The following is a 72,089-nucleotide window of genomic DNA, read 5'->3' as shown; positions in this document are numbered from 1 at the left end:
CATTACATCTCAGTTACACCCCTCCTGGGACATTACCTATGTGAGAGCCCCCATTACATCTCAGTTACACCCCTCCTGGGATATTACCTATGTGAGAGCGTCACATTACCTCTCAGTTACACCCCTCATGGGACATTACCTATGTGAGAGCGCCCATTACAGCTCAGTTACACCCCTCATGGGACATTACCTATGTGAGAGCGTTTTATTACAGCTGAGTTACACCCCTCATGGGACTTTACCTATGTGAGAGTGCCCCATTACATCTCAGTCACACCTCTCATGAGACATTACCTATGTGAGAGCGTCACATTACAGCTCAGTTACACCCCTCATGCGACATTACCAATGTGAGAGCCCCCATTACATCTCAGTTACACCCCTCCTGGGACATTACCTATGTGAGAGCCCCCATTACATCTCAGTTACACCCCTCCTGGGATATTACCTATGTGAGAGCGTCACATTACAGCTCAGTTACACCCTGTCAGAATCGGAGATGCAGCTGAATTGTACACGGCTCTACACTGGGCCCCATTACATTACATTTGCACAGGGAAATGACACAATATACAGCCGGAACACGGATTTGCTGTACTGTGCAGCAGCCCCATAATCTATGACAGGTTGGTGGCGTACAGGGGAGAGGAGGAATGGCAGCTGTGTGTGGTGCTGGAGAGGAGCTTGGGTAAGTTATGTCAGTGTGGATGGGATGCACCTCTACTCTTAATTCTGTTCTGGAGACATTTACATCCATCTAGTTTTCCTTGATGGGACTGTTATACCATCTGAAATACAATACATAGAGCCTTAACTAGACAATTTGGTGCCCTGAGTCGCACTACCCTAGTTACGGCCCTGACAATACGGTTGTAATAATTGTTAACACCTACCTGGAGCATAATCTTCTGCTCCCCAATTATTGCCATCAGTCTTAGTTTTTCTTCCTCTAGTCTCCTAAGGTCATCAATCATCCTGGCAATTTCATCACTGGTGTACTGTCTCCAGTCAGCATCATCCCTCTGTGGCTGGAACATGCTGGACTTATCACTGCTGCAATTTGTTGCAGCAACAAGTAAATGTGGGCCTTGGTGTGCTGATGTATTGCAGTTAGGCATCTTCAGAATATGCAGGCCAGATTAGCGAGATGTCCTAAAATGGTTGAGGAAAGACTGCAAAAGAAAAAAACAAAGTATTACTGATAGAACAAAGGTAAAATCCATACACTGTGCTGTGTGTGAGACCGCTAGGGAACATGTATGTAAGCAGGCTTTTATCTTACCAAGGTGCATGGCTATAACAGGGCAAACAGCAGTATTCATAAGTCAGACACAATCAGGTACATTTACAAATAGGCAGAGAATGTGCAACCCTAATTCTGCTTTACTGACAATCACATCTCAGTACCCAGAGATATCAATCTTCACCCAAAAATGGGTATCATGGAGAGTCAAAAATAACTTCAAAGTTCAACCTATTATACGACTTGCAGTATATGTACTGTCCACGTGGGGTCAGTATTATCCCAATTATTACGCATGAATGTGTGCTCAGAACTTTCCCTGTATGAGGATGGTCAGTTATTTGCATTGATTAAATTCATTATTTACACTCATTATTTCTCTAAAATATCTCTGATTAGCTTCTTTGACATCCTAAATTAAGGATGAGATTAGAGTACAGTACATAGGGAGCATTTGTATGATATATATTTATTTGTGCGTGTCAATATTTTCATTACAATGCCTGAAGTCCCAGGGCCCTTCTGTATCCTGGCATGGCACTGGCTATACTATACATACTGACAGTCACAGAGGGCATGCACTTATCTGGAACATTCTGGTTAATCAGTATCAATTTTGCAGCTGTAGTCTCTGATGAGTATGTCTCTGATATTTAGCTGCATTCAGAATGGCCTGACACCAGTCACACAGGGCCGTAGCTAGGGTAGTGCGGCCGGTGCCATCGCACAGGGCCCCACAGGTCAGGGGGCGCTGTTTGGGCCTGTCAAATTTCTGTTTATTATCATTCTGGCATCTCCTATCTCTTCCCTGGCCCTTCCCCATGAAGCCATGGCCCTTTTTTGGGTGCATTATGTCCCATTGAAAAACGAGGGGGGCGCCAATGCTCTTTCTGGTACAGGGCACCAAAAAGTCTAGTTAGGGCTCTGCAGTCACACATCACTAGTGTATGAGGTGGTTGCCTAGGGCACCGTATGTTGAAGAGACCCAGACAGACATTTCCTATTATACAGTGGTGCAAACGTGACCTGGACAAGAGTTACATATGACCCATATTAGGGAGATGCTGCAATTCCCATTGCTGGTTACTGTAAAATATATGAATAGGAAGCTGGCGGTGTATATTATCACCCATAGGGCAGCATGAAGTAATATTTTAAACAGCTCTAAAGAATATTTGCCACCCGCCAGTGGTGTGTGCAGCATAGAAAGGGTGATAGGAGGGGGAACAAGAGAGGGATTAGGTGCAGCCTAGAGCAGGCCTGGCCAACCTGTGGCTCTCCAGCTGTTGTGAAACTTCAAATCCCAGCATGCCTTGCCAGAGTTTTAGCATTCCCTAATAGCAAAACTGTGGCAAGGCATGCTGGGACTTGTAGTTTCACAACAGCTGGAGAGCCACAGGTTGGCCAGGCCTGGCCTAGAGCTTCACATCACTAGACAAGATCCCAGGATGCAGACACGCCCCTTCTGTGATGCAGACACACCCCTCCTTGGTATGACCACACCCCTTCCATGATGTGGGCACGCCCCTCCTTGATGTGGCCACATCCCTGATCCTGGTTAGCTTACCCTGTAATGTTGGGAGCAGGGCCGGACTGGTTATCTGGCAGAGCAGTGAAACGTGTTAAGCCACACCCCTTTTGTGACGTCATCGGAGCAGTTCCGTAACAGTCCCGCCCACCTCACAGTGTGTGGATGTGGAATGGAGTTCTGCATGAGCTTCTCCCTCCCCCACGCAGCCCTCATAGCAGACACCTCTGCCAGCAACTTCTGATCCAGAGCACAGCATGTCAGGTGACCTCCATTGGAGCACAAAGAGATAACAAGGCTGGAGGTAATAATACACACTCTTGCAGAGTGGTGTTATGTTAACCCCTGCAGTGCCTTTCAACGGTGTACTGTAGCTGTCTGTCTTCACTGTACCCTTTTCCCCTTTATTATTAATCAGGCTTTGAGCTTTTAAAGGAACTTACAAATATCATTAATTTGCAGATTCCTATACTTCTCCGTTTGTATTCCGTGTAATAAGGGGCAATACTACTGTGTGGCATAACGAGAATGGGGAACACTACTACTGTGTGGCATACTATGAATGGGGGCCCTACTCTTTGTCTTACTATAAATTGGGGGCCCTAATGTGTGGCATACTATGCAGGGCCGGCTCTAGGGGTGTTCGACCTGTGCGGTCCTCCCCTCCCCAACATCCCGATTTACAGTACTGTCCCGCTGTTCCACCCGTGGTCTGAAGTGGCCCGTGGGTGGTCAAATCGGGAGGTTGGGGACCCCCACCACCGCGGCGGTGACGGACCCTGGAGACTCTGAATGGATGCTGCGCGCGACATCCATTCAGTGACGGGAGAGGGGCTGGGGGAAGTCGAGCTAGTGAATCTCCCCCCAGCCTGACATTATTTGGAGGCGGGCATGCCTCCTAATAACGCCACGCAGGGGGCGTAGCCTATGGTAATTAGGCCACGCCCGCAGTTAGGGCGCAGTGAAGAGGGCCGGCACAGGGTGCTCCGACCCCTGGAGCCGGCCCTGATACTATGAATGGGGGGCAGGGGCATATCTTTAATGGGTGCAGGGTGAACAGGAGGGCCCCGCACCGCACACCCTGCACCCATAATATTACTTACCTCTCCGGAGTCCCACGTTGACGCGGGGGTCCGGCGCTGTAAACCGATTGGAAAATGGCCGCGGTGGACATTTTTGCTTCGCATGCGCAGTACAGGGAAAATGGCCACCGTGGCCATTTTCCCGGTGACCTGTGCATTAATTATAGACTCTGGGCACACTCTAGTGCCCAGAGTCTATAACTCTGGCGCTGGCCGCGCACAGCTCAGTGCACTGCCGGCTGCCGGACAGAGGAGGGGACCCGTGTCGGAAACTGCATATGGGCCCCCTCCTCTCTAGAAACGCACCTGATGGGGTGCCTATTTGTTACTTTGAATTGGGAGCCCTGCTGTGTGTCATGCTTTGAATCGAGGGCCCTGCTGTGTAGTATAGTCTTGTTTGGGGGGGAGGTGGTTAGTGATGTCGCTTCAGCATCAGGCAAGCTGTCACTATGAGAAACCAGGCTCAGTGTCGATTGTGCTTCTCGGAACTATGGAGAGACGTCATGACATCTCTCCCATAGTGCCCGTGGGGGGGAGCCGGACGCTGGAGTTCAGGAGAGAACTCCAGCCTCCAGCTACCGCTGCGCTGCAGGGAAGGTACCGGGTGCCCACTGGTAATAAAACCCCAGTGGGTGTCCGGCAAATGGAGCCTCCCTGCGGCGCCGGGCTGGCAGAGTGTGCAGCAGCGCCGTCGAATGCAAGGGCTATGGGCCCCTAATCCGGCACCCGGTGCACGCACACCTCCAGCCCCAGAAACCCCCCCCCCCCTAATTGCGGCCCTGGTGTCATGCTCGCTGCCTGGGTGAGATGGAGAGTGCAGCTCCTTCCCACATGTCGCTGAGCAGATAATACATCAGTGTAGTAGTAAATGTGAGATTAATTCTGTATAATAACATTTTCCATTACAATGTCTGTTTCCTGTTTTCTCCTTGTGTATCTTTAGTGTGTGAGGGCACACTGGGCCCACATAATGCTGTGGTTTGGGTGTTTATTGCTCATCTTTATATTCATTAAACCATCATCTATCTCCTTTTCTGTGCATGAGTGATGGAAAGGGCCATGAGACCACGCCCCTCATAGTGTGGCATGCCCCTTTTCTGGTGTGCCATCCTGGCAGGTCCCAAGGGGCTGGTGGCCAGGCCACACAAAATCCGGCCCATTCATCACAAGGGCTGGCTTCTAGTTGTAAAGGTAAATGTTTTACAGAGGCTCACTAACGGGGCTCAGAACAGTATTTATATTGCTGATACTGGCTCTGGGCACCTTTAATGTGACTCTGCAAAACATGTTGCCAGAGGAGCACTGTACGACCATCATGATGTCACGCGGATCCACCCAACACTCCCGCACTCCCAGAGACCCACTGTCTGCACTGCATTGGTGAGGGCCGCCGCCCAATCACAGCCCACCCCAGCCCTGTAGCTGCATGCTGGCAGTAAGTGAAGTGGGAGGAGCAAAGGAATGGAGAGATGCTCACATACAGGTGATCAGAGGAGGACAGGTGAGGTGACAAGGAAGGCAGCAGAAGTACTGCCATAAGGTAAGCTATATTTCTACCTCAGGGTCCTTAGGGATCCACAGGGATACCTTGGGGTATAGGTCTTGGCTCCACAGCCATGGGCACCACAGAGTTAAAGATGTCCTCCCAGGATGCACTGGGCCCCCTCCTATACCCCGCCCCCAGGCCAAGGCACCCCAGTTTTCAGTAGGTGCCCGGCCGGGAAGCTGGGTCATCGCAGAGGGGGGCTGTGTAACAGCCCCTGAAGATCTTCAAGAGCGGTAGCATAGGACTGTCCAGCGGACGTCCATGCTACCGCTCCGACACCCCCGCCGGCGCCGACCACCGGTAGTGATCCGGGGAGCTCGGCGGGCTCTTGGGGGTTCCTGCTAGCGGAACCTCCGGGGGCCTGGGACTGTGGCCGGACCTACGGGGGGCAGCAGGTAAGCAGCGGGCGTCTGCGGTAGGCGCCCGCTGAATCACAGTCCGGCGTCCCCAGGGCTGGGGGCTCCCTGGGGACGGCAGTATAGTGGAGCCAGGCGGATGCCTGCGCTCTCCACTAGACCACCAGGGATACGGGGCTGGAGCGTTGCGGAACATGCTCCAGCATCCCGGGGGGTTAATGGCCTGCCAGGGGAGGATGCCTTCCCTGTAGCGCACAGGAGGCTCCTCCCCATCACTGCTGTCGGCGCCTTAAATTAAGGTTTTGGCGGGCTGAGGCAGTGATCCTCCTCAGGCCCGCCTCCCTTCATCCTCCGGCGGCCATTTTATGTGACAGACGCTGTGGTGACAGGGTGCGGAGCCTGGGGTGCCCCTTACATACCTCTCCTCCAGTAAAGGTCAGCGTATGTAGCGCTATCACTGCCAGGCTGTAAGTCTGTGTAAGTGATAGTGCACTTAGTGCAGCGTTTCTGCATTGTATGTGACTTTATGCTAGCGCTGTGTGCCTGATCTTTCTCCTGTCAGCCATTTTAGCTATCCCTATCTCTTCCTCCTGACCAGCCCTCTCAGTGCCAGTACTGTCAGGGTAGGAATTTACCTCACAGTTTATGATTTATTTCTGTGAGAGGAGAGTCACATACCACTATGTCCAGTGAGGACTCTGTTAGAGGAGCACCTCTCCTATTTTCCTGCTGCAGATGTAAAGCAGGTGTGGGGGAGGGGGCGGTACTCCAGGATGGGTTATTGCTGCATGTTTGGGCATCCCTGGTACCTCTGCTGTACCCAGCACCTCTCAGGAACCACCTTGGGCTTGTTTTGCACAAGCCCTGACTGTTCTTGTAAATAGGCTTGCAGCCCCTCCTACGTTTCCACAATTGTGGTTTGCACAGCAGGCGGTAGTCCCGCCTCCTGTTCTGGGAGTTCCGGGACCGATAGTAATGCAGTGCCCCCCGCAACAGGTCCTTAATCAGGCTGACCCAGGTTTGTCTGATTCTGGGGTGCGGAGCACACAGCAGGATCAATCCAGACCTGCTAAAAGACCGTTATTGTCATATCCATCCGCTCAGGATGATGAGGATGACGGGTCGTCTGATGAGGGCGAAATTCTAGATTTGTCGGACACTGACACTCCTCAAGCAGAGGCTAAATCTAGTATTTACATTCCAGGCCTCATACGGGCAGTCCGTGCGGCCATGGTAATTACTGACGACAACTTACCTGCAGCGCCTACTCATGCTTATTTTAAAGAGGTTAAAGGAGCTGCAGCAGTTTTCCCCCTATCTGGTCAGCTAGTTGATCACATGGAGGAGGCCTGGAAATCTCCAGGAAAAAGATTTCAACCTCACAAGCGTCTGGCACGTACTTATCCCTTTGCGGAAGATTATTTCACTAAATGGGAGTCTCCTCCTCAGGTGGATTCTCACGTTACGCGCTTAGTAAAGAGCGCAACTTTGCCTATGCCGTCTATGTCTTCTCTGACGGATACTACAGACCGTAAGGTGGAGGTGTGTCTTAAGTCCATCTATTCCCTGGCTGGAGGAGCATCTAGACCAGCTATGGCTGTCTGCTGGGTGCCCAGGCTATGGAAAGGTGGGCGGACGCTTTGGAGACATCATTCGCTTCTGAGGGTACCAGCGAACAGGTTATGTTAGTGGGTAACCTTCGGGATTCCGCTACGTACATTAACGAAGCAGCTTTGTATTTGAGCCTGCTTACTTCTAGGATTTCTGCGGCGGCTGTGGACGCTCAATGCTCCTTGTGGTTACGTTCGTGTAGGGCGGACGCTGAATCCAAGAAAGGCTTGGAATGCTTACCCTACAATGGACAGGTCCTGTTTGGACCAGCCTTGGACAAAATAGTAGACACGTTGGCGGCTGCCAAATCTGCGTGTCTACCCTCAGCCCCGACTCCGTCTGGGTCTAAAAATCCGTCCTTTCGGCCCTATCGCCCTCCGGGAAAACCTAGGGTTCAGTCCTTTCCGAGACCTTCAGGTCCCAAAAAGACCACTAAGACCAAGAAGCAAGCTTGGAGTACCAGACGTCCAGCTGCCAAGCCGGACGACAAACCCTCAGCCTGACGGGTTGGGCCTCCCCTCGGGGGATCCCAGGGTGGGAGGCCGACTTCTGCAATATGCCCAGTGTTGGTTCAAAACCACCACAGACACTTGGGTACGGGAGGTGGTATCTCAAGGATATGCCCTCTCCTTCCGCAGAAGGCCTCCTCATCAGTTCTTTGTAACAGCAGGTCCTTCAGATCCAACGAAGGCTCTAGCGATCCAAGAGTCGGTGCGTTCTATGCTTCAAATGGGAGTAATAGAACCTGTTCCGTTATCCCTGAGAGGGACCGGATATTACTCCAACCTTTTTCTGATTCAAAAACCAAATGGATCATACCGACCTATACTCAACCTCAAGTCCCTGAACAAGTTTTTAAGGGTCCCTCTGTTCCGGATGGAGACTCTGCGTTCTATTGTTTTAGCTATGCAGCCTGGGGATTTTATGGTGTCCCTGGATATTCAGGATGCTTACCTGCATATCCCCATTGCCAGGGTTCATCAGCGCTACCTCAGATTTACAGTGTTGGACCTCCATTACCAGTTTCAGGCCCTACCGTTTGGCCTTTCCACGGCTCCTCGGGTGTTCACAAAAGTAATGGCGGCCATGGCGGCACACCTGCGGTTGCATTGAGTTCGCCTGTTACCTTACTTGGACGACCTTCTGTTGTTGGCAGGGTCGCCACAAGTCCTTTGCAGCCATCTACAACTGACAATATCGGTATTGCAGGCTCACGGCTGGATAGTGAACTGGAAGAAGTCCTCTCTAATTCCTTCTCAGAGAATGGTCCATCTCGGGGCATTGTTGGACTCTCAGCAACAGAGGATCTTTTTGACGGAGGAAAAGATAGCCCTGTTGCAGTCCAAGATACGCAGTGTCTTTTCTCTCAGCGATGAAGTTACTGGGATCCATGGTGTCAACGTTCGACATGGTGGAGTATGCCCAGTTCCACTCCAGGACTCTACAAATGTTGATCCTGTCCAGATGGGACAGATATCCCCGTCGAATAAAGACGCAGATGATCAGGCTCACTCCGGAAGTGCACCTGTCTTTGACGTGGTGGTTACAAAAGTCTCATCTCAGCAGGGGACGTCCGTTTTGGATTTCGGATTGGGTCCTTCTAACAACGGATGCTTGCCTTTGGGGCTGGGGCGCTGTGACAGGCCCACATGTCTTCCAGGGCCGGTGGACGTCGGAGGAATCGAACCTGCCAATCAATATATTGGAAATTCGAGCACTGTTCAGGGTGCTGCAACATGCAAGACCGTTCCTGCTAAGGAAACCTGTGCAGGTTCAGTCAGACAATGCCACCACGGTGGCTTACCTAAATCGTCAGGGAGGAACTCGAAGCCAAGCGGCTCTAAAGGAGGTGTCCTGCATTCTGACTTGGGCAGAAGGCAATCTGCCGGCCATTTCGGCCGTCTTCATTCCAGGTGTGCTGAACTGGGAGGCGGACTTCCTCAGCCGCCACGATGTACACCCGGGGGAATGGTCTCTTCACCAGGAGGTGTTCCAACTCCTGGTGGACAAGTGGGGTCTTCCCGAAATAGACCTCATGGCCTCCAGACACAATCGCAAGCTGTGGGCGTACGGATCCCGAACAAGAGACACGGGAGCTCTCCTGGTGGACGCTCTGTCGGCACGGTGGAACTTCCAATTCGCATACCTGTTTCCTACATTCTCCCTGCTGCCTCGAGTAATTCGAAAGTTCAGGCAGGAAGGAGGCAAGATCCTGCTGGTGGCCCCGGCGTGGCCCAGAAGGAGTTTGTACTCGGATCTCCAGTGTCTATCCATCGACACTCCTTGGCTGTTACCTCAGAGGCCGGACCTATTGTCTCAGGGTCCTTGTCTCTACCCGGACCTGAGTCGGCTATCTTTGATGGCGTGGCTCTTGAGGCTTCCCTCTTGAGGTCCAAGGGTTTCTCTAGAGCGGTGGTCAATACCATGTTACATGCTCGTAAGCCGGCTTCAGCTAGAATTTACCACAGGGTGTGGCATACCTATTTTGAGTGGTGTCGCCCTAAAGCGTACGATCCTCGCGAGTTTAGAATATCGAGAGTGTTGGCTTTCCTTCAGGCAGGCTTGGATTTAGGTCTACGCCTTGCTTCACTGAAGGTGCATGTTTCTGCCCTGTCGGTTTTGTTTCAACGAAGGATTGCCACGCGGCCTGATATCCGTACCTTTATGCAGGGTGTCCTTAGCATCCAGCCTCCCTATGTCCATCCGGTAGCTCCATGGGATCTGGCTGTGGTCCTGAAGGCGCTACAGGATCTTCCATTTGAACCTCTGGGTTCTGTGGATCTGAAATGGCTTACGGCAAAAACAGTGTTCCTTCTGGCTATTGCTTCAGCCAGAAGGGTGTCGGATTTGGGGGCTCTTTCGTGTCGTCCCCCATTTCTAATTTTTCATTCGGACAGGGCGGTACTTCGTACCCGTCCCAAATTCCTTCCTAAAGTAGTGTCTAGTTTCCACATTAACGAGGAAATTGTGGTCCCAGCCTTTAATTCATCTGATCTCTCAGCTGGTGAGGCTTCTTTGGATGTGGTACGGGCTCTGCGGATTTACGTGGACCGTACCAGTTCTTTGAGAAGATCGGACTCTTTGTTCGTCCTATATGGATTTCATAGGAGGGGTTGGCCTGCCAATAAACAGACTTTGGCACGCTGGATCTGCATGGCGATCTCTGAGGCATACACTCACGAGGGACTCCCAGTGCCACCCTCTGTGAAAGCTCATTCTACAAGATCTGTGGGACCTTCGTGGGCAGCTCGACGTGGCGCCTCAGCTCTTCAGCTTTGTAAGGCGGCCACGTGGTCCTCTGTCCATACTTTCGTCAAGCATTACGCCTTTGACACATTTGCTTCTCAGGATGCTTCCTTCGGGCGGCGGATTCTCCTCTCGGCACAGGAGCGTCCCCTCCCTTGAAGGATACTGCTTTGGGACATCCCCAAGGTATCCCTGTGGATCCCTAAGGACCCTGAGGTAGAAAACAGGAGATATGGTAAGAACTTACCTTTGTTATCTCCGTTTCTACGAAGTCCTTAGGGTCCACAGGGCGCCCGCCCTGACGCCCTGTGCTCCCGTAGGGGGGTGTTCTGGTCACCAGTTTCTGTCTCCCTTTTCTATGAGAATGTGAATCTTGTGTGTTCTAGACTTTCTTCTTCCTTTTTCCTCTCTCCCGGCCTATGGCTTGATACTAAAACTGAGGTGCCTTGGCCTGGGGGCGGGGTATAGGAGGGGGCCCAGTGCATCCTGGGAGGACATCTTTAACTCTGTGGTGCCCATGGCTGTGGAGCCAAGACCTATACCCCAAGGTATCCCTGTGGACCCTAAGGACTTCGTAGAAACGGAGATAACAAAGGTAAGTTCTTACCATATCTCCTGTTATATTTATTACTATATAATGATGATTCATTTACCATGCATTTTTTATGTTATTGTGCTCTTCCCCAGATACTTGTAATATAAGGCAGTCCTGTCCACTCCCCACCTACCATAAAAAAAATCCTATAGTGCACCTTAGAAAAAGGGGGGGGGGGGGGGCTGTCTGCTGCTGTAAACACTCCTTCTAAGTAATCATAACTTAGGTAACTTAGACATAACATCTAACTAAGGGTTAGTTTATTGGGGTTAAGCCGCGTATCCACTTGCCGATTAAACAGAGCGCTTGAACGATTACATCGTAATCATTCGATAGCTCATTACTCGTCCATAAATCAGGCAATTTAATGTCGGAAACAACCAGCGATGCGCGCTCACGCTGGTCGTTTCCAACATCAATCATCGCCTGAATATGATGGTCAATAACGACAGGTTGACCATGTTCAGGGATGAGGGAGGGTTCCTGCACTGTACGACATATCGTTCAGTGTAGGCACTACAGGGGATGAGGAATGACTGTACGATTACAATGTCGTAATCGTACTGTCTTTCCTAGTCGGCAAGTGGATACGCACTTTTAGTTTAAGAGTTTGGGCAAGGGTATTACGGATAGGCTACTAGGTGGTATGTAGTGTTCACGCTAGCTCCAGCGGCAGGTAGGGCGCCGGAGCTAGAGAGGGCACTTCCATGTACGTGCCGAAGGCGCGCACGTGCCCGAAAAGGGGGCGTGGTCATTGTAAAGGGGCGTGTCTATAAGACACGCACTCTTGGGGGCGTGTCCGGCACTTACGGACATGCCGGGCAGCCCCCAAGCGCTGCCGACAAGGAGAATAAATGCCGGGAGCATGCACCCGGCGCCTATTCTCCGGCGGTGACCGGGTCACCGCACATTTCCCCACCTGCAGGACACTGCGACCCATGGGTGAAGACGGCACCCGCAGGCTGTGAGGGCAGGATTCTTTTTGCTCTCCTTCTGGAGGGCAGGGTGCCGCGTCCCGCTAAAATAGCCTAGCGGGAACACTAGGTATGGGTTAAGAGTTAGGGTTACTTTATGGGTTTCAGTTAGGTTATTACGGTTGGTGTAACTCAGTGGTCCCCAATCTGTGCGCCGTGGCTCCCTGGGGATTGCAGCGCTGCCACAGGGGTGCCACGGGTGGTGGCTGCCCAAAAGCTGACTTTTGTTGTTTGTAATGCACGGCCGGAGAGGGTCAGGATTTGTGAGTGAAGTGGAAAGGGGGTGGGGAGCTAGCTACGATCACGCTGGAGCTGTTAGCGCCTGGTATGCAACAGGCAGTGGGCTGGGCAGCCTGTTGATGCAACCGACTGTGGCACTGGAAGACCTGATCTGAGGGAACGGCCGCAATCTCTAGTAAAGGTAAGTAAGGGGCGCTGCACTGGAAACTATAGGAAGTGGGCGGATAGCTATGAGTGATATAAGTATACTATAGGGAGAGGGCCCACATAGAGAACTACAGGGGGGGAGGCAGCTGCAATGACAAACATTGAGGAGTAGGCTGCATTGTGGAGACACATGGAGGGGGCTGCAAAGGAGACACAAAGGGAGATTGGGAGACCTGTAGGGGGCTGCATAGGGAAACATAAAGGAGGCTTGTAAAGGGAGACACATGGGTCTCGATTAAATTCAAAAACTGCTCAGCGCGATGTTTGGTCTGACTAAAGTGTCAGCCGTGTAGCCGGTTGCCAGCTCAGCAAACAGCCTGGCAGCTGGCACTTTAGTTAGAGAATGCTGGTTCTCTCGACTAAACACCCAGGTTAAGTTGCAAGAACTGGCATTCTCCAACATAATGGCACGCTGGATTAAATATCTCCGGGAGCAATCCCGGCTATGGAAGGGGTTTGCATAGGGAGAAAGAGCAGGGCCCTCTACCCTCTTGTGCTTCTCCTTACTTTACTTTCACCTACTTCTTACTCCCCACTAGGGCACCTAACACTTGGTTGCTTATGCTCTGTTGCTTATTTGGGTATTATGGTCACTAATGTATCAATGTATATTATCCATGTCCTGCATTGTATTGTATAGTTCTGTAAGTCACATTTTTGGTTATGTACTTTGTAAGGCGCTGCGGAACACTTGTGGCGCCATATAAACGAAAATAATAATAATAATAATAATAAAGGGAGACATGCAGAGGGCTGCAAAGGGAAACGTGGTGGGGGCTTGTAAAGGGAGACGCGTGGAGGGGGCTGCAGAGGGAGACGCATGGAGGGGGCTGCGGAGGGAGACGCGCGGAGGGGGCTGCGGAGGGAGACGCGCGGAGGGGGCTGCGGAGGGAGACGCGCGGAGGGGGCTGCGGAGGGAGACGCGCGGAGGGGGCTGCGGAGGGAGACGCCTGGAGGGGGCTGCGGAGGGAGACGCCTGGAGGGGGCTGCGGAGGGAGACGCCTGGAGGGGGCTGCGGAGGGAGACGCGCGGAGGGTGGCTGCGGAGGGGGCTGCGGAGGGAGACGCATGGAGGGGGCTTACAAAGGGAGAGAGGGAGACACAAAAATATTCTTTTTCCTTGTATTTGATTGTTTCCTTGGATTTATGTGTAATATTTTTACAAACAAGTTAATAAGTGTTTCTGTCCTGACCTAAATATTTATTATGTAATTTTGAACCAACTACTAAAAAGGGACGGCTTGGTGATTAATTTGGCTTAGGGGTGCCTTGAAAAAAATCAATGAGACCCTAAGTTTGGGAAGCACTGGTGTAGCAGTTTGGGTAAAGATACTAGGGTTACTTTATGGGTTTGGGTTGGGGTATTAGGGCTAGGATATTAGGGTTGATATAGTGGTATTACATAATTGTCCAAGTACTGTATATACATGCGTTACTCTGACTACATTGCTACTTGCATTTATTAGACTGTGCTATTTGTTTAACTATTATTTGTGACAGGTTTTCCTCTTATACTGTCCCTGTGCTGCATTTATGTTTGATGAAGAAACTCTGCCATTTGTCTACACTGTCATGATTTTTTTTTCAAACTTGTGGCTCATTGTTCGCCACGACGCATTGCATTCGGGACGCGATGTATCTCGCCACCCTTTGCATTCATTGCGGCGTTAGTAACACTGGTATGCATGCAGAAGACCGCGAAGGACGGCTCTCTCGGTAAGAGTGGCCCTCTTTGGGATGGAGGGTCTTCCGGGTCTATGACCCAGAAGGCCCTCTGGCGTCCTTCTGTGCATTTGGGGGTGCTGGGAGGGATCCCTCTCACAGCAGTTTCCTGATAGAAACCCCCAGGCTTCTATAGGGTAATGCAAATTAGGAGATGGTCTTACCCTCCGCATCCAAGCCCCGGAGAGCATCACCTTCTGGGGCTTGGTGCATATGAGAAATGCGGTCAAACCAGCATTTCCGGGACTTGACCGCTATTCTCGCTTTGCTGCATCCCGCCCTATATCTCTTATCTGTTAAATAACAGTAATTACGGTTCGCTGAGTCCAGTTGTACCGCTGTTGCTTGTTTTTCTTCCTCACCGTGTTTAGATCTTTGTTGGAACTGGCTTACCTGTAATAAACAATATGCTCAGCGTTATGCGATACTGAAAAACTGTCTCTGCTCATTTTAACAGATAGGGTGTTAGGTCCAGGGGCGTTTTTAGAGAGGAGGGGGCTCGTGTGCAGCCTCCGACACGGGCCCCCTCCTCTCCACCCGGCAGCGCACTAAGCTCAGAGACTATAGTGTCTGCACAGGTCACCGAGAAAATGGTCGTGGCAGCCATTTTCCCAGTACTGCGCATGCGCAAACGACAGGAAAATGGCCGCCACGGCCACTTTCCAATCGTTTTACAGCGCAGGACACCCACGCCGACGTGGGACTCCGGAGAGGTATGTAATATTATGGGTGCAGGGTGTGCGGTGTGGGGCCCCCCTGGACTCAGGGGCCTGTGTTCCCCGCCCACCCTGCACCCATTATAGATACGCCCCTGATTAAGTCGATTTGGGTGTTAGGGTTGGTTTATGAATTTGGGTTAGGGTATTACAGATAGGGTATTAGGGTTAGTGTAGCAGTTTGGGTAAGGATATTAAGAATAGGTTATTAGCGTTCATTTATTTATTAGCGCCATTTTATAACACTGCCTATGTAAAAAATAAAGGATAATTAAGTGAATAAACTGTTAACACTATTATTATATATATATAGGAAAGTATAGTAAATAATTATTTTGAGTGTATCTATATTTTGTATACTTAATAAATAAGTTATTATTGGAAGACACAATGTGAATGTATTATGTTTATTTGCTATTAAATGACATCAAAATGGTAAAATAAATTAGAAAATAATGTAGTCATTTATTCTATTAAAAAAATAAGATTAAATAAACTAATTAATCTGAGATAGATAACATCTTTGTGTGTCACACAGGGGCGTTTCTAGAGAGGAGGGGGCCCGTGTGCAGTCTCCGTGACGGGCAACCTCCTCTCTGTCCGGCGGCCTGCTGCGCACTGAGTGGTGCGCGGCCAGCGCCGCATTTATAGACTCTGGGCACTAGTGGCAGCCATTTTCCCTGTACTGCGCATGTACAAATGACGGAAAAATGGACGCGGCGGCCATTCTCCAGCCGTTTTTTTTTACAGGCGCAGACACCGGAGCCGACGTTGGACTCCGGAGAAGAAAGTTTTATGGGTGCAGAGTCTGCACCCATTATAAAATACGCTCCTGGTGTCACATCAGCTCATGTTACATGATGTCTGCACAGAAAAGCAATAGAAGCAGATGATATACGCTTTCATAGTGAGCTGACAACATGAATATAACAAATAAAATGTCCGACACACGTTAGAGACCTGTCATTAATTTATATATGTAAATGTTGTAGAGCATTCTATGCCATCTGCTCATAGTACAACTTCTGGGAAAGCTGGATGACTTATTGGGATTGGTCACAGGTGGCCTTATAACGCTATCTACACCAGTCTCATTGCCTGTTCTTGTTTAACAGTTCCTGATAACAGTGGTTATCTTGCGCTCTCCCTATCTGATCGGACTGAGCTTCATACACGGCCAGCTTTTTGCAGAAGGTTGCTTCTGCCTTTCACATCCACTAGCCGATCGCCGGCCCAGTTTTGTCAGACGACTGCAGGCCTTCCCACTGGTTGGATGTGGTTCAGGCTCACCGAATCTATGTTGCCGTTGCAGCGAATCGGATGCCCTTTTTGAGATCTATGATGCAGTTCGGCAGGTTGGCCTGCTTCCAAGCAGACATTGGCCAGATGGATCCGTCTGGCTATCTATCAGGCTTACATGGCCAGTGCTCAGTCACACCTCTAGATATTTAAAGTGCCAGGCTCTACTCTACCACCATCCATACCCCACTGTCAGAAGCTCCAGTGTCACCTGTGGAATCAGAGAACTGGATTTATCGGTAAGTACCAAAATCTAGTTTTTTCAGAGGTGTGGTTCTGGGAATTCAATCCTGGATTAATACACCCATGTGTTTCAGCCATTCAAACATACACAATGGTGGACTAATAGGTTTACTTTTAGTGAGCTGTAAGGGCAACAACAGTCTGATATATATGTATTGGTACAAAAAGCATTCATGTTTGAGTGCTGTATAGATCACAGGGCCAGAAACAGTATCATGTCAGTGGCAGCTGTCATCCCAATACAAGTAGCGGTGTATAGGTTTGTACGTCTGTAACTGACAGAGGACTGGGAACAGGTCGCATTCAATGATACACAATATTGCGACAATGCTGTCTACACATTTTAATAAACTTTTACATCCAACAGTAGATATTTGGTCATGCTAAAACTGCTGGAAGGTATGCTGGCTATCCATTCTCTCCTACTTGGCTTTACCTGGGACACTGTAGTGTTGCTGATCCTGCGGCCTCGGGACGCTCTGACCCACCTTGATTGTTCCTGTAGAATTTGTGTACTTGTGTTGTATTTTCCAATGTCCTGCTATATATATATATATATATATATATATATATATATATATATATATATACATACATACATACATACACACACACACCTTTACATTTAGGTTTATTGTAGATTATAGTTTTGCTCCTATTTTTTTTTTTTTTATACATCAGTGTTTCTAGGATTTACTAAGTAGCGCTACTCTCTGTGTCCCTGAATTTGTGTATATTTTGTTTCTACAATTGAGTAATTGTCCTGGATACTATATTTGGGGGTCTCTATACTGCCTTTTTTTTTTTCTTAGCTGGGATTACCATTCCTTTATGCTTCAGGAGTACATTTGCCCTCTTTTTTTTGTAGTTTAGTTTGGAGGGGGAGCTAAGGTAATCCAGGTATGCCATAAATTGGGGCGGGGGGGAAACCGGGTGAGGGGTGGCTGTTATTTGCAGCCCATTCTTTTGAGGATTTTGTGGATACGTGCTACAGTTCCTTCTTTATGATGGTCTGTTATTAAAGCCATTTCTAAAAAGGAATTTGGTCCGATTTTTTAAGGCTGGAGCTTTCATTTCTCTGGATGGTGCCTACCGTGTCCTCTAATGTCAATTTTGTATTGCAGGGAGGATCTGAATGGCGCCTTTGGACAACCGTTCGGTTGCTACTTTGTCACGTGGGGTTTGGGTACCAGGGTTCTCTAAATATACTATTACTTGCTGTTCTGCGTGTGTATGGGATACGGCTTACTTGCTGTTCTGCGTGTGTATGGGATACGGCTTACTTGCTGTTCTGCGTGTGTATGGGATACGGCTTACTTGCTGTTCTGCGTGTGTATGGGATACGGCTTACTTGCTGTTCTGCGTGTGTATGGGATACGGCTTACTTGCTGTTCTGCGTGTGTATGGGATACGGCTTACTTGCTGTTCTGCGTGTGTATGGGATACGGCTTACTTGCTGTTCTGCGTGTGTATGGGATACGGCTTACTTGCTGTTCTGCGTGTGTATGGGATACGGCTTACTTGCTGTTCTGCGTGTGTATGGGATACGGCTTACTTGCTGTTCTGCGTGTGTATGGGATACGGCTTACTTGCTGTTCTGCGTGTGTATGGGATACGGCTTACTTGCTGTTCTGCGTGTGTATGGGATACGGCTTACTTGCTGTTCTGCGTGTGTATGGGATACGGCTTACTTGCTGTTCTGCGTGTGTATGGGATACGGCTTACTTGCTGTTCTGCGTGTGTATGGGATACGGCTTACTTGCTGTTCTGCGTGTGTATGGGATACGGCTTACTTGCTGTTCTGCGTGTGTATGGGATACGGCTTACTTGCTGTTCTGCGTGTGTATGGGATATGACTGCTCTCGTCTCTTCTGTGTGGTTGCTTTATTTCACACAGTACAAATTCAATCAACTTCTCCGTGTTTATGTTGACTGTTTTAGTCTATCCCAGTCGTCGTCATTTATGCCAATCTTATACACCCATACTGTTTTTTTATCTGTATGCACGCATTTATTTTGTCTCGTGTTTATTCTGCTGCTTTGGGCGTAAATTTGATAATTTCAAAAATAAAACACGATTTTAAAAATTGCATTAATGAGCAGGTATACAACTTTACCTAATAGAAAGTGTTGAGTGTACAGTATGACCTTAATGATCATGTGAAGTCATAAACAGGCAGATGAAAACAAGAGATATGGTAAGAACTTACCTTTGTTATCTCTGTTTCTACGAAGTCCATAGGGTCCACAGGGTTGACCTTGGGGTATAGGTTGGGAACCAAATCCGGGCACCACGCAGTTAAAGCTTTTAGCTCCCAGGATGCACTGGGTCCACTCTCCCTATAACCCCACCCCCAAGCCAGAGGCACCTCAGTTTGTAAGTAGCCAAAGGCCGGAGGAGGAGAGAAAAAGAGAGAAAACTGGAACACTCAATAACCATACTCACCGAAATGGGAGACGGAAAACCGGTGACCAGCCACACAGCCCATATGAAGCCAGGTGCGTCAGGGCGGGCGCCCTGTGGACCCTATGGACTTCGTAGAAACAGAGATAACAAAGGTAAGTTCTTACCATATCTCTTGTTTTCTACTTCAGGGTCCATAGGGGGTCCACAGGGTTGACCTTGGGGATGTCCCAAAGCAGTTCAACCAAGGGTGGGGACGCTCCTGTGCTGAGAGGAGAATCCGTCGCCAAAAAGGAAGCATCCTGAGAGGCAAAGGAAACCAATGCCTAGAACCTTAAAAAGGTGTGGACAGAAGACCACGTGGCCACCTAGTAAGGCAAAACAGCCGAGGCGCCACAGCGAGCCGCACACGAGGGTCACATGGCCCGAGAAAAAACAAGCATCAACAACAGGAAGGCCTACCCATGGGTAGGCCCCTGAGGAAGACCTACGAGGCCATCCAAGTCAACATTTGGTTATAGGCCGGCCATCCTTTCCTGTGAAAACCAGAAATCTCAGACCACCAATAAGGAGTCCGATTTCCGTAAGGAACCTGAACGGATCACATAAATCCAAAGAGGCCAGACCACAGTCAATGAGGCCACACCAGCCGAGAGGACTGGGGACAGAATGGCCGTACCATAAGTTCCAGAATAATATGGAACCTGAAAACCACTAAGAAGAAACACAGGGCGAGAGCAACTCCCACCCTGACATGATGCCCTCCAGAAGAGGGAGCCACATGAGAACGCTCCCAATTCAGACACTCTCCTGGTTGATATAAACACCCTGAGAGAAAGAGAGAGCCTAAGCAATAGACCATGTAATGGCTATCACAACCAGCGGTTCCATTGACTGTCCCCGGAGGTAACGAAGAACCACTACTTACTCCCAAGGAGTCCCTAGGGAGGACAAATGGAGGCATAATCAAGAAAACACTCCAAAGGATGAACTGGATACCAGAGTGAAGCAATTCCATATCTTAACCATACTGACAGTGTAGAGATCCGCACTGTCAGGAAGACCAGGCCAAGTGTGAAACCCAAGCCAGCCGGAAGGAATGCCAGAATATCTGGAAATCCTGGACACCGGAGGATTGTATCGACAGGTACAATACCATAAGATTTATGGCTGCCACAGTTTGTGGTAGGTCCCAGCAAAAGCTGATCCATGTGCTCTAATCATTCCAACGATGACAAAGCCAGGGAAGCCGTAAGACCACTGTAAGGACACAGTCAAAGACAAACGACCCAGGTCCAAGGCAAAACCAAGGACCCTGAGACAACAGGTCCGGGCAGTGAAGCATCAGGGATGGAGTATCGATGTAGAGACTCCGAAGATCCAAGTACCCCTGACATCTGGGGCAATCAGGAGCCACCAGCAGGAAAGCATCTCCGTCTCGATTGAAAACACTTCCAAAGACCTCGAGGAAGAAGGGAGACCGGAGAACACAGGTACACAAAGTGGAAGGACCACTTCACCGACAAAGAGTCGCTGAAGTTTGCTTCAGAATCCCCAGAGCTGAACTGTAACACCATAGTGTGATAAAGTCAGAAGGCCATGAGGGTCACCTCAGGGGGGCCCCCCCTGCTCACCAGGAGATGAAACCTCTCTTGGGGAAGAGACTAGTCCCCGGGATGCACGTCGTGACGGCTGAGGACTCCCGCTTCCCAATGGAGAGCTCCTGAAATGAACGCTGCCGAGATGGTCGGGAGGAGACCCTCGGACTATGTCCGAATATGTGACATACCTGTCATTGCCACCCAACGAACAGTGTTGCTAAAAAGGAAGCCACTGTCCTGACCCTGTCGGACTGAACCTTTTCAGGTTCACCGGGAAACAAGAGTTATGCCAGAGTAAGTTAATTGACAGGGTGGAATCGACAGACGTCCAACTGCACTGAAAAGGATTCGGTCCAGACACTGTCCCTAGCAAAGAAAACCCTGGACGAGATGGCCATAGCCACCCGGACAGGGACCGACTTGCCTCCGGAGAGAGCATCATCGTTTGAACAGTTATCCGACAGAAAAAACTCATTCCATCTGGAGATGAGCCAATTATGGAAAGGCCTGGAATGGAACTGAGCCCATTCCACCATGCATCCCAGAGTGTAAAGACATCTGTCGACTGCGCAGACAACCATGTACTCCTAATGGAAGAGAGGAGATTCCGTCTTACGCCAGAAGAATTCTCAGATTCTGAGAATCCAGCAGGGATCCTAGATGAAGAATACCCAGAGAGGGATGCAGGGAGGACTTTTTCCCCGTTGATTAAACGTCTGCACCCTGAAGAAGCCACAGTCATCCTGACCTGGCCGTAAAGTACCCCGGTGATCCCGCTAAGAGCAGGAGGCCGTCCAGGTACAGGAGCATTGGGATATACTGAACAGAAGAACTGACAGAAAATCCAAAACGCTGGTAAACCCCTGTGGGGCTGAGGACAGTCCCAACAGGCAGAGCCCGAAAAATTGTAAGTGTTGCTGTGATACAGCAAACCTCAGCCCATGCTGAGGAAAGGTCTCTGTAAGTACCCGTAGGCACGCGTCCTGTATATCCATTGATACCCTAAAGTCCCCAGGTTCCAAACATCGTATGATGGAGCATAGGGATTTCCTCCTGAGCCCAGGTAGCTTTAGGAACTGGTTCAGGGAATTGAGACAGAGAACAGGCCAAAGAGGACCATTCAGCCACCGCACCAGAAAGAAAACAGAACAACCAGTCCCTCACTGAGATAGTGGGGATGGCCCAATTAGCTCCGCTTACCGCAACAACTGCATAGCTTTCTGGATCTGTAAGGCCCTTGTAAAGAGGGCGTACCCTCCTACCCACGTAGCCGCGGCAACTTGACACTAATACCGGGCGAACTGAGAAAATCGGTATCTCCCAGTTGTAGGCCTGTCCCGTCAGACTGAAGAGATATCCGTAGGTTCAGAAGCAGGATCGGCTGGCAGTCCAGGCCTGCTCGGTACTGGATATGTCGGCCCTTGTAGATGCCGACAGTCTACGAAGAAACAGACCTTTAGGCTGACCCAGAGGACAAAAAAGACTTAACAGACTTAGTCTGAGGCCTTGTAGTGTGCATAGCTGAAAACGGTAAACTTGTCGTTAGTAATACTGCCAATGTTACTACAATCTTGTCAAGGTCAGGACCAAACAATATCAACCCTAAAGATGGTATCTGCACCTCTGCATTCTCAGAGCGCAGCCATAGGGTATTACGGAGGATACAGTCGCAGCCGGAACTCTGAAAGTTAGGAGACTGGTATCCAATATAGGCATGTCCACCTATGACAACTGCATATATTACCTGAGCGACCAAATACATTTGAACCCCCGACGTGTTGGAGGGGAAAAAACGTTACAAATGCATCAACCCAATATGCAATAGTATTAACCAACCATGCTATAGCCATGGTAGGATGGGTAACAACTCCTGAAAGCAAGTATACTGATTTCAGGCAGAGTTACCACCTACGGATCCGAAGAATCCGACCACGCAGGAATGGGAGGCGTAGTAACGTCTGTAATCAGACGAGTAACACGCCCATCCCCCCCAGGAGGGGCTCGTGATGACCCTCAGGGAATTTGGGACAGGAGGCCAAACACTGTTGTAACACCTCCTATCTGGCAACAGCCAGAGTCCCGCTATGCGATCCACCCGCTAGTCAGCAACAGGTAACCCGAAGGCACGCAATACTGAGGGTGTATGATACAGGTGCAGGTCAACATTCACTCTAACCAGAATGGACCTGCTACCAGCCCTAAAGCAGGGATAATAATACCTGAAATAGGCTTCCCCCCGTGTAAGAGGGAAAGAGCCCCGAACAGTACCCAGTTCACGGCAGAGCCAACTGGGAAGTAACCACAGGGCGTCAACCACGCCAATTAGCGTTTCGTAGAAAACGACATCCACCCAGGGTGGCTGTTGTGGTAATCCCTGCAAGGGGAATGACAGACTATTGTGGCACCAGGGGGAATTCATATACTGCGAAAAACCCCTGCAGGGAGCGGTAGTCTGTGTCACAGGGGAAGAGTGCAAGAAGCTGCGAGATACCCTGAGATGAAAAGGGCAGTATGGTGAAGTAACCCCAAGTGAGGTACAACAATGGGGCCCGCCCGGCGATCCGCAATTGAGAGGATCCCGAGAAAACAAACCGCCCAAGGGGGTCGTGAAAGAGGCCGGCACCAGATGACGCCACATACAGAACCCTTTATGAGTCAAATCCTCCGCACTAACACCTGCAGCACATGGCTTGCAGGATAGTAAAAATGGGTGCAGTATAACGCTCTATCTCCTGGTCAGACATATCTGACCAATCTTGGCGGAAATATTAAGCAGCACTATACTGGTCCTGACTGATGCCAAAAATTAGCTGCAGGGACCCATTTTCAGCGTATGCAACACACAGTTCCATCTAAAATATGGCAACGTGCAGCACGCAACAGTATGTGACAAACCACACAAATATTAACAAGTATATAAATGTGAGGTCTCAGAACCACCCTAAGTACAGCTGTATTAGGGCAGATAAAGAAAAGGGATAGATATACACTGACAGGTGAGAGAATAAAGTACAGTCAGCACTAGCATAAGTCACATACAATGCAGATATATACATATATACATAAACATGTCATATAATATACTGCACTATTACACTGCATTCAACTGCCCAGATTCAGTGTCTGGGAAGGCTACAGCGCTGTGTACACTGACCTGATGGTGAGGTACGCAGGGGGACTGGACTCACTGCCATCCTGAGAGATTTCTGCTGCACCACAGAGATAAAATGGCCGCTGGAGACCTCAGAGGAAGCGTGGCCCGCGGAGGAAGCAGCTCAGCGACGCCAGACTATGGATACTGAAAGGCGCGCTGAGCTGAGGGGAGGAGCCGCTGTAACAGGGAAGGCTGCCTCCCCTGGCCGGCTATTAACCTCCCGGGACGCCGGCTCCCTGCACCGATCGTTAAGTCCCTGGTGGTCTAGTGGACACACGGGGTATGGGGGGCCCGCCGCCACTGCCGGCGCCTCCGGTCTGTCCCCTGAGACCGGAGGCACAGGACTGCATTTGAAATGCGCGGATCACCGCAAGCGGTGATCCGCGACCTTACCTGCTCCCCGTGGATCCGGCAGCAGTCCTGGGCGCCCGCAGAGTCCGGCTAGTACAGACTCTGGGGTCCCGCTGAGATCCCCAGATCTGTACTGGCGTCTCAGCGCCAGCGGGGTGACGGAGCGGCAGCTTAGACGTCCTATGGACAGTCCGACGCTGCCGCTCTGAAGAGTCCAAAGTCCATGAAAAAACTTTGTCCCTATAAAAATAAAATAAGCTTAGGGGCTGCTAATCAGCTCCCCCTGCGCTAACGGTGACCCGACTCCGGCCGGGCACCAACTTAAACTGAGGTGCCTCTGGCTTGGGGGTGGGGTTATAGGGAGAGTGGACCCAGTGCATCCTGGGAGCTAAAAGCTTTAACTGCGTGGTGCCCGGATTTGGTTCCCAACCTATACCCCAAGGTCAACCCTGTGGACCCCCTATGGACCCTGAAGTAGAAAGTGTGTGAGCTTCCCACATTCTAACGTGGCTGAATTATATTAAAACAGATAAGCTCCTGCCTGAGTTGGGGACACAGGTTACAATGAAACACCGGAAGAGATCAGTTTGTAGCATACATAGGTTTTTGTAACTATAATGTTACATGGCTGAGTGTGGCTGTCTGCATGAGATGTGTTAATCTGTTACAGGATAGGTTGGCTACTTGGTCAGAAATTCAGTGTAATATTATGAGTGTACACATGTACGCTTCTGTACCTCTTGTTGATGTAAAGGTTAAGACTGAAATCCCATGAATTAAGGTGTATAACATAAATCATTCTGCTGTACTGCAAGACAACACATTATGGGGGGCCGTGCTGCATTGCTATTTATTACGTTCTGTTTGCTCTTTGCCATACAAGTACTAAGGCAACCACATGACCTATGATGAAGTGAACAGCGGAACTATGATGAGCCCTTCTTTATACGTTCCCTTACAGTACTATCCTCCCCATCCCCCTCTGTCACCATATGAGAGGGCTATAAGGTTAGGTCACCCTCTGATACTAAATTGTTTCAATGCTGAAATGCAAGTGTTTATTACTGCAGAGAGCCTGAGAGAGCCACACTGACACCAATACCTCATTTTCGCAAAAGGAAAGACCGAGCTACAGGTCATACTACAAAAAAATATATATAAAATAAAAATAAAATAATATGTTTCGGTTAAAAAATAAAACTAGAGTATGTGAAATTGTTGCAATTTTGACCATGAAATGTCTAATTACACCACTGGGTTCTCTGTGGCATGGTTGGCAAGGTGATTAGCATTACTGCCTCACAGCCCTGAGGTCATTTGTTCAATTCCTGACCAAGGCACTATTTGTGGGGAGTTTGTATGTTCTCCCAGTGATTGTGTGGGTTACCTCCCAACACCCCCCCCAAAAAAAACAAAAACATACTGGTAGGTTACTTGGCTTCTGACAAAACACACACAAAAAAAAACCTAGTGTCTGTGTGAGTCCATGTGGTAGGGAATATAGGGGTCTATGTACTAAGCAGTGTTATGAGACAGAGTGAAAAGTGATAAGGTGCCAGCCAATCAGCTCCCAACTGCCATCTCACAGGCTGTGTTTGAAAAATGACAGGTGGGAGCTGATTGGCTGGCACCTTATCACTTTTCGCTCTGTCTCCTAACACTGCTTAGTAAATAGACCCCATAGAGTGTAAGCTCTACTGAGGCAGGGACTGATGTGAATGACAGAAATATTCCCTGTAAAGTGCTGCGGGATGGGTGCGCGGGATAAATAACTTGATAAAACAAACTAGGTCTTGGCTTACACGTTCACCACCACAGAGAACGCTCGCTGCATTACACACGGTGCATTTTCCTGTGGCAATACACTGGAGTACACAAAGTAATCATGTAACAGAAGAACCACTTTATCCATTGGTATTTTAGCTTTGCCATTGCCCGGACATCACGCTACAGGCACGGAAACACAGTTTATAGAATTTATTTCTGTTCAGTATAAAGCAGTTTGGCGCATAGAGACAAAATACATATTAAACATCATAAAATCAGACTCCACCGGGTTACACGGAGGTTCCAGAGCTGGGAGCAGGTTCCTTCTTATTATCTTCAGGTTTCATGGCCGGGAACAGCAGCACCTCCTAGAAGAAAGTACAGACTGGTATTAGACACCCGGAAACATGGCCAGACGGACGGTACGACCATTAAATGGTCTTCTCTGTGCTCGTACCTTAATGTTATTGGAGTCTGTAAGGAACATGGTCAATCTGTCAATGCCCATTCCCCAGCCAGCTGTCGGTGGCAGGCCATACTCCAGGGCGGTGCAGAAAGTTTCATCGATGAACATCGCCTCATCATCGCCTTCTGCTTTGGCCTACATAACCACAAGCCAATAATTTATATAACTCCATAATACGTTCTTAACATTTCTTTTTAAAGGACAATATAAAGCAGTGAAATCCCCATTCATAGCTTTATCTCTGTTAAAAAACCCAATGTAAGCCACCAATACATATCAGATGATGATATAATATTTACACGTAATACTTTGTGTACAGAACACGGTTCTTACTTCATATCATATATAAGCATAAAGGAAAGGAGATTTCGGGGGTACAATTACTAAGCGGCACTGTCTTACGCTGCTGGATTTAAAGGGGTTATAATATTAACTATAAAACCAGGCGTGTTTTGTATTTATCATCGCCCTTTGAAATCCAGCGACTGAAACCACAGAATTCATGGTGGCTTTGAAAAGCGCAGCTTAGTAAATGTACCCCTCAGTGCTGCATGTGGATCTAACATCGTGTTCGGTGGATGACGTGCTGCATAATATTTTGGTGCTATAGAAACAGAAGATATAGTAATAAAACCTGGAATGCGTCACACACACACGATTTGGGATTTACCTTTGCCTGATCTTCAAACAGCTCCCTCTGCTTAATAGGGTCATTCAATTCAGTGTATGCATTGCAGATCTCCTTCTTCATGATAAACAGCTCAAACCTTTCCGTCAGCCCCTTCTCAGACCGGTGCCTTGTGTATAGGAAAGGGGACAAAAAAACGATTGGCACCAGAACATCTAGATGATCTCACAATATAACTATAGATCGCCCAGTAACAGGCACCGACACATCAGGGAAAGGTCTGTGACAGGTAAGGGCTTACCATTTAGCAAGAGGGCTCATGATTTGCGGATGGTCACAAATAAAGGTCGGGTTAATGCAGGTTACTTCCAGGAATTCGCCAACCAGCTGGAAAACACAAAACAAAAATTGGAGCATTGGGAAGTAAAATGTATATCAAAACCAGTGTTATATAACTGAAATGTCTATATGGATCTACAATATGTTCATTGTGATACGTATACCCACTGCCATATGTGAGAATGAAAAGTGAGGCTCCTCTATTATGCATCTCTATATTAGGCAGGGAACTTAGGGACTCTACCAATTGCCCAATGGCTGACTTGTATTGTTCCTACAGCTACACCCATCTTGGTAAATGTTTTTGAAAAAGTGTCCATCCCCTACTGAAGCGCCAGGGGATTGTCCCTGGGGACTCCGCTGGCAAATTAATGGAGTCCAATCACAAACCGCTATCTACAATATTATGCTGGCTACACACTAAATGATGTGGATACCGCTAGTGACGGGACCCGGCATCGGTAAGTGCATACACACTTGACGTTGCCGGCAGTGAGAGAACGAATGCAGCATGGCCACCTCTAATGATATCGCCCGCCGGGCCTGCATGCAGGTCCGACGGACGATGTCGCTGACAACGTGCGTTCGCTCTGAATCAGGGAGGTTTTTTTTTTTAAATGGAGCCGGCCTTTTGCGAGCGGCCAGGTGATTGTCGCGATGGTCGCGACCATCGGGGCTTGCAACGAGACCCTTGTGGTAGGGTCTCGTTCCCGCAAAAGCCCCAGTGAGCTTCCTGCTCTAAATAGAGCTGGAAGCTCACCACTGGTGATGTCAATGGTGCCTCCCACAAACGGCAGGCGTTCCTTCGGGAATGCCTCCGTTTGTGTAGCCACCCCCCTGCCCGCCTCCAAAACGGGACGAGCTGTCAATCACAATCGACAGCCGCCCCATTTTGGTGCAAGACCCGTAGCGACGGAGCGCCCGTCGCTGGCCAGGTCTCGGGCATGCACACGCCAGAGGCGGCGCATGCGCAGGGGGCAAACATCGACCCGCTTGCGAGCGTGTCTGAATCAGCCCCATAGTGCATACACACTGCACTATATGTCATTCCGATGCGTCGGAATCGGCCAAATCGTTCATAAAATAGTCTAGTGTGTACCCGGCTTTTCTTTAGTGCAGAGTAGCAGCTGACATCTCAGGCCATTACGCACCTTGTCTAGTAGTCGGGCAGTGGTCCTAGGAGCCGGACACTCAACAGCTTTCTCCACACAAATGTCGTCCAGGAGCTTGCGGGTTTCTGGTTTAAAAAGACAGGAGGTACCAATATATAAAGTCCAGGTGGGTGAAATGTGCGCATTCGATAACCGGTGAAAAGCGTACAATACATATTAACACTACATTTAGCGATACCCAAAAATCATACTGTAAAACACCTAGTTTCTGTACATACCCTGTCCATCCGTCATCCATACGTACCCATGAACCAGTGCAGACAGACCATTAAGTCCCTCCCCACTCGTTTAAGATTCAAAATTCAAACTACTACAAACAGTCCTGGGAACAATTATAGCTTATACCCCGCTGCATTACCACTGTAGTACCCTTCGTTCTTACCTTCAGTGTCAAACTGGTCTGTGGGTGGAAGCTTCTTCCCCAGGACATTTTCCAGCTCATGTACCATACTGATCCTCCTGAATGGCGGGGTGAAGTCTATCTCATGGGCTTGTCCCTCCGGGCCATCCGGGTGGTAAGTGACTTTGTAGCCACCTGTGATGTGTTTTACCATACCTGCAAAACACAAGGGGACATGCTGAACACTCCTTGTATGTTCTGGAACATTTCATGACTTAGGTTAGTAGAACCACTGACCCTTCTGGCTTTAATGGTTTCTTACACTTCTGTGGCACTTCCATTAGTAAAATAAGGTTGGGCCGTAAGTATATCCATACCAGGGTTATAGGACATTTATACCAAGTGACCAAGAGAGGGGACAGTTAGAAAACAATCCGAAAGTACAAAGTGAAGGGGGAATAACAGTCCTGATCTATCATTCTTCTCCTTTTGGCCTCCATACTCCACTTTTGAATATCTTATCTATATAGATAACTGGCGTTCCACAACACACTCACCTGGATATAAAACGATGGGGTGCCGTGAATGCACCATTAATCTGCGTTTTACACTCCACACCAACCAGTACGTATAAACCTCAAAACATATTTTAGACACCCAGCCTAACTACCCAAACAGTTGTACTACTATTGCACTCAGGAGGGTGTTCACTTTAGACTATGGGGCCAACAGAGTTAGTAGTGAGAGCTATGACAATCTGCAGACTGTGAGGGTAGTGAAATATTGACCCCCACCCACCCCCTGCTCCAATATTTTGGTAAGGGAGGAGCATGTGTAGAAGACGGCGAAGGCTGCCAGAGTCATTACTATCACCTGCGCAATCTTTTTCTAATCACGCGGGCAGGGCTGCCATCAGAAATGGTGGGGCCCGGTACTGACAAATTAGGCAGGGCCCACCTCCCCCGCGATATGGGGCATAAGTGGGCGGAGCTGTGGATGTGGGTGGAGCTACTTTGGGGGTGAGAGACAGGGAGGGCTGGACCTATTGGGGGCACAGATTAATCGTTCGTAAATTTTGTTATATTTGCTGTGCTGACATTTTTATTTGGATGTTTTTAATTTAATATATCTAAGCACAAGATGTATTGTGTGTGTGTATATATATATATATATATATATATATATATATATATTACATACACAAACAAACAGAGCCGTAACTAGACTTTTTGGTGCTGCGTAGCTATATTAAATTAAAACCATGTAGGTGTCAGCACAGCAAGTAATATAACAGCACTTACCCACATTTATGTGTGTGATAGATAGATATATATATATATATATACACACACACACACACACACATATACACACACACTGTAGATATACTATATCTATATATATATATATCTATATATATATATATATACACACACACACATACTGTGTGTGTATATATATACATATAATATATATTATATATATATATATAAAATCACACACATAAATGTGGGTAAGTGCTGATTATATATATATATATATATATATATATATATATACATACAAACTTACCTGGACACTCTGCCATCTTCGTGACTCTGGGAGCTCAGAGGACAGCCAGCGCAGAGTGATGTGCGGTACCGCGTGTCACTGGTGGAATGCATGCACCGGCAGCTGCCAGAGAAGAGGAAGAGTCTCGGTGGTATTTAATACATGGAGCCGGTCGCAAGCCAATCACAACTCGCTGAACGGCAGCCAGCCAATCAGCAGTGGCCACTGCTGATTGGCTGGATGTTGTTCCACGAGCTGTGATTGGCTCGCGGAACTGCAGCCAATCAGGCTGCCGTTCCGCGAGCTGCTGTGATTGGCTTGCAGACGGCTCTATGTATTAAATGCCACCAAGTCTCTTTAGTTCTTTGGCTGCCCCCGATGCATTCCAGCAGTGATGTGCGGTAGCGCACATCACTGCATTTCACACCACCGCTACCCGGGCCCCCTCTCTCTCCGGGACTGGAGTCCCCGCAGTCCCCCCCTGATGGCGGCCCTGCACGCGGGATATGGCACTGCCAGCAGGCTGCATAGAAGGGACATGCTGTAGGCGCACCATGGTGTCTGTTTCGGGAGAATGATGTGCAGTGCGGAGCCCCACATGACCCGGGAGTCCTGTGTACACTGCACACCCTGCAGCCACTGGGTCAGGAGAATCCTGGACACGGTGCTTTTTCCACAACTCATTGCGTTGTGCGACTTTTCAGAATTGCAGCTGTGACACATTTAGTTGGGTGACTGCACTAACCCGACTTGTTGAGGGTTAATAAAGCTTGCTTGGATAAACTAGCACCAATGCTATTGCAATTTCCCCACTGTTAGGACTTACCCGAGAGCAGCTTCTCAGTGAGGTCTATGACGTCATTGTAGTCTGCGTAGGCCATGTAAAATTCACAGGTTGTAAACTCTGGGTTGTGGGTCAAGTCTATTCCTTCATTTCTGAACTGTCTGCCCACCTCATAGATACGGTCAATGCCGCCGACCACCAGCATCTGGAACACACAAACCAGCCGTTAGATTCTGCTGAGTGACCTCTCCTAGAACCCAGACAGAAGCCCCCGGAGCTCATTACCTTGTGATAGAGTTCAGGGGCGATTCTCATGTACAGGTCCATGTCTAGTTCATTGTGATGAGTTATAAATGGTTTGGCCACAGCTCCCCCAGGGATAATGTTCATCATCGGAGTTTCAATCTATCGATGTAATACATATGAGACATTATACGTCACGCGCTCCCCATAATAATCTGTAGAGGCCACAAAATATTAGTTTGCTACCTCCAGGAACCCTAAGTCGTCCAGAAATTTGCGGAGGTAGGTGATCATCTTTGCCCGGACAATAAACTTCTGTCGTACATAGTCATTGAGAATTAGGTCCAGGTACCGCTGACGGAATCTGGTCTCCTGGAAAAGAAAATATATATCCGTACACGAGACAAAAAGCCTGCTTCGCTACATTTCCAATTGCATGTTGAAAATGTATAAATATTAAATCCTGTGATATATGATAGAGGTTGCACCCCAGAATAAAGGTAATATTCTACATGGAAAAAAAATAAAGAACATATTCTATGGGGAATCTGGAGTCAAAACTATTCAATTATTAAACGTTATCAGTAAAATCAAAACTTCTTAAAATAAAAAGAAGGCTTTCTAAAGGTGCATACACACACAACAATTTAGTAAATGAACGATTATAGTTAACGATTTTCGCTCATTTTTTCAAGGGAAAAAATTAACGAAAATCGGTCATTTACTAAATGCAATGAACGATTTTTTTTTAACTACAAACGATTTTTGCGTATTCCCTTACTGAAAATCGTTGAGTTGGTCAATCTAACTGAACTACAAACGTGAACGCGCATGAACGATAATCGTTCATAGTTTCAAAAAATCGTTGTGTGTGTATGCACCTTAAGTCAGGAAAATATATCTATATTGTCAACATATAACCGCACGCGATTAACGTCTTCAGATAAGTTAAAGGGTAAAAATATTAAGGATTCATAAAGGCTGTGTTATTATAAGGTGAAAGTCTTCCGAGGAATGTAAAATGAGAACAATGTAGTTCCCATCAAGAGCATAGTGGGTACTCGATTTCACCAAGGGGTAACAAATTGGGATTGGCATCAATTCACGTTGTAGTTCGATAGTCCTTTCCCCAGGTGAACATGGGAAGAAATAACTTATTACTGTATAAATGATGTATTTCTATTATCGGCATAATGTGCCTGGGGTATATTACAGGGGATGCAGTCCGCCGGCTTCCCCACTGTCTAACCCCAGCAGGGGTCTAATGACAGGCGTCAAGATCCTGACGCCTGTCATTTTACCTAACCAGGAGCCCGACGCCCGGCATACCAATCGGAGGTAAGCTGCGGGGGCGGGAGGGTTAGGGGCCCCTGGGAGGGTTAGGCACTCCTAAAGGAGGGTTAGGGAGGTGGAGGTGTTCGGTTAGTTGGTACTTACCTTTAGCGCAGTCGGCATCTTCACTGGTGCTGGGCTTGCGGCGTCAGGATTTGAACTGCCGGACAGAGGTCTGGCGGTATTTCATACCGATTCCATATTACAGTACATCACAGTGCTGCGTGCACAACCTTAGGGGTGGAGTAGGGAGGCGGAGTGCGTGACCAGACGACCAATTGGAAGCTATAGGCCAATGCAGTCACTCAGCAGCCACTCTCAATGTCAATGAATCAATAACACCACCAATTGGACGATTGCTAAAAACAGGACGAGGTGAAGCATCGAACTCAGCGCAGCGCCGCAGTGGTAGACTCTGGGCACTAGTCTGTGCCCAGAGTCTACGCAGCGTTGGCCATTTTCAGGGCGATTTTTACAGCGCTAACAGCGCCAACGTGGGACTTCGAAGAGGTAACTATTAAAACTATGGGTACAGGGTGAGTGATATGGGTCCCCCTGGACCCAGGGGCCCATGTGCCGCACGCACCCTGCACCCATTATGGATACGCCCCTGCTATGAGGTTCTTTATTCCACCTTCCTGCACCCCGGATCACCACCAGGCACACAGGACACTTATCGATGTCATCTATACACCACTTAGTATTCAGCTCCTTATTCCACGTATGTAAAATGATTTCCTTACCATGTGTAGCGGGTATAGATTACACCAAATATATTTCAGCTGTTTTCAATATTTATGTACATAGAAACAGGAGTTTACATACAGATGAGATATAGAGATATATATATATATATATATATATATATATACACACACACACACACACACACACACACACACACACGACCTATATTACAGCAACAGGCAGATTGCAAACAATACACATGAGAAGCCCATTTAGGATCACAGAAGCAGTGCGTTTTCTTTACCTTGTCTTTCAGCCCGAAATGCAGGTGAGGTAACATGTGCAGACAAGGGGACAGAAGGGTAATTTCCACGGGTATGATGCTCAGCTCTCCCTTTTTGGTTTTCCCAGGGTTCCCCCTGACTCCGATAATGTCGCCACGACGTAGCTTGTTGTTAACCGCGATAAAGTCTTCCTCAGATTTGTAAAATCTATGATCGGAGAAACAACACAACTGGTCAAGTGAGGTGTAACACAGAACGGAACGTGTACCACCCCTCACCTAAGGGAACGACTCACAGCCTGCACAAGCCTACACACATCATCCATAGTATGGAGGCCGGCATATAAATGGCTGCTGCAATATTCACGAGTAAGCAACACAGCAATTCCCCAGGAACTAGTGACATCGCTGACTAATGAAGTGATGTCATTGCGCTATAACCAGAGATCTGGAACTGAAAAAGATGGCATGCCTCCAACGCATAATTCAATAAAGACTCAATATGTCACAGGATAACGTCAGACACAAACGTAAATATAATAATCTTGTACATTGAGGACAGGAGCGAACGTGTAGTTACTCACTGGCTCACACTTACCACTATATATACCGTATATATCCTATTACAATATTTTGTGTTTCCATTCGATACACCAGGAAGCAATACCACAACTTTATAATATGCAACATTTAAATGACTATTGTAAACATAGAGGAATAAAATACTCCTTAGTTTACCCACACCAAGGTGTAGCCAGCACGTATATCCCCCATCTAGATCTTTAGAAGACACACATGCATTACATGTCAGGCACTTCCAACACTTACTTGGAGTTGGCCATAACCTGCAGCTTCATGCCTTACCCACACCAAGGGGTAGCCAGCACGTATATCCCCCATCTAGATCTTTAGAAGACACACATGCATTACATGTCAGGCACTTCCAACACTTACTTGGAGTTGGCCATAACCTGCAGCTTCATGCCTTCCCCGCGTAGATCATAGAAGATCAGCTTGGCTCCAGAAATACGCTTGGCATGGACCCTGCCTGAAAATAGGGAAGATTTGAATTTTCACCCAGTATGACCCAGACAGGTGACCATTACCTCAACAAGCAGAATATATCAAACAGCCCGAAGAGGGGGCGACAGCCGATTGCTGAGAGACTCGGGCAGACACAAGGGGCAAGCTGGCAAATGAGAAGAGACTATGCGGATGTTAAACTAAGGCAATTGTAATGTATACTATTAATGGCTGCGGATGACCATGGTTCCAAATAAAATAACTAAGACAGAAGGAATAGTACACAAACTGAAAGTTTAAAAAAAAAAAATAATAATAATACATATAATATATATATATGCGAAGGTGGCCCCTTGTTACAGATAGACACTTAACTCTCTTGTTGTATCACAACAAGAGAGTTAAATGTCTATCTTTAACAAGCCGCCACCTCCGCAATTGCCTACATGATTTCCTGGCACCAGCGAGCCAGGATAGTGGAGGGCACCGGCGCATTACTATTTACGGACAGCGCGAGTGCCAGCAACTTGGCTATGAAAAATTTTTTTAAATATATATATATTTTTTTTTTGTTTATGTGATGAACATTTTCCAAAAGCATATGAGAATAGCCAACATACTAACCTGCCACGCTGACAACATCCTGCAAGTGTTCGCCAACCTGCAGGCCACTGTATTTCTGTATGAAGTCTGTGAGAGACAATTCCACATGGAACTTGTGAGGATAAGGGTCGTCCTTTGTGCCTTTCAGCTGCTGGATGGCTTGTGTTCGGATCTTGTAATATTGCTAGTAATGACAGAAACGAAAAAAAAAAATTACAATGAATGTGAATAACAAAAGACCAGGGAAACATTGTATGTGGTTTTGAATGATCATATAGTCAGGGAAAAGCCTGCCCAAACAAATAGCCAGTGGTGGCAGTGATTTTGTGAGCAGAGGGCCTGATTCAGACCCGCTCGCAAGCGGGTCGATTGTGGGGTACTGCGCATGCGCAAGCCCTCTGGGACTCACTACATAAGGGGCGGCTGTCGATGTTGATCGACAGTTCGCCCCGTTTTGTAGGCGGGGGGGGTGGCTACACAAACGGAGGCGTTCCCGAAGGAACGCCTGACATTTGTGGGAGGCACCACTGACATCACCAGTGATGTCAGTGGAGAGCTTCCTGCTCTGTTAGAGCAGGAAGCTCTCTGGGGCTTGCGACGGATGAGACCCTACCACAAGGGTCTTGTCGCAAGCCCCGACCATCGCGACCATCACCTGGCCTCCCGCAAAAGCTGTGGGTAGTCACCCAAAGCTTAGCGAGCGGCCAGGAGGCCGCAGCAAAAAATTAAAAAACGCCCTGATCCAGAGCGAGCGCTCTTAAAGAGCGTCCGGCTCTGAACCAGGCCCAGAGTGCGTGAGAATGCAGACAATGAATTCAGTATGAATAAGTTACATCATTGGAGCATGGGGCAAAATGCGATTCACATGGCAGTGATGTAACAGAGTGCATCGCGACAATGCTGCTTGAGCCCACGCAATGGCTGCCACCATGTAGAAAGCAGATTGTAACTGGAGGCATTAACTTACGTTGGGATCGAGACTTTCCTCATCGACAGCCTCCGCTTCCGTACTCGCCACTTTCTCATGCTGCTCCTTTAGTTTCTCTTCTTTTTCAGCTGCCTTTTTCTCTGCTTTCAGACGCCTTTTTAATTCACTGGAAAGAAGAAGACAGAGAAAGTGAATGAAACAGTACAGACATTTCAGTAAACTCAGCATATTTATACATTAAATTTTGTAAAGATAAACAAATTACACCTAGAATCACAGGGAAGATGCCATCCAGCACGCTGGCCTCTTCCTGACCAAGCTGAAATGGGAAGTTCATGGAGAAAAAAAAGTTGGTGGGGTCACAGGATCGGGAAATCACCAACCTTTTTTTCCCATGAAGATCATGGTCCTTGCAGAGAGGGGAGAAGGTACAAAGGTGCTTTCCCAGGATGTGCTCCTTAAGTGCTCTCTGTGCCCAAACTGGGCTCCTGAACAGCCTGAGCAGAGCTTGCGACATGGCAGCGCACCACACCTAACCCTCAACTTGCGTTACCACCTGACGGGAAGACAATAAGGCGGAACACAGAATTACACATGTGCGCCATATATTGCGCATTCCACTTTAGGTCTCACATTTATAGAATAGGTGATTTAAGCCGGGCACACATTATGCAATCATCAGCCGATTGGATTGGGCCAATAATTGCATAGGGTATGGCCTCAACCGATCAGCGATTATAGGACATGAAAGATCTTCCAATGAGCCCGAATGATCCAAACATTGGCCAACCGCATCTGGTAGTGAATACGCTGCTGAGGCTGACCGCCCAACATTTCCCCTGTTCTTTCACAGGAGCGGAACGGGGAAATGTTTCCTACCCAGGAAAGCTAAAGACACACCGAGCGGTATTTCTACAGATGCTGAACGTGAGTGCCTCAGTCCTTGCACATTCGAACGCGGAGATGTACACCATGGAATGGTTTTGTAGCAGCATTTGCATTAAGACGTAGACGGGCAACCACCAAAAGACAGACGGGTACAACCCCTTAGGGTGGCATAATGAGTTCTAATTCACACAAATGTACCGATGTTACTGGCTCAATCAGAATAAATTGCACTCAAATATGACTTTGCACAGGTAGCTGTATCCTTATTAAAACTGATCTGCAGCCAAGAAATCGAGCCATCTGTACAACGCTGCAAAGAGAATAAGAATAGCTTGTGTAAGCTAGCCCCCTAGATTGTAAGCTCCTAGGAGCAGGGTCCTCCGCCCCACTGTCTCACAGCCTTCATCTCTAGCACTTCTATGACAGCCTTCACCTTCCCAGCTGTATTGTGTATGGAGAATTGTGTTGCTAATTGTTGTTACTTGTGCTCTGTTTATAAGTTGGTTACTGTATTGTAATGTAATGTTCTGTGTACCCTTTACTGTATGTACGGCGCTGTGGACCTCTTGTGGCGCCCTATAAATAAAATGTAATACTAATAATAATAAATAGGCCATAGAGCAGCGGTGGCCAACCTGTGACCTTTGAGCCACATGTGGCTCTTCAATTGCCCTGATGTGGTTCCCCTGACTGACACTGACTGCTGGAGTGACACATGGAGAGGCTGCTGGAGTGACACATCAGGGGCTGCTGGAGTTACACATGGAGGGGCTGGATTGTATTATGTGAATCTGTTTTTGGTTTTTTTTCCAATATACTGTATATTTTGTGGAAGTGGCTTTTTCAGTGTATTTGTGGATGTGGCTTTTTCATTGTATTTTATGTGGATATGTTTTTTTCAATGTTTTTTTTATATTGTCCTGGCTTTTTTTTTCCCTTTAATAGATACCTCCATGGTGATTGCATGCATGCGCTTTTACATACTCCTACAAAATCGTATCAGGGACGCGGCCTAGCTGGCACAAGGCCACACCCCTTTTTGCATGTGCGCCTTAGGCGGGCGCATGATCTCGGCTCTTTGACATATCCCCACAGATATTTTTGGGCTCTTTGACTCTGACTGGTTGGCCACACCTGCCATAGAGGAATGCAAACAAATTCCAAGCTTTTAAAGGAATGCAAATTCCAAGCTTTTAAATGCATTAAGGAAGAGCTCTGGAGGACTGCTGAGCAAAAACAGAAGTGAAAATAAAACTGTATACTGCACTGGGGGTTTACAGAATGTCACGTGATAGACATGTACACTACCCCTTTGTCCCGGTTATATCCAACCAGCTTGCTAAAAAAAAAAAAAAGCCCAAATTTTTCAAAGGCTAAATATATAAACTTTAGCTGACTAATTCAATTTCCTAACAATGATGTTAATTTTCTTTACACTAAAGCGCAATAGTCTCAGCGAACATGCTGCCACAAATCTGGCTAAATCTGGAAAAATGTATATATATTTTGGTGTGCACTCATCTAATCTAGTCTTTACAGCTAATATTTGGGGCAAATGCAATTACCAGATAGAAGATAGAACCTTTACCCCTGTAGACTGCCAGGAATAAAGCCCTGTGAGCCCCCAGTAAAGCCCAGTTATACTGATCACTGAAGGGGCTACAGAGAGGACTTCTCCCAGTAGTCACCATACAGTGTTAAGTTATTAGAGACCCCAATTTCTCCTAGTTACATCAGCCAGACCTCCGCCCATGGGAGTTGTAGTCCACTCCCGGCCAGCAGCCCTTAATACGCTGCACTAGGCGCCGAGTGAGAGACTACATTTCCCAGAATTCCACACTACGCCACTTTACCGGCTGGATGCCGCATGTCCGACAGAAACCCGGGTTTTGAGGAGTCTCTATGAGCTCTGGCTCTGCGCTGCCCAGTATCAGCCTCTAAGCAGGCGCTGTTACTCACTTCTTGCTCAGTTTGGCTTCACAGTCCCCGGGAGCTGCCGCCTGCACATCGGCCATGGTGGTTACAGGCAGAGACAGGGGAAGAGATGGAGAGACGACACTTCCGGTTACGCTGACAGAAGCCGCGGACTGGACTTCCGCCCACTCTGGTTTCTGTGGGCGGGGCTGAGTGACGTCCCTGTGTCTGATTGGTTATTCTGGTAACTATGCCATATGTGGTATGTGTGTACTGTGCTATGTTGTTGTCTTTAGGGTACATAGTAAGTTTAGCTATAGTATATATAAGACATGGTGATTTCTGACCTCCTTTCCATGGGCTGCCCATTGCCCCCTTATGTAAACTCTCCTCTGGGAGATTTAAGGCCAGACATTTGCAACAATGCTAGGTAATTGGATCCTTCTTCGTATGGATCCAGAGAGCTATCAAACATATCTGCCTCCTCTGCCCGTGTGGCACCACTTCAGGAACGCAATATGGGCGTGTGGTGCTCCCAACATGGGCAAGTGGTGCCCCTTATTTGGCACTTGGCTCCCATATTGGCCAAGTTGAGAACCACCATTGACGTGTGGCTTCCCCATACCCTCCAACTATACCGTTTTAGCCGGTACAGTACCGTTTTCTAATGGTCTGTACCGGCAAACGGGGCTGTACCGTTTTGTACCGGGTTGGTACACTCACCAGATTTGTTAAGCAGCGCTGTTGGGACACAGGACTCCCGCAGCGCTGCTGAGTGACAGCCGACCTCCGTGCTCCTCTGCCCTGACCGCCAGCACCGGTATACAGAACATGCAGTATATTACTGCAAGTTCTAAACTAGCCAGCGCCCGATGCCTCCAGCTCCCATGGACACACCCCTTTACCTGTGACAACGCCCCTTTATCTGCGGCCACGCCCCCCATGTACCGGGTTCATACTGGGAAATGTTGGAGGGTATGCTTCCCTCATTGGATGCGTGAAGCCCATGTATGGGCATGAGGCTCCCTAACATGACCACGTGGCACCACTCGGGCTAAAATACACCTCTAGGGACGCATCATGCTCCAACTTGCCTACATGGCACCACTCCTGGACAGAAGTGCCCTTCAGTGACGTGTTATATCCCAGCATGGATGCATGGAGCCCTAACATGGCAGCGTAAAGCCCCAATATGGACATGTGATGCTCTTTCTGGCTGCGCCCACTTGGTGCTCTTTTAACGCTGTAAGGAGTCCCAGCAGAGACGCATGAAGCCACTCATAAAGCACTTGAAGCCCCTCAAGGAGCATGTGGAGACCTTCAGCGGCCATGTAACATGCGACTATTTACCAGTTACACCCTGCTCCCGTAAGTCACATCTTAACATCACTGTTGTGGCCTATAAACCCTACCCCCTCCTTTATTTCGTACGCCATCCCCTTTACCACTAGCATATACTGTCAACCTCCTGTGCAACGTTATTGGTACCTGTTCAGAGAATAAAAAGGTCAGTTAGTAAATAGAGAGGGTGAACTTGTGACCAAAGATTAGTTATATCAATAGGTTTAAAATTAAAATGCATTTCAGGAATAATTACTCTGCATTTAATTGTTAACCCTGCGTCAGGCGCACCTCTGGGACTCCCAGGTTCGGGCGCAGTGCGCCTGACAGGCGCCTGTTATAAAATCGTCATTAGCACTTAATTAACTCAATTCTAACGCTCTTAAAGTGATCAGTGACCTTCATTAGGATGTACAAAGAGAGAATATATGGAAATCTGATTCACAAAACCACATATCTTAACCTTAAAGCAAGTAAAACAAAAAATACTAAATTTTAAGAGGCGCAGTGTGCCTAAGAGGCCACCCTGGACAAACCTACATATTTCCGCAAAATATCCACAACCTTTGTAATTTTCATTCATAATATAAGCAAAACACAAGAAATTGTGAGAAAATAAAAAGAAATACGTACCTTCAAAAGTCGGACAAGTTCGGGTGCAATGAGCCTGAGAGGCCAGGAAGGTCACTACTGCTCTCCACACAGGCGGCGGGAAAACTGACTAGGGGGGTTTCAAACGGCACCTAGAGATAGTTAGGTACTAGGAGGGGCAGGCCCCTTTGCCCCCTTGTGGCGGAGAGGAGAGCGAGAACAGCTTTGTGGTGCCCAGCGAAATAACATAGAGATAGCATCAAAAGTTAGGATAGGTGATGCTTTCTCATATACACAAGTAAGGATATAGATCTAGAGGTTTAATGTATAGAGGGAGTCAGTTTGTAGCTCACATAAGCTTTATACCATAGAGAAATACACTCAGTTTCATCTAATACTTATTTATTCTCCCCTTTATCTTCTTATTAGTTAATGGAGACTGATCCTTATTGAAGGCAGTGAGTTACTGAAGACCTGATTGGCTGCCTATCTCTCCTGCAGTCCTGACTGGCTGCCTATCTGCTCCTCCAGTCTTGATTGGCTGCCTGTCTGCTTCTCCAGTCCTAATTGGCTGCCTGTCTGCTCCTCCAGTCCTGATTGGCTGCCTATGTGTTCCTGCAGTCCTGACTGGCTGCCTATCTGCTCCTGCTGTCCTGACTTTTAGCTCTTGCCACCAAAATAGACAAGAAAGCTTTAAAGTGAGCCGGTATGAATAACAACATAAGTGTATGTCTGAGGGAATGGGTATGCCGTAGAGAGTTACAGTGGTTAGAAAATTAGACAATAATAATGCAGATAATACAAGAGTATGAGTGAGAGTATGCAGCGGGCCCCATATCTGAGCAGCAGCACCCCCACCCCCTAAACCAGGCATTTTACCTCGCTCTGGCAAGTGGGTCCCTCCTTCGCAGAATAATCTTCTAAGTGATATTTGGGAAGATGGTGCATGGGCACTAGAGAGTAAAGGCTGTGGCACAGTGCCAAAGTCTTTGCTGTCACCACCTAACGCCATCTTCTCAAAGATGTCATGGGCATGATATATCATTCAGAAAGATCACTCTTTGATGCCCATCCATATCCACATGTGCACAAAAACACACCTGCTTGTGGGTAGATTATGTCCTTTTGTGGTCTAATTGTATAGGTAAAAATAATGTCAAAGGTCTACTAGGGTCACACTTCCTCATAGCCATGGCAGATATGTGTGGGAGCAGGAGGACTAATGAGATGCTGCAATCTCTGTAATATCATGGAGTGAGCAGCAGGACCAATGAGAGGCTGCAATCTCTGTAATATCATGGAGTGAGCAGGAGGACCAATGAGAGGCTGCAATCTCTGTAATATCATGGAATGAGCAGGAGAACCAATGAGAGGCTGCAATCTCTGTAATATCACGGAGTGAGCAGCAGGACCAATGAGAGGCTGCAATCTCTGTAATATCACGGAGTGAGCAGAAGGACCAATAAGAGGCTGCATTCTCTGTAATATCATGGAGTGAGCAGAAGGACCAATGAGAGGCTGCAATCTCTGTAATATCACGGAGTGAACAGAAGGACCAATAAGAGGCTGCATTCTCTGTAATATCATGGAGTGAGCAGAAGGACCAATGAGAGGCTGCAATCTGTACTACCAGAGTGAGCAGCAGGACCAATGAGAGGCTGCAATCTCTCTAATATGGAGTGAGGAGCAGGACCAATGAGAGGCTGCAATCTCTTTAATATCATGGAGTGAGCAGGAAGACCAATGAGAGGCTGCAATCTCTGTAATATCATGGAGTGAGCAGGAGGACTAATGAGAGTCTGCATTCTCTGTAATATCATGGAGTAGGCAGGAGGACCAATGAGAGGCTGCAATCTCTGTAATATCATGGAGTGAGCAGGAGGACCAATGAGAGGCTGCAATCTCTGTAATATCATAGAGGGAGCAGAAGGACCAATGAGAGGCTGCAATCTCTGTAATATCACAGTTATCTGGAGGACCAATGAGAGGCTGCAATCTCTGTAATATCATGGAGTGAGCAGGAGGACCAATGAGAGGCTGCAATCTCTGTAATATCATGGATTGAGCAGGAGGACCAATGACAGGCTGCAATCTCTGTAATATCACAGAGTTATCTGGAGGACCAATGAGAGGCTGCAATCTCTGTAATATCACAGAGTTATCTGGAGGACCAATGAGAGTCTGAAATCTCTGTAATATCATGGAGTGAGCAGGAGGACCAATGAGAGGCTGCAATCTCTGTAATATCATGGATTGAGCAGGAGGACCAATGAGAGGCTGCAATCTCTGTAATATCACAGAGTTATCTGGAGGACCAATGAGAGGCTGCAATCTCTGTAATATCACATAGTTATCTGGAGAATCAATGAGAGGCTGCAATCTCTGTAATATCATAGAGTGAGCAGGAGGACCAATGAGAGGCTGCAATCTTTGTAATATCATGGAATGAGCAGGAGGACCAATGAGAGGCTGCAACCTCTAATATCACAGAGTTATCTGGAGGACCAATGAGAGGCTGCAATCTCTAATATCATAGAGTGAGCAGGAGGACCAATGAGAGGCTGCAATCTTTGTAATATGGAATGAGCAGTAGGACCAATGAGAGGCTGCAATCTCTGTAATATCATGGAGTGAGCAGGAGGACCAATGAGAGGCTGCAATCTCTGTAATATCACGGAGTTATCTGGAGAACCAATGAGAGGCTGTAATCTCTATAATATCACAGAGTTATCTGGAGGACCAATGAGAGACTGTAATCTCTATAATATCACAGAGTTATCTGGAGGACCAATGAGAGGCTGCAATCTCTGTAATATCATAGAGTGAGCAGGAGGACCAATGAGAGGCTGCAATCTTTGTAATATCATGGAATTAGCAGGAGGACCAATGAGAGGCTGCAATCTCTAATATCACAGAGTTATCTGGAGGACCAATGAGAGGCTTCAATCTTTGTAATATCATGGAATGAGCGGGAAGACCAATGAGAGGCTGCAATCTCTGTAATATCATGGATTGAGCTGGAGGACCAATGAGAGGCTGTAATCTCTATAATATCACAGAGTTATCTGGAGGACCAATTAGAGGCTGCAATCTCTGTAATATCACAGAGTTATCTGGAGGACCAATGAGAGGCTGCAATCTCTGTAATATAGAGTGAGCAGGAGGACCAATGAGAGGCTGCAATCTTTGTAATATCATGGAATGAGCAGGAGGACCAATGAGAGGCTGCAATCTCTAATATCACAGAGTTATCTGGAGGACCAATGAGAGGCTGCAATCTCTGTAATATCATAGAGTGAGCAGGAGGACCAATGAGAGGCTGCAATCTTTGTAATATCATGGAATGAGCAGGAGGACCAATGAGAGTCTGCAATCTCTGTAATATCATGGAGTGAGCAGGAGGACCAATGAGAGGCTGCAATCTCTGTAATATCATGGAGTGAGCAGGAGGACCAATGAGAGGCTGCAATCTCTGTAATATCACAGAGTTATCTGGAGGACCAATGAGAGGCTGCAATCTCTATAATATCACAGAGTTATCTGGAGGACCAATGAGAGGCTGCAATCTCTATAATATCACAGAGTTATCTGGAGGACCAATGAGAGGCTGCAATCTCTGTAATATCACATAGTTATCTGGAGAATCAATGAGAGGCTGCAATCTCTGTAATATCATAGAGTGAGCAGGAGGACCAATGAGAGGCTGCAATCTTTGTAATATCATGGAATGAGCAGGAGGACCAATGAGAGGCTGCAACCTCTAATATCACAGAGTTATCTGGAGGACCAATGAGAGGCTGCAATCTCTAATATCATAGAGTGAGCAGGAGGACCAATGAGAGGCTGCAATCTTTGTAATATGGAATGAGCAGTAGGACCAATGAGAGGCTGCAATCTCTGTAATATCATGGAGTGAGCAGGAGGACCAATGAGAGGCTGCAATCTCTGTAATATCACGGAGTTATCTGGAGAACCAATGAGAGGCTGCAATCTCTATAATATCACAGAGTTATCTGGAGGACCAATGAGAGGCTGTAATCTCTATAATATCACAGAGTTATCTGGAGGACCAATGAGAGACTGTAATCTCTATAATATCACAGAGTTATCTGGAGGACCAATGAGAGGCTGCAATCTCTGTAATATCATAGAGTGAGCAGGAGGACCAATGAGAGGCTGCAATCTTTGTAATATCATGGAATTAGCAGGAGGACCAATGAGAGGCTGCAATCTCTAATATCACAGAGTTATCTGGAGGACCAATGAGAGGCTTCAATCTTTGTAATATCATGGAATGAGCGGGAAGACCAATGAGAGGCTGCAATCTCTGTAATATCATGGATTGAGCTGGAGGACCAATGAGAGGCTGTAATCTCTATAATATCACAGAGTTATCTGGAGGACCAATTAGAGGCTGCAATCTCTGTAATATCACAGAGTTATCTGGAGGACCAATGAGAGGCTGCAATCTCTGTAATATAGAGTGAGCAGGAGGACCAATGAGAGGCTGCAATCTTTGTAATATCATGGAATGAGCAGGAGGACCAATGAGAGGCTGCAATCTCTAATATCACAGAGTTATCTGGAGGACCAATGAGAGGCTGCAATCTCTGTAATATCATAGAGTGAGCAGGAGGACCAATGAGAGGCTGCAATCTTTGTAATATCATGGAATGAGCAGGAGGACCAATGAGAGTCTGCAATCTCTGTAATATCATGGAGTGAGCAGGAGGACCAATGAGAGGCTGCAATCTCTGTAATATCATGGAGTGAGCAGGAGGACCAATGAGAGGCTGCAATCTCTGTAATATCACAGAGTTATCTGGAGGACCAATGAGAGGCTGCAATCTCTATAATATCACAGAGTTATCTGGAGGACCAATGAGAGGCTGCAATCTCTATAATATCACAGAGTTATCTGGAGGACCAATGAGAGGCTGTAATCTCTATAATATCACAGAGTTATCTGGAGGACCAATGAGAGACTGTAATCTCTATAATATCACAGAGTTATCTAGAGGACCAATGAGAGGCTGCAATCTTTGTAATATCATGGAATGAGCAGGATGACCAATGAGAGGCTGCAATCTCTAATATCACAGAGTTATCTGGAGGACCAATGAGAGGCTGCAATCTCTGTAATATCATAGAGTGAGCAGGAGGACCAATGAGAGGCTGCAATCTTTGTAATATCATGGAATGAGCAGGAGGACCAATGAGAGGCTGCAATCTCTGTAATATCACGGAGTTATCTGGAGGACCAATGAGAGGCTGCAATCTCTGTAATATCACAGAGTTATCTGGAGGACCAATGAGAGGCTGCAAGCTCTATAATATCACAGAGTTATCTGGAGGACCAATGAGAGGCTGCAATCTCTAATATCACAGAGTTATCTGGAGGACCAATGAGAGGCTGCAATCTCTGTAATATCATAGAGTGAGCAGGAGGACCAATGAGAGGCTGCAATCTCTGTAATATCATGGAGTGAGCAGGAGGACCAATGAGAGGCTGCAATCTCTGTAATATCATGGAGTGAGCAGGAGGACCAATGAGAGGCTGCAATCTCTGTAATATCACAGAGTTATCTGGAGGACCAATGAGAGGCTGCAATCTCTATAATATCACAGAGTTATCTGGAGGACCAATGAGAGGCTGCAATCTCTATAATATCACAGAGTTATCTGGAGGACCAATGAGAGGCTGTAATCTCTATAATATCACAGAGTTATATGGAGGACCAATGAGAGACTGTAATCTCTATAATATCACAGAGTTATCTAGAGGACCAATGAGAGGCTGCAATCTTTGTAATATCATGGAATGAGCAGGATGACCAATGAGAGGCTGCAATCTCTAATATCACAGAGTTATCTGGAGGACCAATGAGAGGCTGCAATCTCTGTAATATCATAGAGTGAGCAGGAGGACCAATGAGAGGCTGCAATCTTTGTAATATCATGGAATGAGCAGGAGGACCAATGAGAGGCTGCAATCTCTGTAATATCACGGAGTTATCTGGAGGACCAATGAGAGGCTGCAATCTCTGTAATATCACAGAGTTATCTGGAGGACCAATGAGAGGCTGCAAGCTCTATAATATCACAGAGTTATCTGGAGGACCAATGAGAGGCTGCATTCTCTGTAATATGGAGTGAGCAGGAGGACCAATGAGAGGCTGCAATCTCTGTAATATCATGGAGTGAGCAGGAGGACCAATGAGAGGCTGCAATCTCTGTAATATCACAGAGTTATCTGGAGGACCAATGAGAGGATGTAATCTCTATAATATCACAGAGTTATCTGGAGGACCAATGAGAGGCTGCAATCTCTGTAATATCATAGAGTGAGCAGAAGGACAAATGAGAGGCTGCAATCTTTGTAATATCATGGAATGAGCAGGAGGACCAATGAGAGGCTGCAATCTCTGTAATATCATGGATTGAGCAGGAGGACCAATGAGAGGGTGCAATCTCTGTAATATCACAGAGTTATCTGGAGGACCAATGAGAGGCTGCAATCTCTGTAATATCACAGAGTTATCTGGAGGACCAATGAGAGGCTGCAATGTATGTAATATCATAGAGTGAGCAGGAGGACCAATGAGAGGCTGCAATCTTTGTAATATCATGGAATGAGCAGGAGGACCAATGAGAGGCTGCAATCTCTGTAATGTCATGGGGTGAGCAGGAGGACCAATGAGAGGCTGCAATCTCTGTAATATCACAGAGTTATCTGGAGGACCAATGAGAGGCTGCAATCTCTATAATATCACAGAGTTATCTGGAGGACCAATGAGAGGCTGTAATCTCTATAATATCACAGAGTTATCTGGAGGACCAATGAGAGACTGTAATCTCTATAATATCACAGAGTTATCTGTAGGACCAATGAGAGGCTGCAATCTCTGTAATATCATAGAGTGAGCAGGAGGACCAATGAGAGGCTGCAATCTTTGTAATATCATGGAATGAGCAGGAGGACCAATGAGAGGCTGCAATCTCTAATATCACAGAGTTATCTGGAGGACCAATGAGAGGCTGCAATCTTTGTAATATCATGGAATGAGCAGGAGGACCAATGAGAGGCTGCAATCTCTGTACTATCATGGATTGAGCTGGAGGACCAATGAGAGGCTGCAATCTCTAATATCACAGAGTTATCTGGAGGACCAATGAGAGGCTGCAATCTTTGTAATATCACAGAGTTATCTGGAGGACCAATGAGAGGCTGCAATCTCTATAATATCACAGAGTTATCTGGAGGACCAATGAGAGGCTGTAATCTCTATAATATCACAGAGTTATCTGGAGGACCAATTAGAGGCTGCAATCTCTGTAATATCACAGAGTTATCTGGAGGACCAATGAGAGGCTGCAATCTCTGTAATATCATAGAGTTAGCAGGAGGACCAATGAGAGGCTGCAATCTCTAATATCATAGAGTGAGCAGGAGGACCAATGAGAGGCTGCAATCTTTGTAATATGGAATGAGCAGTAGGACCAATGAGAGGCTGCAATCTCTGTAATATCATGGAGTGAGCAGGAGGACCAATGAGAGGCTGCAATCTCTGTAATATCACGGAGTTATCTGGAGAACCAATGAGAGGCTGCAATCTCTATAATATCACAGAGTTATCTGGAGGACCAATGAGAGGCTGTAATCTCTATAATATCACAGAGTTATCTGGAGGACCAATGAGAGACTGTAATCTCTATAATATCACAGAGTTATCTGGAGGACCAATGAGAGGCTGCAATCTCTGTAATATCATAGAGTGAGCAGGAGGACCAATGAGAGGCTGCAATCTTTGTAATATCATGGAATTAGCAGGAGGACCAATGAGAGGCTGCAATCTCTAATATCACAGAGTTATCTGGAGGACCAATGAGAGGCTTCAATCTTTGTAATATCATGGAATGAGCGGGAAGACCAATGAGAGGCTGCAATCTCTGTAATATCATGGATTGAGCTGGAGGACCAATGAGAGGCTGTAATCTCTATAATATCACAGAGTTATCTGGAGGACCAATTAGAGGCTGCAATCTCTGTAATATCACAGAGTTATCTGGAGGACCAATGAGAGGCTGCAATCTCTGTAATATAGAGTGAGCAGGAGGACCAATGAGAGGCTGCAATCTTTGTAATATCATGGAATGAGCAGGAGGACCAATGAGAGGCTGCAATCTCTAATATCACAGAGTTATCTGGAGGACCAATGAGAGGCTGCAATCTCTGTAATATCATAGAGTGAGCAGGAGGACCAATGAGAGGCTGCAATCTTTGTAATATCATGGAATGAGCAGGAGGACCAATGAGAGTCTGCAATCTCTGTAATATCATGGAGTGAGCAGGAGGACCAATGAGAGGCTGCAATCTCTGTAATATCATGGAGTGAGCAGGAGGACCAATGAGAGGCTGCAATCTCTGTAATATCACAGAGTTATCTGGAGGACCAATGAGAGGCTGCAATCTCTATAATATCACAGAGTTATCTGGAGGACCAATGAGAGGCTGCAATCTCTATAATATCACAGAGTTATCTGGAGGACCAATGAGAGGCTGCAATCTCTATAATATCACAGAGTTATCTGGAGGACCAATGAGAGGCTGTAATCTCTATAATATCACAGAGTTATCTGGAGGACCAATGAGAGACTGTAATCTCTATAATATCACAGAGTTATCTAGAGGACCAATGAGAGGCTGCAATCTTTGTAATATCATGGAATGAGCAGGATGACCAATGAGAGGCTGCAATCTCTAATATCACAGAGTTATCTGGAGGACCAATGAGAGGCTGCAATCTCTGTAATATCATAGAGTGAGCAGGAGGACCAATGAGAGGCTGCAATCTTTGTAATATCATGGAATGAGCAGGAGGACCAATGAGAGGCTGCAATCTCTGTAATATCACGGAGTTATCTGGAGGACCAATGAGAGGCTGCAATCTCTGTAATATCACAGAGTTATCTGGAGGACCAATGAGAGGCTGCAAGCTCTATAATATCACAGAGTTATCTGGAGGACCAATGAGAGGCTGCAATCTCTAATATCACAGAGTTATCTGGAGGACCAATGAGAGGCTGCAATCTCTGTAATATCATAGAGTGAGCAGGAGGACCAATGAGAGGCTGCAATCTCTGTAATATCATGGAGTGAGCAGGAGGACCAATGAGAGGCTGCAATCTCTGTAATATCATGGAGTGAGCAGGAGGACCAATGAGAGGCTGCAATCTCTGTAATATCACAGAGTTATCTGGAGGACCAATGAGAGGCTGCAATCTCTATAATATCACAGAGTTATCTGGAGGACCAATGAGAGGCTGCAATCTCTATAATATCACAGAGTTATCTGGAGGACCAATGAGAGGCTGTAATCTCTATAATATCACAGAGTTATCTGGAGGACCAATGAGAGACTGTAATCTCTATAATATCACAGAGTTATCTAGAGGACCAATGAGAGGCTGCAATCTTTGTAATATCATGGAATGAGCAGGATGACCAATGAGAGGCTGCAATCTCTAATATCACAGAGTTATCTGGAGGACCAATGAGAGGCTGCAATCTCTGTAATATCATAGAGTGAGCAGGAGGACCAATGAGAGGCTGCAATCTTTGTAATATCATGGAATGAGCAGGAGGACCAATGAGAGGCTGCAATCTCTGTAATATCACGGAGTTATCTGGAGGACCAATGAGAGGCTGCAATCTCTGTAATATCACAGAGTTATCTGGAGGACCAATGAGAGGCTGCAAGCTCTATAATATCACAGAGTTATCTGGAGGACCAATGAGAGGCTGCATTCTCTGTAATATGGAGTGAGCAGGAGGACCAATGAGAGGCTGCAATCTCTGTAATATCATGGAGTGAGCAGGAGGACCAATGAGAGGCTGCAATCTCTGTAATATCACAGAGTTATCTGGAGGACCAATGAGAGGATGTAATCTCTATAATATCACAGAGTTATCTGGAGGACCAATGAGAGGCTGCAATCTCTGTAATATCATAGAGTGAGCAGAAGGACAAATGAGAGGCTGCAATCTTTGTAATATCATGGAATGAGCAGGAGGACCAATGAGAGGCTGCAATCTCTGTAATATCATGGATTGAGCAGGAGGACCAATGAGAGGGTGCAATCTCTGTAATATCACAGAGTTATCTGGAGGACCAATGAGAGGCTGCAATCTCTGTAATATCACAGAGTTATCTGGAGGACCAATGAGAGGCTGCAATGTATGTAATATCATAGAGTGAGCAGGAGGACCAATGAGAGGCTGCAATCTTTGTAATATCATGGAATGAGCAGGAGGACCAATGAGAGGCTGCAATCTCTGTAATGTCATGGGGTGAGCAGGAGGACCAATGAGAGGCTGCAATCTCTGTAATATCACAGAGTTATCTGGAGGACCAATGAGAGGCTGCAATCTCTATAATATCACAGAGTTATCTGGAGGACCAATGAGAGGCTGTAATCTCTATAATATCACAGAGTTATCTGGAGGACCAATGAGAGACTGTAATCTCTATAATATCACAGAGTTATCTGTAGGACCAATGAGAGGCTGCAATCTCTGTAATATCATAGAGTGAGCAGGAGGACCAATGAGAGGCTGCAATCTTTGTAATATCATGGAATGAGCAGGAGGACCAATGAGAGGCTGCAATCTCTAATATCACAGAGTTATCTGGAGGACCAATGAGAGGCTGCAATCTTTGTAATATCATGGAATGAGCAGGAGGACCAATGAGAGGCTGCAATCTCTGTACTATCATGGATTGAGCTGGAGGACCAATGAGAGGCTGCAATCTCTAATATCACAGAGTTATCTGGAGGACCAATGAGAGGCTGCAATCTTTGTAATATCACAGAGTTATCTGGAGGACCAATGAGAGGCTGCAATCTCTATAATATCACAGAGTTATCTGGAGGACCAATGAGAGGCTGTAATCTCTATAATATCACAGAGTTATCTGGAGGACCAATTAGAGGCTGCAATCTCTGTAATATCACAGAGTTATCTGGAGGACCAATGAGAGGCTGCAATCTCTGTAATATCATAGAGTTAGCAGGAGGACCAATGAGAGGCTGCAATCTTTGTAATATCATGGAATGAGCAGGAGAACCAATGAGAGGCTGCAATCTCTGTAATATCACGGAGTTATCTGGAGGACCAATGAGAGGCTGCAATCTCTGTAATATCACAGAGTTATCTGGAGGACCAATGAGAGGCTGCAATCTCTGTAATATCACAGAGTTATCTGGAGAACCAATGAGAGGATGTAATCTCTATAATATCACAGAGTTATCTGGAGGACCAATGAGAGGCTGCAATCTCTGTAATATCATAGAGTGAGCAGAAGGACAAATGAGAGGCTGCAATCTTTGTAATATCATGGAATGAGCAGGAGGACCAATGAGAGGCTGCAATCTCTGTAATATCATGGATTGAGCAGGAGGACCAATGAGAGGGTGCAATCTCTGTAATATCACAGAGTTATCTGGAGGACCAATGAGAGGCTGCAATCTCTGTAATATCACAGAGTTATCTGGAGGACCAATGAGAGGCTGCAATGTATGTAATATCATAGAGTGAGCAGGAGGACCAATGAGAGGCTGCAATCTTTGTAATATCATAGAATGAGCAGGAGGACCAATGAGAGGCTGCAATCTCTGTAATATCATGGAGTGAGCAGGAGGACCAATGAGAGGCTGCAATCTCTGTAATATCACAGAGTTATCTGGAGGACCAATGAGAGGCTGCACACTCTATAATATCACAGAGTTATCTGGAGGACCAATGAGAGGCTGTAATCTCTATAATATCACAGAGTTATCTGGAGGACCAATGAGAGACTGTAATCTCTATAATATCACAGAGTTATCTGGAGGACCAATTAGAGGCTGCAATCTCTGTAATATCATAGAGTGAGCAGGAGGACCAATGAGAGGCTGCAATCTTTGTAATATCATGGAATGAGCAGGAGGACCAATGAGAGGCTGCAATCTCTAATATCACAGAGTTATCTGGAGGACCAATGAGAGGCTGCAATCTTTGTAATATGGAATGAGCAGGAGGACCAATGAGAGGCTGTAATCTCTATAATATCACAGAGTTATCTGGAGGACCAATTAGAGGCTGCAATCTCTGTAATATCACAGAGTTATCTGGAGGACCAATGAGAGGCTGCAATCTCTGTAATATCATAGAGTTAGCAGGAGGACCAATGAGAGGCTGCAATCTTTGTAATATCATGGAATGAGCAGGAGGACCAATGAGAGGCTGCAATCTCTAATATCACAGAGTTATCTGGAGGACCAATGAGAGGCTGCAATCTCTGTAATATCATAGAGTGAGCAGGAGGACCAATGAGAGGCTGCAATCTTTGTAATATCATGGAATGAGCAGGAGGACCAATGAGAGGCTGCAATCTCTGTAATATCATGGAGTGATCTGGAGGACCAATGAGAGGCTGCAATCTCTGTGATATCATGGAGTGAGCAGGAGGACCAGTGAGAGGCTGCAATCTCTGTAATATCACAGAGTTATCTGGAGGACCAATGAGAGGCTGCCATCTCTATAATATCACAGAGTTAGCAGGAGGACCAATGAGAGGCTGCAATCTTTGTAATATCATGGAATGAGCAGGAGGACCAATGAGAGGCTGCAATCTCTGTAATATCATGGAGTGATCTGGAGGACCAATGAGAGGCTGCAATCTCTGTAATATCATGGAGTGAGCAGGAGGACCAGTGAGAGGCTGCAATCTCTGTAATATCATAGAGTGAGCAGAAGGACAAATGAGAGGCTGCAATCTTTGTAATATCATGGAATGAACAGGAGGACCAATGAGAGGCTGCAATCTCTGTAATATCATGGATTGAGCAGGAGGTCCAATGAGAGGCTGAAATCTCTGTAATATCACAGAGTTATCTGGAGGACCAATGAGAGGCTGCAATCTCTGTAATATCACAGAATGAGCAGGAGGACCAATGAGAGGGTGCAATCTTTGTAATATCATGGAATGAGCAGGAAGACCAATGAGAGGCTGCAATCTCTAATATCACAGAGTTATCTGGAGGACCAATGAGAGGCTGCAATCTCTGTAATATCATAGAGTGAGCAGGAGGACCAATGAGAGGCTGCAATCTTTGTAATATCATGGAATGAGCAGGAGGACCAATGAGAGTCTGCAATCTCTGTAATATCATGGAGTGAGCAGGAGGACCAATGAGAGGCTGCAATCTCTGTAATATCATGGAGAGAGCAGGAGGACCAATGAGAGGCTGCAATCTGTAATATCACAGAGTTATCTGGAGGACCAATGAGAGGCTGCAATCTCTATAATATCACAGAGTTATCTGGAGGACCAATGAGAGGCTGCAATCTCTATATTATCACAGAGTTATCTGGAGGACCATTGAGAGGCTGTAATCTCTATAATATCACAGAGTTATCTAGAGGACCAATGAGAGACTGCAATCTCTGTAATATCATGGAGTGAGCAGGAGGACCAATGAGAGGCTGCAATCTCTAATATCACAGAGTTATCTGGAGGACCAATGAGAGGCTGAAATCTCTGTAATATCATAGAGTGAGCAGGAGGACCAATGAGAGGCTGCAATCTTTGTAATATCATAGAGTGAGCAGGAGGACCAATGAGAGGCTGCAATCTTTGTAATATCATGGAATGAGCAGGAGGACCAATGAGAGGCTGCAATCTCTGTAATATCATGGAGTGAGCAGGAGGACCAATGAGAGGCTGCAATCTCTGTAATATCACGGAGTTATCTGGAGGACCAATGAGAGGCTGCAATCTCTGTAATATCACAGAGTTATCTGGAGGACCAATGAGAGGCTGCAATCTCTATAATATCATAGAATGAGCAGAAGGACCAAAGAGAGGGTGCAATCTCTGTAATATCACAGAGTTATCTGGAGGACCAATGAGAGGCTGCAATCTCTGTAATATCACAGAGTTATCTGGAGGACCAATGAGAGGCTGCAATGTATGTAATATCATAGAGTGAGCAGGAGGACCAATGAGGCTGCAATCTTTGTAATATCATGGAATGAGCAGGAGGACCAATGAGAGGCTGCAATCTCTGTAATATCATGGATTGAGCTGGAGGACCAATGAGAGGGTGCAATCTCTGTAATATCACAGAGTTATCTGGAGGACCAATGAGAGGCTGCAATCTCTGTAATATCACAGAGTTATCTGGAGGACCAATGAGAGGCTGCAATGTATGTAATATCATAGAGTGAGCAGGAGGACCAATGAGAGGCTGCAATCTTTGTAATATCATGGAATGAGCAGGAGGACCAATGAGAGGCTGCAATCTCTGTAATATCATGGAGTAAGCAGGAGGACCAATGAGAGGCTGTAATCTCTATAATATCACAGAGTTATCTGGAGGACCAATTAGAGGCTGCAATCTCTGTAATATCACAGAGTTATCTGGAGGACCAATTAGAGGCTGCAATCTCTGTAATATAGAGTGAGCAGGAGGACCAATGAGAGGCTGCAATCTTTGTAATATCATGGAATGAGCAGGAGGACCAATGAGAGGCTGCAATCTCTAATATCACAGAGTTATCTGGAGGACCAATGAGAGGCTGCAATCTCTGTAATATCATAGAGTGAGCAGGAGGACCAATGAGAGGCTGCAATCTTTGTAATATCATGGAATGAGCAGGAAGACCAATGAGAGTCTGCAATCTCTGTAATATCATGGAGTGAGCAGGAGGACCAATGAGAGGCTGCAATCTCTGTAATATCATGGAGTGAGCAGGAGGACCAATGAGAGGCTGCAATCTCTGTAATATCACAGAGTTATCTGGAAGACCAATGAGAGGCTGCAATCTCTATAATATCACAGAGTTATCTGGAGGACCAATGAGAGGCTGCAATCTCTATAATATCACAGAGTTATCTGGAGGACCAATGAGAGGCTTTAATCTCTATAATATCACAGAGTTATCTGGAGGACCAATGAGAGATTGTAATCTCTATAATATCACAGAGTTATCTAGAGGACCAATGAGAGGCTGCAATCTCTGTAATATCATGGAGTGAGCAGGAGGACCAATGAGAGGCTGCAATCTTTGTAATATCATGGAATGAGCAGGATGACCAATGAGAGGCTGCAATCTCTAATATCACAGAGTTATCTGTAGGACCAATGAGAGGCTGCAATCTCTGTAATATCATAGAGTGAGCAGGAGGACCAATGAGAGGCTGCAATTTTTGTAATATCATGGAATGAGCAGGAGGACCAATGAGAGGCTGCAATCTCTGTAATATCATGGAGTGAGCAGGAGGACCAATGAGAGGCTGCAATCTCTGTAATATCACGGAGTGATCTGGAGGACCAATGAGAGGCTGCAATCTCTGTAATATCACAGAGTTATCTGGAGGACCAATGAGAGGATGTAATCTCTATAATATCATAGAGTGAGCAGAAGGACAAATGAGAGGCTGCAATCTTTGTAATATCATGGAATGAGCAGGAGGACCAATGAGAGGCTGCAATCTCTGTAATATCATGGATTGAGCAGGAGGACCAATGAGAGGGTGCAATCTCTGTAATATCACAGAGTTATCTGGAGGACCAATGAGAGGCTGCAATCTCTGTAATATCACAGAGTTATCTGGAGGACCAATGAGAGGCTGCAATGTATGTAATATCATAGAGTGAGCAGGAGGACCAATGAGAGGCTGCAATCTTTGTAATATCATGGAATGAGCAGGAGGACCAATGAGAGGCTGCAATCTCTGTAATATCATGGAGTGAACAGGATGACCAATGAGAGGCTGCAATCTCTGTAATATCACAGAGTTATCTGGAGGACCAATGAGAGGCTGCAATCTCTATAATATCACAGAGTTATCTGGAGGACCAATGAGAGGCTGTAATCTCTATAATATCACAGAGTTATCTGGAGGACCAATGAGTGACTGTAATCTCTATAATATCACAGAGTTATCTGGAGGACCAATGAGAGGCTGCAATCTCTGTAATATCATAGAGTGAGCAGGAGGACCAATGAGAGGCTGCAATCTTTGTAATATCATGGAATGAGCAGGAGGACCAATGAGAGGCTGCAATCTCTAATATCACAGAGTTATCTGGAGGACCAATGAGAGGCTGCAATCTTTGTAATATCATGGAATGAGCAGGAGGACCAATGAGAGGCTGCAATCTCTGTACTATCATGGATTGAGCTGGAGGACCAATGAGAGGCTGTAATCTCTATAATATCACAGAGTTATCTGGAGGACCAATTAGAGGCTGCAATCTCTGTAATATCACAGAGTTATCTGGAGGACCAATGAGAGGCTGCAATCTCTGTAATATCATAGAGTTAGCAGGAGGACCAGTGAGAGGCTGCATCTTTGTAATATCATGGAATGAGCAGGAGAACCAATGAGAGGCTGCAATCTCTGTAATATCACGGAGTTATCTGGAGGACCAATGAGAGGCTGCAATCTCTGTAATATCACAGAGTTATCTGGAGGACCAATGAGAGGCTGCAATCTCTATAATATCACAGAGTTATCTGGAGGACCAATGAGAGGCTACATTCTCTGTAATATGGAGTGAGCAGGAGGACCAATGAGATGCTGCAATCTCTGTAATATCATGGAGTGAGCAGGAGGACCAATGAGAGGCTGCAATCTCTGTAATATCACAGAGTTATCTGGAGAACCAATGAGAGGATGTAATCTCTATAATATCACAGAGTTATCTGGAGGACCAATGAGAGGCTGCAATCTCTGTAATATCATAGAGTGAGCAGAAGGACAAATGAGAGGCTGCAATCTTTGTAATATCATGGAATGAGCAGGAGGACCAATGAGAGGCTGCAATCTCTGTAATATCATGGATTGAGCAGGAGGACCAATGAGAGGGTGCAATCTCTGTAATATCACAGAGTTATCTGGAGGACCAATGAGAGGCTGCAATCTCTGTAATATCACAGAGTTATCTGGAGGACCAATGAGAGGCTGCAATGTATGTAATATCATAGAGTGAGCAGGAGGACCAATGAGAGGCTGCAATCTTTGTAATATCATGGAATGAGCAGGAGGACCAATGAGAGGCTGCAATCTCTGTAATATCATGGAGTGAGCAGGAGGACCAATGAGAGGCTGCAATCTCTGTAATATCACAGAGTTATCTGGAGGACCAATGAGAGGCTGCACACTCTATAATATCACAGAGTTATCTGGAGGACCAATGAGAGGTTGTAATCTCTATAATATCACAGAGTTATCTGGAGGACCAATGAGAGACTGTAATCTCTATAATATCACAGAGTTATCTGGAGGACCAATGAGAGGCTGCAATCTCTGTAATATCATAGAGTGAGCAGGAGGACCAATGAGAGGCTGCAATCTTTGTAATATCATGGAATGAGCAGGAGGACCAATGAGAGGCTGCAATCTCTAATATCACAGAGTTATCTGGAGGACCATTGAGAGGCTGCAATCTTTGTAATATCATGGAATGAGCAGGAGGACCAATGAGAGGCTGCAATCTCTGTAATATCATGGATTGAGCTGGAGGACCAATGAGAGGCTGTAATCTCTATAATATCACAGAGTTATCTGGAGGACCAATGAGAGGCTGCAATCTCTGTAATATCATAGAGTGAGCAGGAGGACCAATGAGAGGCTGCAATCTTTGTAATATCATGGAATGAGCAGGAGGACCAATGAGAGGCTGCAATCTCTGTAATATCATGGAGTGAGCAGGAGGACCAATGAGAGGCTTCAATCTCTGTAATATCATGGAGTGAGCAGGAGGACCAGTGAGAGGCTGCAATCTCTGTAATATCACAGAGTTATCTGGAGGACCAATGAGAGGCTGCCATCTCTATAATATCACAGAGTTATCTGGAGGACCAATGAGAGGCTGCAATCTCTATAATATCACAGAGTTATCTGGAGGACCACTGAGAGGCTGTAATCTCTATAATATCACAGAGTTATCTGGAGGACCAATGAGTGGCTGCAATCTCTGTAATATCATAGAGTGAGCAGTAGGACAAATGAGAGGCTGCAATCTTTGTAATATCATGGAATGAACAGGAGGACCAATGAGACGCTGCAATCTCTGTAATATCATGGAGTTATCTGGAGGACCAATGAGAGGCTGCAATCTCTGTAATATCACAGAGTTATCTGGAGGACCAATGAGAGGCTGCAATCTCTATAATATCACAGAGTTATCTGGAGGACCAATGAGAGGCTACATTCTCTGTAATATGGAGTGAGCAGGAGGACCAATGAGATGCTGCAATCTCTGTAATATCATGGAGTGAACAGGAGGACCAATGAGAGGCTGCAATCTCTGTAATATCACAGAGTTATCTGGAGGACCAATGAGAGGCTGTAATCTCTATAATATCACAGAGTTATCTGGAGGACCAATGAGAGACTGTAATCTCTATAATATCACAGAGTTATCTGGAGGACCAATGAGAGACTGTAATCTCTATAATATCACAGAGTTATCTGGAGGACCAATGAGAGGCTGCAATCTCTGTAATATCATAGAGTGAGCAGGAGGACCAATGAGAGGCTGCAATCTTTGTAATATCATGGAATGAGCAGGAGGACCAATGAGAGGCTGCAATCTCTAATATCACAGAGTTATCTGGAGGACCAATGAGAGGCTGCAATCTTTGTAATATCATGGAATGAGCTGGAGGACCAATGAGAGGCTGCAATCTCTGTACTATAATGGATTGAGCTGGAGGACCAATGAGAGGCTGTAATCTCTATAATATCACAGAGTTATCTGGAGGACCAATTAGAGGCTGCAATCTCTGTAATATCACAGAGTTATCTGGAGGACCAATGAGAGGCTGCAATCTCTGTAATATCATAGAGTTAGCAGGAGGACCAATGAGAGGCTGCAATCTTTGTAATATCATGGAATGAGCAGGAGAACCAATGAGAGGCTGCAATCTCTGTAATATCATGGAGTTATCTGGAGGACCAATGAGAGGCTGCAATCTCTGTAATATCACAGAGTTATCTGGAGGACCAATGAGAGGCTGCAATCTCTATAATATCACAGAGTTATCTGGAGGACCAATGAGAGGCTACATTCTCTGTAATATGGAGTGAGCAGGAGGACCAATGAGATGCTGCAATCTCTGTAATATCATGGAGTGAGCAGGAGGACCAATGAGAGGCTGCAATCTCTGTAATATCACAGAGTTATCTGGAGAACCATTGAGAGGATGTAATCTCTATAATATCACAGAGTTATCTGGAGGACCAATAAGAGGCTGCAATCTCTGTAATATCATAGAGTGAGCAGAAGGACAAATGAGAGGCTGCAATCTTTGTAATATCATGGAATGAGCAGGAGGACCAATGAGAGGCTGCAATCTCTGTAATATCACAGAGTTATCTGGAGGACCAATGAGAGGCTGCAATCTCTGTAATATCACAGAGTGAGCAGGAGGACCAATGAGAGGGTGCAATCTCTGTAATATCACAGAGTTATCTGGAGGACCAATGAGAGGCTGCAATCTCTGTAATATCACAGAGTTATCTGGAGGACCAATGAGAGGCTGCAATGTATGTAATATCATAGAGTGAGCAGGAGGACCAATGAGAGGCTGCAATCTTTGTAATATCATGGAACGAGCAGGAGGACCAATGAGAGGCTGCAATCTCTGTAATATCATGGAGTGAGCAGGAGGACCAATGAGAGGCTGCAATCTCTGTAATATCACAGAGTTATCTGGAGGACCAATGAGAGGCTGCACACTCTATAATATCACAGAGTTATCTGGAGGACCAATGAGAGGTTGTAATCTCTATAATATCACAGAGTTATCTGGAGGACCAATGAGAGACTGTAATCTCTATAATATCACAGAGTTATCTGGAGGACCAATGAGAGGCTGCAATCTCTGTAATATCATAGAGTGAGCAGGAGGACCAATGAGAGGCTGCAATCTTTGTAATATCATGGAATGAGCAGGAGGACCAATGAGAGGCTGCAATCTCTAATATCACAGAGTTATCTGGAGGACCAATGAGAGGCTGCAATCTTTGTAATATCATGGAATGAGCAGGAGGACCAATGAGAGGCTGCAATCTCTGTAATATCATGGATTGAGTTGGAGGACCAATGAGAGGCTGTAATCTCTATAATATCACAGAGTTATCTGGAGGACCAATTAGAGGCTGCAATCTCTGTAATATCACAGAGTTATCTGGAGGACGAATGGGAGGCTGCAATCTCTGTAATATCATAGAGTTAGCAGGTGGACCAATGAGAGGCTGCAATCTTTGTAATATCATGGAATGAGCAGGAGGACCAATGAGAGGCTGTAATCTCTAATATCACAGAGTTATCTGGAGGACCAATGAGAGGCTGCAATCTCTGTAATATCATAGAGTGAGCAGGAGGACCAATGAGAGGCTGCAATCTTTGTAATATCATGGAATGAGCAGGAGGACCAATGAGAGGCTGCAATCTCTGTAATATCATGGAGTGAGCAGGAGGACCAATGAGAGGCTGCAATCTCTGTAATATCATGGAGTAAGCAGGAGGACCAGTGAGAGGCTGCAATCTCTGTAATATCACAGAGTTATCTGGAGGACCAATGAGAGGCTGCCATCTCTATAATATCACAGAGTTATCTGGAGGACCAATGAGAGGCTGCAATCTCTATAATATCACAGAGTTATCTGGAGGACCACTGTGAGGCTGTAATCTCTATAATATCACAGAGTTATCTGGAGGACCAATGAGTGGCTGCAATCTCTGTAATATCATAGAGTGAGCAGAAGGACAAATGAGAGGCTGCAATCTTTGTAATATCATGGAATGAACAGGAGGACCAATGAGAGGCTGCAATCTCTGTAATATCATGGATTGAGCAGGAGGACCAATGAGAGGCTGCAATCTCTGTAATATCACAGAGTTATCTGGAGGACCAATGAGAGGCTGCAATCTCTGTAATATCACAGAGTGAGCAGGAGGACCAATGAGAGGGTGCAATCTTTGTAATATCATGGAATGAGCAGGAAGACCAATGAGAGGCTGCAATCTCTAATATCACAGAGTTATCTGGAGGATCAATGAGAGGCTGCAATCTCTATAATATCATAGAGTGAGCAGGAGGACCAATGAGAGGCTGCAATCTTTGTAATATCATGGAATGAGCAGGAGGACCAATGAGAGTCTGCAATCTCTGTAATATCATGGAGTGAGCAGGAGGACCAATGAGAGGCTGCAATGTCTGTAATATCATGGAGAGAGCAGGAGGACCAATGAGAGGCTGCAATCTCTGTAATATCACAGAGTGAGCAGGAGGACCAATGAGAGGGTGCAATCTTTGTAATATCATGGAATGAGCAGGAAGACCAATGAGAGGCTGCAATCTCTAATATCACAGAGTTATCTGGAGGACCAATGAGAGGCTGCAATCTCTGTAATATCATAGAGTGAGCAGGAGGACCAATGAGAGGCTGCAATCTTTGTAATATCATGGAATGAGCAGGAGGACCAATGAGAGGCTGCAATCTCTGTAATATCATGGAGTGAACAGGAGGACCAATGAGAGGCTGCAATCTCTGTAATATCACAGAGTTATCTGGAGGACCAATGAGAGGCTGCAATCTCTATAATATCACAGAGTTATCTGGAGGACCAATGAGAGGCTGCAATCTCTATAATATCACAGAGTTATCTGGAGGACCATTGAGAGGCTGTAATCTCTATAATATCACAGAGTTATCTGGAGGACCAATGAGAGACTGTAATCTCTATAATATCACAGAGTTATCTAGAGGACCAATGAGAGACTGCAATCTCTGTAATATCATGGAGTGAGCAGGAGGACCAATGAGAGGCTGCAATCTTTGTAATATCATGGAATGAGCAGGATGACCAATGAGAGGCTGCAATCTCTAATATCACAGAGTTATCTGGAGGACCAATGAGAGGCTTCAATCTCTGTAATATCATAGAGTGAGCAGGAGGACCAATGAGAGGCTGCAATCTTTGTAATATCATAGAGTGAGCAGGAGGACCAATGAGAGGCTGCAATCTTTGTAATATCATGGAATGAGCAGGAGGACCAATGAGAGGCTGCAATCTCTGTAATATCATGGAGTGAGCAGGAGGACCAATGAGAGGCTGCAATCTCTGTAATATCACGGAGTTATCTGGAGGACCAATGAGAGGCTGCAATCTCTGTAATATCACAGAGTTATCTGGAGGACCAATGAGAGGCTGCAATCTTTATAATATCATAGAATGAGCAGAAGGACCAAAGAGAGGCTGCAATCTTTGTAATATCATGGAATGAGCAGGAGGACCAATGAGAGGCTGCAATCTCTGTAATATCATGGATTGAGCAGGAGGACCAATGAGAGGGTGCAATCTCTGTAATATCACAGAGTTATCTGGAGGACCAATGAGAGGCTGCAATCTCTGTAATATCACAGAGTTATCTGGAGGACCAATGAGAGGCTGCAATGTATGTAATATCATAGAGTGAGCAGGAGGACCAGTGAGAGGCTGCAATCTTTGTAATATCATGGAATGAGCGGGAGGACCAATGAGAGGCTGTAATCTATATAATATCACAGAGTTATCTGGAGGACCAATGAGAGGCTGCAATCTCTGTAATATCACAGAGTTATCTGGAGGACCAATGAGAGGCTGCAATCTCTGTAATATCATAGAGTGAGCAGGAGGACCAATGAGAGGGTGCAATCTTTGTAATATCATGGAATGAGCAGGAAGACCAATGAGAGGCTGCAATCTCTAATATCACAGAGTTATCTGGAGGACCAATTAGAGGCTGCAATCTCTGTAATATCATAGAGTGAGCAGGAGGACCAATGAGAGGCTGCAATCTTTGTAATATCATGGAATGAGCAGGATGACCAATGAGAGGCTGCAATCTCTAATATCACAGAGTTATCTGGAGGACCAATGAGAGGCTTCAATCTCTGTAATATCATAGAGTGAGCAGGAGGACCAATGAGAGGCTGCAATCTTTGTAATATCATAGAGTGAGCAGGAGGACCAATGAGAGGCTGCAATCTTTGTAATATCATGGAATGAGCAGGAGGACCAATGAGAGGCTGCAATCTCTGTAATATCATGGAGTGAGCAGGAGGACCAATGAGAGGCTGCAATCTCTGTAATATCACGGAGTTATCGGGAGGACCAATGAGAGGCTGCAATCTCTGTAATATCACAGAGTTATCTGGAGGACCATTGAGAGGCTGTAATCTCTATAATATCACAGAGTTATCTGGAGGACCAATGAGAGACTGTAATCTCTATAATATCACAGAGTTATCTAGAGGACCAATGAGAGACTGCAATCTCTGTAATATCATGGAGTGAGCAGGAGGACCAATGAGAGGCTGCAATCTTTGTAATATCATGGAATGAGCAGGATGACCAATGAGAGGCTGCAATCTCTAATATCACAGAGTTATCTGGAGGACCAATGAGAGGCTTCAATCTCTGTAATATCATAGAGTGAGCAGGAGGACCAATGAGAGGCTGCAATCTTTGTAATATCATAGAGTGAGCAGGAGGACCAATGAGAGGCTGCAATCTTTGTAATATCATGGAATGAGCAGGAGGACCAATGAGAGGCTGCAATCTCTGTAATATCATGGAGTGAGCAGGAGGACCAATGAGAGGCTGCAATCTCTGTAATATCACGGAGTTATCTGGAGGACCAATGAGAGGCTGCAATCTCTGTAATATCACAGAGTTATCTGGAGGACCAATGAGAGGCTGCAATCTCTATAATATCATAGAATGAGCAGAAGGACCAAAGAGAGGCTGCAATCTTTGTAATATCATGGAATGAGCAGGAGGACCAATGAGAGGCTGCAATCTTTGTAATATCATGGATTGAGCAGGAGGACCAATGAGAGGGTGCAATCTCTGTAATATCACAGAGTTATCTGGAGGACCAATGAGAGGCTGCAATCTCTGTAATATCACAGAGTTATCTGGAGGACCAATGAGAGGCTGCAATGTATGTAATATCATAGAGTGAGCAGGAGGACCAATGAGAGGCTGCAATCTTTGTAATATCATGGAATGAGCGGGAGTACCAATGAGAGGCTGTAATCTATATAATATCACAGAGTTATCTGGAGGACCAATTAGAGGCTGCAATCTCTGTAATATCACAGAGTTATCTGGAGGACCAATGAGAGGCTGCAATCTCTGTAATATCATAGAGTGAGCAGGAGGACCAATGAGAGGCTGCAATCTTTGTAATATCATGGAATGAGCAGGAGGACCAATGAGAGGCTGCAATCTCTAATATCACAGAGTTATCTGGAGGACCAATTAGAGGCTGCAATCTCTGTAATATCATAGAGTGAGCAGAAGGACAAATGAGAGGCTGCAATCTTTGTAATATCATGGAATGAACAGGAGGACCAATGAGAGGCTGCAATCTCTGTAATATCATGGATTGAGCAGGAGGACCAATGAGAGGCTGCAATCTCTGTAATATCACAGAGTTATCTGGAGGACCAATGAGAGGCTGCAATCTCTGTAATATCACAGAGTGAGCTGGAGGACCAATGAGAGGGTGCAATCTTTGTAATATCATGGAATGAGCAGGAAGACCAATGAGAGGCTGCAATCTCTAATATCACAGAGTTATCTGGAGGACCAATGAGAGGCTGCAATCTCTGTAATATCATAGAGTGAGCAGGAGGACCAATGAGAGGCTGCAATCTTTGTAATATCATGGAATGAGCAGGAGGACCAATGAGAGTCTGCAATCTCTGTAATATCATGGAGTGAGCAGGAGGACCAATGAGAGGCTGCAATGTCTGTAATATCATGGAGAGAGCAGGAGGACCAATGAGAGGCTGCAATCTCTGTAATATCACAGAGTGAGCAGGAGGACCAATGAGAGGGTGCAATCTCTGTAATATCACAGAGTGAGCAGGAGGACCAATGAGAGGGTGCAATCTTTGTAATATCATGGAATGAGCAGGAAGACCAATGAGAGGCTGCAATCTCTAATATCACAGAGTTATCTGGAGGACCAATGAGAGGCTGCAATCTCTGTAATATCATAGAGTGAGCAGGAGGACCAATGAGAGGCTGCAATCTTTGTAATATCATGGAATGAGCAGGAGGACCAATGAGAGGCTGCAATCTCTGTAATATCATGGAGTGAACAGGAGGACCAATGAGAGGCTGCAATCTCTGTAATATCACAGAGTTATCTGGAGGACCAATGAGAGGCTGCAATCTCTATAATATCACAGAGTTATCTGGAGGACCAATGAGAGGCTGCAATCTCTATAATATCACAGAGTTATCTGGAGGACCATTGAGAGGCTGTAATCTCTATAATATCACAGAGTTATCTGGAGGACCAATGAGAGACTGTAATCTCTATAATATCACAGAGTTATCTAGAGGACCAATGAGAGACTGCAATCTCTGTAATATCATGGAGTGAGCAGGAGGACCAATGAGAGGCTGCAATCTTTGTAATATCATGGAATGAGCAGGATGACCAATGAGAGGCTGCAATCTCTAATATCACAGAGTTATCTGGAGGACCAATGAGAGGCTTCAATCTCTGTAATATCATAGAGTGAGCAGGAGGACCAATGAGAGGCTGCAATCTTTGTAATATCATGGAATGAGCAGGAGGACCAATGAGAGGCTGCAATCTCTGTAATATCATGGATTGAGCAGGAGGACCAATGAGAGGCTGCAATCTCTGTAATATCACAGAGTTATCAGGAGGACCAATGAGAGGCTGCAATCTCTGTAATATCACAGAGTGAGCAGGAGGACAAATGAGAGGGTGCAATCTTTGTAATATCATGGAATGAGCAGGAAGACCAATGAGAGGCTGCAATCTCTAATATCACAGAGTTATCTGGAGGACCAATGAGAGGCTGCAATCTCTGTAATATCATAGAGTGAGCAGGAGGACCAATGAGAGGCTGCAATCTTTGTAATATCATGGAATGACCAGGAGGACCAATGAGAGTCTGCAATCTCTGTAATATCATGGAGTGAGCAGGAGGACCAATGAGAGGCTGTAATGTCTGTAATATCATGGAGAGAGCAGGAGGACCAATGAGAGGCTGCAATCTGTAATATCACAGAGTTATCTGGAGGACCAATGAGAGGCTGCAATCTCTATAATATCACAGAGTTATCTGGAGGACCAATGAGAGGCTGCAATCTCTATAATATCACAGAGTTATCTGGAGGACCATTGAGAGGCTGTAATCTCTATAATATCACAGAGTTATCTGGAGGACCAATGAGAGACTGTAATCTCTATAATATCACAGAGTTATCTAGAGGACCAATGAGAGACTGCAATCTCTGTAATATCATGGAGTGAGCAGGAGGACCAATGAGAGGCTGCAATCTTTGTAATATCATGGAATGAGCAGGATGACCAATGAGAGGCTGCAATCTCTAATATCACAGAGTTATCTGGAGGACCAATGAGAGGCTTCAATCTCTGTAATATCATAGAATGAGCAGAAGGACCAAAGAGAGGCTGCAATCTTTGTAATATCATGGAATGAGCAGGAGGACCAATGAGAGGCTGCAATCTCTGTAATATCACAGAGTTATCTGGAGGACCAATGAGAGGCTGCAATCTCTGTAATATCACAGAGTTATCTGGAGGACCAATGAGAGGCTGCAATGTATGTAATATCATAGAGTGAGCAGGAGGACCAATGAGAGGCTGCAATCTTTGTAATATCATGGAATGAGCAGGAGGACCAATGAGAGGCTGCAATCTCTGTAATATCATGGAGTGAGCAGGAGGACCAATGAGAGGCTGCAATCTCTGTAATATCACAGAGTTATCTGGAGGACCAATGAGCGGCTGCAATCTCTATAATATCACAGAGTTATCTGGAGGACCAATGAGAGGCTGTAATCTCTATAATATCACAGAGTTATCTGGAGGACCAATGAGAGACTGTAATCTCTATAATATCACAGAGTTATCTGGAGGGCAAATGAGAGGCTGCAATCTCTGTAATATCATAGAGTGAGCAGGAGGACCAATGAGAGGCTGCAATCTTTGTAATATCTTGGAATGAGCAGGAGGACCAATGAGAGGCTGCAATCTCTAATATCCACAGAGTTATCTGGAGGACCAATGAGAGGCTGCAATCTTTGTAATATCATGGAATGAGCGGGAGGACCAATGAGAGGCTGTAATCTCTGTAATATCACAGAGTTATCTGGAGGACCAATGAGAGGCTGCAATCTCTGTAATATCATAGAGTGAGAAGGAGGACCAATGAGAGGCTGCAATCTTTGTGATATCATGGAATGAGCAGGAGGACCAATGAGAGGCTGCAATCTCTAATATCACAGAGTTATCTGGAGGACCAATGAGAGGCTGCAATCTCTGTAATATCATAGAGTGAGCAGGAGGACCAATGAGAGGCTGCAATCTTTGTAATATCATGGAATGAGCAGGAGGACCAATGAGAGTCTGCAATCTCTGTAATATCATGGAGTGAGCAGGAGGACCAATGAGAGTCTGCAATCTCTGTAATATCATGGAGTTAGCAGGAGGACCAATGAGAGGCTGCAATCTCTGTAATATCACAGAGTTATCTGGAGGACCAATGAGAGGCTGCAATCTCTATAATATCACAGAGTTATCTGGAGGACCAATGAGAGGCTGCAATCTCTATAATATCACAGAGTTATCTGGAGGACCAATGAGAGGCTGTAATCTCTATAATATCACAGAGTTATCAGGAGGACCAATGAGAGACTGTAATCTCTATAATATCACAGAGTTATCTAGAGGACCAATGAGAGGCTGCAATCTCTGTAATATCATGTAGTGAGCAGGAGGACCAATGAGAGGCTGCAATCTTTGTAATATCTTGGAATGAGCAGGATGACCAATGAGAGGCTGCAATCTCTAATATCACAGAGTTATCTGGAGGACCAATGAGAGGCTGCAATCTCTGTAATATCATAGAGTGAGCAGGAGGACCAATGAGAGGCTGCAATCTCTGTAATATCATGGAGAGAGCAGGAGGACCAATGAGAGGCTGCAATCTCTGTAATATCACAGAGTTGTCTGGAGGACCAATGAGAGGCTGCAATCTCTGTAATATCACAGAGTTATCTGGAGGACCAATGAGAGGCTGCAATCTCTATAATATCACAGAGTTATCTGGAGGACCAATGAGAGGCTGCATTCTCTGTAATATGGAGTGAGCAGGAGGACCAATGAGAGGCTGCAATCTCTGTAATATCATGGAGTGAGCAGGAGGACCAATGAGAGGCTGCAATCTCTGTAATATCACAGAGTTATCTGGAGGACCAATGAGAGGATGTAATCTCTATAATATCACAGAGTTATTTGGAGGACCAATGAGAGGCTGCAATCTCTGTAATATCATGGAGTGAGCAGGAGGACCAATGAGAGGCTGCAATCTCTGTAATATCACAGAGTTATCTGGAGGACCAATGAGAGGATGTAATCTCTATAATATCACAGAGTTATCTGGAGGACCAATGAGAGGATGTAATCTCTATAATATCACAGAGTTATCTGGAGGACCAATGAGAGGCTGCAATCTCTGTAATATCATGGAGTGAGCAGGAGGACCAATGAGAGGCTGCAATCTCTGTAATATCACAGAGTTATCTGGAGGACCAATGAGAGGATGCAATCTCTGTAATATCACAGAGTTATCTGGAGGACCAATGAGAGGATGTAATCTCTATAATATCACAGAGTTATCTGGAGGACCAATGAGAGACTGTAATCTCTATAATATCACAGAGTTATCTAGAGGACCAATGAGAGACTGCAATCTTTGTAATATCATGGAATGAGCAGGAGGACCAATGAGAGGCTGCAATCTCTGTAATATCATGGAGTGAGCAGGAGGACCAATGAGAGGCTGCAATCTCTGTAATATCACGGAGTTATCTGGAGGACCAATGAGAGGCTGCAATCTCTGTAATATCACAGAGTTATCTGGAGGACCAATGAGAGGCTGCAATCTCTATAATATCATAGAATGAGCAGAAGGACCAAAGAGAGGGTGCAATCTCTGTAATATCACAGAGTTATCTGGAGGACCAATGAGAGGCTGCAATCTCTGTAATATCACCGAGTTATCTGGAGGACCAATGAGAGGCTGCAATGTATGTAATATCATAGAGTGAGCAGGAGGACCAATGAGAGGCTGCAATCTTTGTAATATCATGGAATGAGCAGGAGGACCAATGAGAGGCTGCAATCTCTGTAATATCATGGATTGAGCTGGAGGACCAATGAGAGGGTGCAATCTCTGTAATATCACAGAGTTATCTGGAGGACCAATGAGAGGCTGCAATCTCTGTAACATCACACAGTTATCTGGAGGACCAATGAGAGGCTGCAATGTATGTAATATCATAGAGTGAGCAGGAGGACCAATGAGAGGCTGCAATCTTTGTAATATCATGGAATGAGCAGGAGGACCAATGAGAGGCTGCAATCTCTGTAATATCATGGAATGAGCAGGAGGACCAATGAGAGGCTGTAATCTCTATAATATCACAGAGTTATCTGGAGGACCAATTAGAGGCTGCAATCTCTGTAATATCACAGAGTTATCTGGAGGACCAATGAGAGGCTGCAATCTCTGTAATATAGAGTGAGCAGGAGGACCAATGAGAGGCTGCAATCTTTGTAATATCATGGAATGAGCAGGAGGACCAATGAGAGGCTGCAATCTCTAATATCACAGAGTTATCTGGAGGACCAATGAGAGGCTGCAATCTCTGTAATATCATAGAGTGGGCAGGAGGACCAATGAGAGGCTGCAATCTTTGTAATATCATGGAATGAGCAGGAAGACCAATGAGAGTCTGCAATCTCTGTAATATCATGGAGTGAGCAGGAGGACCAACGAGAGGCTGCAATCTCTGTAATATCATGGAGTGAGCAGGAGGACCAATGAGAGGCTGCAATCTCTGTAATATCACAGAGTTATCTGGAAGACCAATGAGAGGCTGCAATCTCTATAATATCACAGAGTTATCTGGAGGACCAATGAGAGGCTGCAATCTCTATAATATCACAGAGTTATCTGGAGGACCAATGAGAGGCTTTAATCTCTATAATATCACAGAGTTATCTGGAGGACCAATGAGAGATTGTAATCTCTATAATATCACAGAGTTATCTAGAGGACCAATGAGAGGCTGCAATCTCTGTAATATCATGGAGTGAGCAGGAGGACCAATGAGAGGCTGCAATCTTTGTAATATCATGGAATGAGCAGGATGACCAATGAGAGGCTGCAATCTCTAATATCACAGAGTTATCTGTAGGACCAATGAGAGGCTGCAATCTCTGTAATATCATAGAGTGAGCAGGAGGACCAATGAGAGGCTGCAATCTTTGTAATATCATGGAATGAGCAGGAGGACCAATGAGAGGCTGCAATCTCTGTAATATCATGGAGTGAGCAGGAGGACCAATGAGAGGCTGCAATCTCTGTAATATCACGGAGTGATCTGGAGGACCAATGAGAGGCTGCAATCTCTGTAATATCACAGAGTTATCTGGAGGACCAATGAGAGGCTGCAATCTCTATAATATCACAGAGTTATCTGGAGGACCAATGAGAGGCTGCATTCTCTGTAATATGGAGTGAGCAGGAGGACCAATGAGAGGCTGCAATCTCTGTAATATCATGGAGTGAGCAGGAGGACCAATGAGAGGCTGCAATCTCTGTAATATCACAGAGTTATCTGGAGGACCAATGAGAGGATGTAATCTCTATAATATCACAGAGTTATCTGGAGGACCAATGAGAGGCTGCAATCTCTGTAATATCATAGAGTGAGCAGAAGGACAAATGAGAGGCTGGAATCTTTGTAATATCATGGAATGAGCAGGAGGACCAATGAGAGGCTGCAATCTCTGTAATATCATGGATTGAGCAGGAGGACCAATGAGAGGGTGCAATCTCTGTAATATCACAGAGTTATCTGGAGGACCAATGAGAGGCTGCAATCTCTGTAATATCACAG

The 72,089-nt window shown here is 46.2% G+C and overlaps 1 protein-coding gene across 2 annotated transcripts; it reads right to left on the bottom strand.

Annotated features, from left to right (window-relative positions):
- Positions 1–26,079: 26,079 nt before the first annotated feature.
- KARS1 (lysyl-tRNA synthetase 1) lies at positions 26,080–39,239 on the bottom strand. 2 transcript variants are annotated; one of them, XM_088449426.1, is made up of 15 exons: positions 39,111–39,198; positions 36,647–36,819; positions 36,303–36,429; positions 35,357–35,519; positions 34,664–34,757; positions 33,731–33,917; positions 31,654–31,779; positions 31,450–31,569; positions 31,207–31,369; positions 28,872–29,045; positions 28,469–28,554; positions 27,280–27,365; positions 27,021–27,147; positions 26,342–26,485; positions 26,080–26,252 (listed from the first exon to the last, which is right to left on the bottom strand). In XM_088449426.1, exons 2-15 carry the CDS (start codon positions 36,778–36,780, stop codon positions 26,175–26,177), a joined length of 1,809 nt encoding a protein of 602 aa, XP_088305552.1. In that variant the 5' UTR covers positions 36,781–36,819; positions 39,111–39,198; the 3' UTR covers positions 26,080–26,174. The 2 variants fall into 2 exon arrangements, with proteins under 2 accessions (XP_088305552.1, XP_088305553.1); XM_088449427.1 differs by lacking the exon at positions 36,647–36,819 and having other exon boundaries at positions 39,111–39,239.
- Between the last annotated feature and the right edge of the window lie 32,850 nt (positions 39,240–72,089).

The sequence above is a fragment of the Taudactylus pleione genome, unplaced genomic scaffold (genome assembly GCF_031769625.1).
Source record: "Taudactylus pleione unplaced genomic scaffold, aTauple2 ptg000484l, whole genome shotgun sequence".
In the NCBI taxonomy this organism is placed as follows: Eukaryota; Metazoa; Chordata; class Amphibia; order Anura; family Myobatrachidae; genus Taudactylus; species Taudactylus pleione.
This window is presented reverse-complemented; position numbering and strand designations above follow the sequence as displayed.

What these genes read in the sequence shown, in the direction of transcription:
- KARS1 (XM_088449426.1), bottom strand. Translation starts at nt 36,780, where the DNA reads ATGTCGCAAGCTCTGCTCAGGCTGTTCAGGAGCCCAGTTTGGGCACAG. An exon ending in CCCCTGAACTCTATCACAAG is followed by an intron (nt 31,370 to 31,449) that starts GTAATGAGCTCC and finishes TGTGTGTTCCAG; the next exon opens with ATGCTGGTGGTCGGCGGCAT. An exon ending in TGTTTGAAGATCAGGCAAAG is followed by an intron (nt 26,486 to 27,020) that starts GTAAATCCCAAA and finishes GTGGTTATGTAG; the next exon opens with GCCAAAGCAGAAGGCGATGA.